Consider the following 71,717-nt stretch of genomic DNA (forward strand, 5'->3'; position numbering starts at 1 on the left):
GCTTGTACTTTACTAAATGAGCAGGAGGAACTAGGACGACCCTTGATCCCTAGAGCCCTCATCTGGTCAAAGACAACTTTGACTTGAGATCCAAACCCGTAGAGAGAGGTCTTCTTCCTTCCATTGATGATATCATGATAAATGTCATTAACCTCATCGATGGAAAGAGGTTGTGAACTCTATCCCTCTGTACCATGCTGAGACGCTTGTGCAACTCTAGCAGGCATTGCCTCTTGTGTCAAAATAATGATTTTATTAATCTCCACATAAAGTCTTCAAATATGCTAACAAAAGTTAATATTCTTACGTTAATTGCTGAGTAATGTCAATCGACAAATGACTCATCCTTCTTCTTATGAGTCTTGTTAAATACCTCCCAACAAGTGACAGATCTCTATAATTCAGCAGCTTACATACAGAGAATACAAATACATTAAAATTAATAAAAAAACATATGTATGAAATTTTTATATAACTTAATTCTAAACTTACCAAATCAGAGGCATGCTCTACTATAGAACAAGATCCAGTGGTATGTTTTGTGGATTTAGTGCTCGGCCTAGTAGGTTCTGAATTACAATTTCCTCGAGCAATCACGGGATTGGACTGCCAATGCTGGGTAGCTCAATTGGCTCTCCAAGCCTATCAAATTTCATCAGGGGCCTTGGATTGCCTGGTATGCCTCTGCCTCTATTCGTATAACATGTCTCTATTCAGTTTAGAGCAACAGTTTTCTAATTTTTTTTAAAATTGGTTTCATGGCCCTCCTCCCAAACATACCTTTTCTACAACAATAGATTTTGAGAATTAGTATCATGTTAATTTTAAACTATAAAATACATATTATATTAAAAATACTTACAAAAAAATTTCACCATAATAGAAGTCCTATATGTCCTGGTCTATAAACCTCCATGTAGTACTAGATGGGGATAAGTTCTTTAAACATCTTGGATATGTAGGTTGTGATCTAATGGCCATCTGGGACATAGCTACATGGAAAAATATCATGTATAAGATATGTGTGATAAATAAAAAAAGATTAAGTATATAAAATCAAAATAATTACTAAATAAATAAATACTTACCAGTCACCAACAACCCTCAAAATAATCTAGTCATCATGTGCTTTATGTCCTAGCTGCATGACTATATATATAAAATCATAGTATAAGACATAAACATTTGAAATAATAATATCTTCTAACTAGGGAGATGAAAAAAATATAAACAAATCATACAATATATGATATTATTGTTACTAATTTTTAATCACTTGATGTCATTTTGAATCAACTAAATTAACATTTTATAAGTTCTATTACTAGACTCCATTAGTACATCAACCTCCTCACTGCTATACATCTCTTCATCATCTATTTTCTCGTAAATGATATTAATATCTATAAGTAATTGTAATGTGGATTGTATTTTTGAAACAACTGAGTGTATCTTGACTTTTTCATTTTGATATGCATCATGGTTTTGGGCAATTATGGTGTTCGGCATTTCTATGGTTGACTGAGACTTTATTTGACACACTGCTAACCATTCACTAAGTCTTTTTCTTTTCATTGGGTACACAAGATAGAACATTTCATCAGCTTGTATTACGAAGATGAAAGGCTTAAACTTGTGGGATCTTTTGTTTGCCTTAACCTCAACTAAATTGTAGACATGATGTATTTTTGTACCTATTCTTGAAGTAGGATCATACCATAAATATCTGAATAATACACACCTTTTTAAAAGTAAAACATGATATTCAACCTCTATAATTTCCTCAAGTCTACCATAATAATCAAATTGAGTATCATTATTATTTGTGAATCCTTTTACGCAAATACTAGAATTATATGTAAGCCTTTGTGAATTGCGTTGTGTCATGTGAAATCAGAATCCATTAACATAATAACCCAAGTAATCTGTTATGTTACGGAGAGGTCCTGATGCAATATTTTTTAGTCTTTCATCTTATATATTTAACATTCGACAATTATTCGCCTATAACAGTAGTTATGATATAAATTAGATGTATATATAATACAATTGTATTGTATTATACAATTATCAATGGGGAGCAACTCTGACAACAATTGACACAGATCATCATAATATCATTTAGAGAAATGATATTTTGCTTTCATATTCAGTAATCTTACAGTAGTTGATAGTTGAGAATTGCTAGAAGGAATGTCTTCCCACAATTCTCTTTCACCGACCTTTAACATGTCATACATTTTCTAAACTTTGGGCGTAGATATTTCTCTATATTCAATTGATTATATGCATTCATTGCATTGTAAACCATTGATTGCATTGCATTCATTCACATGCCTTGATAATTCCTCTGGAGCAATTGGGAAGGATGATGAAACAATATCAAGTCCAATTTGGTCAAATACTTAAGACTCTCTATGACAATATTAGTTGTAATAATTTGGAATAAAATCATACCTACATATATGTGTTTTCACTGTATCTTCATCACCGAAAACTATATTTCTACATCTGTGTTGATTACATGGATGTTTTAACTTGACACCATTCAAGTATTCTGAATGAGACTTAGCGAAGTTCACAAACTCTTCAACCCCGGTAAAAAAATTCTTGACTGATAAATCCATTGTCTAACATATTATATATTCAAGGCTTGTTCATATATATTGTATCCTAATAAGAATAAAATTTCCAACATGGTTAATCATGTTAAACTAAGTATAATTATATTTAAAGCATTTAGGTCTCATGAAACTAAACATGTTTTTCTAATATAAATGTCGGAAACCTTAGTATCTTGTAAGAGGTTCTTCTATGATTAGATAAGAAGAACGAGCTCCTTTTTAGGTCTCCTCACAATTAGCATATATGATAATGGAAAACTATAATTGGGCAATCAAATACACACACACACGAACTTAGTGCAACAATATTGTTCTAAAAATCTAAACATACATGGAACATATACATAATATCAGCAAAGTAATACAGCGAACTCGCGAGCACAGTGGGCTTGCAAGAACAGTAGTCTTGGAAGCAAATCTAGCCTCACGAGCATAATGCAAGGTCGGATTCAGCCTCACAAGCATACACAACTTAAGAGCACCAAAGCTTTACCTTGCAACAGAAGGAGCAAACAGATTTTTCTCGAAGGAGTGCTCACGAACGGTGGAGAGCTAGGGCACAGTGACACCATAGAGGAGTCGGATTCCAAAGAGGAGAAGGAGCTTAGGCACATTGACTCGCGACGTTGGAGAGCACCAATGACTCAAGATACGTCAAAGAGAGTGCTGAGGAGGCCAGAGTGGGTCGCTGAGCCTGTTGGCCATGAGGTTGAGGTCGTTGGACGCCATCGCCGAGGACACGTGAAGGAATGCTGAAGAGGATGCGTCAGAGACGACGGACCAAAGAGGAAATTTGCCAGAGATGCCGCGGATGGTTGTTGGGCAAGATCGAGAGAGAGGAGATCGATCGTGTGAATATGATATGCGGGTCGAAAACCTTATTTTTTTTTCCATATTTTAGCGACGAATATTTACTCTGTCACTATTAGTGACGTCTAATATTTAATATGTAGCAACAAAATTTAATATTATGTTGCCAATGATCGCTAATTTTTTAATTTTATTGTATAATTAGTCACGGATTAATTACTCCGTTACTAATAGCGATGGTGAATAAGTTATCCGCTAATAGCGACGGAGTGAAATAATCCGTCGCTAAAACCATCACTAATCGTTGGCTTTTTTTTAGTGTATGTCAATTGCCTTATAGTTATAAACTTAGAAAACTTTATGATCACTGTAGTTAATTATTTCAAGCTAATATCTTTGGGCATATATAGACTTTGGGGCATTTTAAAAGCCTGTAGCACTTTGAATGGGTCCAATCAAAACTCTCAAGATCCATCAATGGATTTTGATCGAATCCATTGATGGACCCAAAAAGACTTTAAATGATATTTTTGGGCTCAAAACATGTGTTGTTATATGTTTCACCTAATAACAAATATAAATCTTTGAACGACTTTGATTTGGCACATAGAACATGTCGTTCTAATACCCGAGTCAAAAGTTATGATCTTCAAAAGCAAGCATTTGTCAGATATACAACTTATCATATGGATGTTAGAACCAGATATGAACACTATAAATCTATAAATACCTTGATCGCACTATCTACTTCTATTACATCTCAACTTTCCAAAAATCCAAATCATCAAAGTCCATCAATGAGTTTCGGTCAAAATCTATTGATAGACCTAGAGAGCTTCGATTTAACCCATTTCAACTCCTATAAATTTTTACAGTGCTCCAGAGTCTATACATATCTTTATTTACTATTTAAAAAAGCATTACCAATTTAAGTTGTGGTATTAATTTCTAAAAATTAGTAAAATAAATCAACACTACTATGATGTTGGTATTTAAAAATTAGCACCAGTTATGATATTTGATATTAAGTCATGATTTTGATTTTTAGAAACTAACCCCAAAATGATTTTTTTTCTTTGTTATGATAAAACCAATCTCCTCCTCCTCCTCCTCCTTCTCCTCTTCTTCTTCTTATTATTATTATTTATTCTTTTATAATTTAAATATTAAAAATAGATAAAAAATTTTAAAATTTTTATTAACTGTTATTTATATTTTTATTAAAAATTTGTTTGCTGCCGGATTAAAATTAAAATTAAAGTTAATTTAATTTAAAAGGAAATAGAAGAGATGCATACTGTAGGTAAATGAGAGAAAAAAAAGGAGAAAAATAGGGAAAAAGTTAATTGTTGGCAATTGGTTAAAATTAGAATTAGGTGTATTTTGGGGAATTCTAAAATTTGTGCGCCTTTAGAGAATTCCAAAGCTTTCTTCGAAATTGTCGTTAATTTTATTATAAAATTATTCGTGCAATTTGTCTCTAGGTAAGATTGACAAATTTCACTATATTTAGTAGATTCGAACTCGAGTTTTAATATTTAAATAATATATTTAAAAAATATTCAAAAAAGGTCAAGTAGGTTAAGATTAATCGGATACTTGATGTATAAAAGAGGAAAGTCAAGTAGAACGTGAAAGACTGGATACTTGACTGATAAAGTCCTAACTTGAGGGTTAGATAAGGGTAAGTCCAAACTGGAGGTTAAGTAAAGCAAAGTCCTAATTGGAGGTTAGGTAAGATAAAGTTTTAGTTGGATGTTAAGCAAAGACAAAGTCCTAACTCAGAACTTAGGCAAGATAAAATCCTAACTGAAAGTTACATAAAGGCAAAGTCCTAACTCGATAGGCAAGATAAAGTTCTAACTAAAGGTTAGACAAAGACAAAGTCCTAACTTGGGAGTTAGGCAAGGGAAACTCCAAGTGGATCAAAGAGGACCACACGTTGGTAAAGGAAAGTTCTAACTAGTTACATTGGCAAAGGGAAGTCCTAACTGCAGTTAAGCAAAGGAAAAGTCCAAGTGAGTCAAGGAATATCGCAAGTTGGCAAGAGGAAAGTCCTAACTGCGGTTAAGCAAGAGAAAAATCCAAGTGGGTCAAGCAGGATTGCACATGGTGATCCGAAGTCCAATAGAAAGTTGGCATGAAATGAATAGTTCAAGTGGATCAAATGTTGATTGGACACTTAGTGAAGAAGTCCCAACATGTCACTGTTAACCGGATGTTGGGCAAGGAAGCCCTACACTCAGGTTAAGTGAGTTAGGGTTGGGCAATCGATTGAGTAATCGATTGAGCCAAAGGTTGATTAGACACTTAGTGAAAAAGTCCCAACAAATCACTATTGGCCAGATGTTGGGCAAGGAAACCCTAGACTCGGGTTAAGTAAGTTAGGGTTAGACAATCGATTAGGTAATCAATTGGGCCTAAGCCAATCAATCAGGTGATCGATTGGGCGTTGTTCTCTCGAGAATAAAGAGGCGCTAAATTGATTGGGTAATCGATTTAGCCCTTTTCAATCGATTGAGTAATCGATTGAAGTGGGGTTTTTCGTGAAGCATAGTATTTTACTATGCTGAATCGATTGGAAAAGTGCCCAATCGATTGGGAGAAGCTCGCGACAAACAATGAGCTTCTGAATCGATCAGGTGATTGATTAAGCCACGTGAGATGATCGATTGGGAGAAGTTCGCGAGCGTTCAGTGGACTTCTGAATCGATTGAGTGATCGATTAAGAAACCTCGTAATCGATTGACTAATTAATTAAGAGAAGGAGAAAATAACCGTTACAAGGTTTGAACTGCTGGCTTTGCTTGGATTTGGCGTGACAATTGATTGGAGATAAAGCCAATCGATTGAGAACCCTAATCCGTAGGAGATAAAAGCGTTCGAAGATTCAAATAAAAAACTCTTCTTCTCCACTCTTCACCGCTGATTCTTGGAAGATTTAAGAGAAGTGTTGTTGCATTTTGAGTCTATAAGAGGCATTTTGAGTAACAAGAGATCAAAAAATGCAAGGTTTTCATTTATATTGTGCATGTACATCTTGTTTTCATTGTATTCTTAAATGTGAGCTTGTACAAGATTTCTCCACTTGCAGATTGTTTTCGAGAAGTGTTTTTCATAGTGGAGTGTGTGTGCTGCATGGATCTTTAGATTAGTCATCATAAGGAGATGGATACCAAGTAAATCCGGATGTTAACAATGTTTTACGTTTTTCCACTATAACAAATTAACAAGATGAAGCAATTAGAGCTAAATACCTCCTCTAACTCCTAAATATCCTACCAAAATTTTCTAATAAATTTTTTCTTAGAATATACTTTTCATTATTTCAATTCGATCCATTATATGAATTTAAAAATGTTTCCTTATTTTCTTCCTTGCCTATCTCTATGTCAATTCGATCCATTATATGAATTTAAAAATGTTTCCTTATTTTCTTCCCTATCTCTATTTCAATTATACTATTATAAGGGATGCTCAATCAAAGATGATTTTTATACATGATTTAAATTTTATGTTGGATATTTCTGAACATCCACAAAATTCAAACCACTAGTGACATTGAATATCATGCCAGGACTCACCTATGCTGTCCAAATTTACTCGATGGCTAGTCTGTGAAGTCAAACACTCCCCTTTCAAGACTAATTAGATCAAAAACCTAGATATCTGGATTAATAAAACCTTTGATAAAGATCATCATTTTATCCATAATTTAAAATATATGACATCATTATAATTTTACCCTTCCTTTTTTAATGAAATAACTATGACTCCAAAAAGGATGAAAACTGGGCATTTGACAGTTTAAAAGAGAATAGACAGACAGAGAGATTGATTGGAATGAAAACAGCAGTAAACAATGTGAAAGTTATTGTTTATATATTACAACGCAAATAACGAAACTCAAATTTGTTTCTAGTAGACAAATTTATGACAAGAGGAAAAAAAACCACTGGACGCATATCAAAAAGTGTATACTTGAATTCTTCATCCAAGTAGTGTGGAAAAGAAAATGCATCTGCAAGGGATGCTGAGTTTTGACTGTAGATGGCAGATAATAGGTCTGGACAGCGATAATCTAAATCTGTGTTTCTTGATTTTCCAACAGAAAGGTGTGAAACTGAAGTTACGATCAATGCCAGAGACTAAGTTGAAAGCAAGAGTGCTCGCCAATTTGTTCTACGTTTAGGTTGTGAGCAACAGGTACGCCAGACCTTTTAGGTACTGGACTATTTCAGATCCACCCAGTTTTGAGCTTCCATAAATTCTGTCAACGAAAGTTATGGGAACCTTCAATGTAGACAATGCAAAACATTTTAGCATTGAGGCAACATTAAGAAACCTTAATGAAAAACAAGAACGCTTGTTGCATGATAAAGATAAATGGATTATCCTGCCTCTTCAATGTGATAGCCCTTCCTGCTAGCTCTAACGATAATCTCCATCTGAAAGACATATCCTTTACTCACACATGAACTTATGACATCTTCAAAAGCACTCCTCTCGTAAAGCCTGCAAAATATGTTGCACTAGGATTTATGCATGAGCTTAAGGGTAGCAGAAGCTTCAGATGCCAACCAGAATGAAGGAAAGCTTTATTGTGTGTAAATATGAATTACCTAAAGGAACCAGTTAGGTCGGATACACCTGGCCATAGAAGTGTCTGTGCAAGCACATTTGCGCCTCTACTTGTTAGTTTACGCATAAGGTTCCATCCATGCACACCGCCATGTCGGACATAACGGGTTCCTGTAACTATACTTGCACTAGTTTCCATTTGCTTCCTAGTAAATATCATACATCAAAATCCAATTCTGTCAACATTTACTTTTCTTGTTCAGTATCAGACTACACAAATGTGCCAAAAAGTAGCACGCCCCACGAGAATACAAGCCATACGGAATATACGACTGATATGCTAGTAACAACAAATATTAAGTCCAATGATTTAAGAACCAAATGAAAAAAAAGGTTATTTAAGATTTGCTACATAGATACTTTTCAGTCATTCAATTCTATTACAGTCCTAGTGCACTGCAACCTAAAAGTGTTGCTTGATTTTATGATCAACTAGAAAGCACACAACTTTATAAGCTGGTTGTAGAACTAGATTAATAAGAACAGAAATCTGATTCACTTCACTACAAAGAGCTTCTTGATTCCAGAAGCTTGGAATTCCTTCCTCAAAATGCTATATCTCACTCACAGCTGTTCAAATATGCCAGAAGACACTTAAAACGATGGTTTTTCTATTCATGTCTCCAACTGGTGCTACTACCAAGCACAGTGATAATTTCTCACACTTAATCCATCTTGATATATTTTGTATATGATATCTGCAAAAGCTTACTTTCTTACATTACACCAGAAATCAGATAAATGATAAATCAGATTCACCCTTACCCACATGTCATTAACCATACACAAATTGGTTCTACAACCAACCTTGCGTCAAAAAATTTAATTGATGATAGTGGTAAATTTTTTATCAACAAGTCACTGTTGTTGACTCAATTCATGTTAGGATGTCAGTCTATAAAGAACCCATGCCATGACATGCAGATCACATTAGTTAAATTATGATTGACAGCCAAATTAAGACTTGATCATGGTTCCTTAAATACATCACTACATTCATATTTTCCAAAACTGATAATGTGTTCTAACTCCCAAATACCAATTAGTTTACATAAAGAACATATGGCGCACCCTGTTCTTATTTCTTAAATTCAAACCAATTGCCCCCAGGGCTATGGTGCAATGGAAGGACACCCAATTGTCATTCAGGCACCACGGTTCGATTCTCAGCTATGGCGCATTTGTAAGGATTTTTCCTCCAAATGGGACTCGCAACCAAGGAATGTTAGGCTTCTATGCCGTCCACAGCGAGCGCTTCACGATTTACCCTAGCGGCCGGTAGGAAACTTCCGTGAGTCGGGCCAATCGCTCCAGGTTCGACGTTACCTGACCTGGTTAATCATTTTTTTAAATTCAAACCGATTCCCAGTCATGCTATAAACTAATTAGAGCCTCTGTGGTTGATCTCCTAGGCATGAAAACATGTAGCTTTTTCAACATGATTATGTTGCATCTTTTTTTTCCTTCAATTACATTTAACAATGTGAATTCAGCAACATTTTTGACTCCTTTTACCAAAATATTGTTTCCTTGTAAGAGAAAATTTCACCTTGGCAGTATGATGAACAAGTAGGATATAAAAACAATGAATTTGTATGCCATTACCTTCCATGAGGGTGGCATAACTATATCTGTATGTCTCTATTATTGTAATATTGTCTATAAACACATTTACAGAAGTCTGATCTAAAATTCAATTTTCAATAACTATCATTGTAGATACTGGATACTTTGCTATCAATAGCTTTATATCCACTGCCAACTTTCCTTAGTTTTTCTTTCTACAATGAATGTTATTCAGATTCTCCACAAGAAATAAGAGAATTGTCAGTCTCTTTTTTTTTTTTTTTTGAAAAGGTTAAGATTCAAATGCTATGTAAAATCAGTACCTGATAAAGCTGGGCAAGTATTTTGGCTGTACACAAGTAGATGATCATTAGGGAAGTTGCAAGGGAGTGATAAAAATAGTGCAGAAAGTTAATATCAACATAATCAAGCACATACATGGTGGGAGAGATCTGCATCCATGATTATTATGTAATCTCCAGATGCATGATTAAATCCATGAACATAAGCAGTTCCTACACATTATTTACCCATTTAAATAATTAGGCATGAATTTATCACCTAAACCAAAAAGAGTGTCAATCATACCTAGACCAAGCTTCTTTGGCCTTGCGCGTAGTAGCTGACAGTATTGCATTTTACATAAAACGTGTAAACACTGACAACAATCCAAAAACCATTGACTACCATTACTTCAATACAACTAAACTACTCACAATGTGATCTTCGCCGTAGATATTCTGTAGCTGTTTTATGATTTCTTGAGTACCATCAGGACTTCCATCATCCACAATAATGACTTCAAACTCAAACTCCCTGGAAAAAAACAAATAAATATTTACGTCTAGTTCCCTAAACTGACATTTACTAATGGATAAATCAAGATGTTGACCAGAGAAGTGAAAACCTATCAGAATATACAAATCAGACCCCAAGATCAGTTTTGAAATGAGGACATTGATAGATAACAAGTTTTCAGTTTAAAACCACAATAACAAAAAGAAAAGCAAAGGGTAAAAGAGTAAAGAAAGAAAGATAAATAGGCCAAGCAGAAAATAAAATTTCCATGTCACATTAAACTAAACAGAATAACCAAAATTTTCCAGCTAATTTATTTGAAAACATAAGGATTTTAAAGCAATATAGCCTTATAGGTTCTTCAGGATGAAGGAAGCCTTAGAGCAATAAATTTGGATCCACACAACCCATCACTCCAAGACAAATGATGGTAGAAAAATGGTCGGACCACAATGCATGATGCTGCTGGGGTCCGTCCTCGAGGACATTTCATGATAACCGTGGTAGGAAGCCATACCAGCTACTTGCCTTTGATTGAGAAGCAACATTGTTTTCACTAAGTCTTCACATAGACATTTATATCACAAGGTGCATATAGGAAACAACATTTATTTCAGATTGGATAGGAAGAAAAAGTTTAACTCAAAATCCTCAATCTAATTAACTAAAGCTCAATGCCACCAGTGTATTTGAATCTATACAATCTCATGGTATGGCGAGATAGGATGGTCTAAGAATCTCTCTTTTGAGTTTGAATCTTAAACGAGTAAGGTTATTCAAGCAACAGGGGCATCAAATCAACTCATACAAAAACAAGATTGTAATCCAAGTGTGCAGCGGGAAATATATAAGGTCACTTGCTATATTCCTATTCCTATTCCTATTCCATTCCACTTACAGGTGGAATAAAACCTGCCATGCAATCGATTTTGTGGGGAAAAAACACCAGGAATTTCTCATCTTATCTTACCAAGATTTTAAGAAGCACAAGCCAGCAAAATGCAATTGATATTGTATAATGCATATGCAGTATATGGGAACATGTATAAAGTAGATAGAGAAAAATAATTAAATTAACTGTATTGACAACAAGGTATAACAATATGTAACAGTTTACATATACCACATCATATCTCAGATTAATTAATCTGAACCATCCATAATTGACAATTCTATATGTAAAAAAAATATACGAATCTAAGCTATCCATATGTAGAACAATGCATATTATGACATTAGGGAATCAATCACTGAACATTGATAGTATAAGGCTAGCATTGATGATATATTTTCTAAAATAAGTAAACAGACTGTATCAGTTTAGCTTTACTTGAATATCCCAGACATGTGTATGCTTTTCTCAATCTCAACGAGAAGTTATAGACTAAAAAGAACTTTTCTGAGCATGAGTTGAAAAATAAGGAGAGAGTAAAGGGAAAGAAGGCATACTGAAGATGTTTGAAGATAAGGTAGATGACAAGAGCAATGTTGAGACGCTCATTGTATGTGGGGATTATGATGCTATACTTCTTCCTCTTCATTTGGTTAGCTGCTATTATCTTCTCATATTCCTCTGTATCAATCTCCTCCAACTTTGCCATACTCTTTTTTGGTGGCAATAGAAAATGAAAAGAAATCTGAATATGTCAACAATACAAATAATTGATACCAACAAACTATCAACAGCCAATTGCGTACACAGCCCTTTCACCTTTCAAAAGGAAAGAGAATGACATAGGTCACAACCAAACAAAGAAGACTTCGCTAAGTCTTCCATCAAAGGGAGCTTCTAGTGTTTGCTTGTGTAACAAAATAAGTCATTTTTACCTGAATAAAGTTCTCTAGGCAGCTTTGTCAAAGACTTTGACAATGCTTCAGGATTCATTACCACATTGTCTAAAAATCCAAGCAGCACATGGGTGGAAACTTAAGTTAATGCAACTCAACATCCCATCCATCAGTCTATTAAACTAATTCTTCCCTAAATATGGATGAAAACAAATTGAGCTTTGCATTAGTGCAAGAGGCAACTTAGTGCAACAGGATTTTAAGTACCAGTTAAAGTCAGGTAAAAGTGATTTGTATCTGAAGTGACTTGACCAAGATATTAGCACCATAAAATTCAGTCAGGAGGTTTGGCTCAGAGGTTTGGCATGTGAACCCTATGAACAGAATTGAAGGCAAGATGAATTCAACACAAATTTGGCAAGTAGAAACTCTAAACTAATTTTCTATTCTTCTCGATCAAGTTTAACTACTATAGTGTTCTCAATAAATAGCAAGTTACAACATGTAAGCTAATATGCTATTCTTCTCTCTCGAGTTTAACTACTATAGGGTTCTCAGTAGCAAATTCATGTAAGCCGGAAATGAGGCTGTATCTTGAGATGTAATACTCGCTAATTCCTTAATTTAATTGGGTCTATACTCTATTGTTGTATCAAATTAGTTCTTCAAACTTACACCTTTTCTAATTTTCCATTAGGTCTCATTGATCCAGTCTACATGATGATTGAAAAACTAAGAGGAAAGAAAATTACGATTTTTAAGTGAGAAAAAAATTTCTTAGATACCTAATTCCCGGCTTTCGCTTGTTGGGACACACTGGAATCAGGAATCCGGTGGCACGATGCAGTCACTCTTTGCCGGCGCTGCCGGAGAAGATGAATGAGAGCCTAACAATCGAGAGAGGAGGCTGAGACTGATGATGAGCCAGCTCCACCTACCGTCCGGTACCGAAGAAGGACGACCTGTCGCCGCCGTCACCCGTACGAGATCACAAAGAGCGACTTGCAATAAACGATCCCCGTCAATTGCAATTTTGTAACAATTTCACCAAAAAAAAAAAAAACCTGTATATTTACATTATACCACCAAAGTTATGAAGAATTATGTAGAATACCCCCTACGGAGCTTTATGAACATTGGCCCTGGTTTGTTTGACAATTTAACATCTTAACTTAACACGTGTTCTTCTAGTGTACTTAATAAACAGGCTAAACGGGCCACTTCAGTTTCTGATCCGGCTCACGGCCCAAATGTGAAATTGCAGACATGGAGAAAAGTCTTAATTATTTAATTAATAAAGCTATCGAAGGATAACGGAGTCATCGGACGACTTCCAGCGTGTGAAGTGTACGCATAGCTTGATTTCATGCGGAAGCATGCCACTTTGCCCGTGGGGCCACGAACAGTTCGCACCTCGCGTCCGCAGATTTGAAACCTTATCCACTTCGAAAAGACTCGTGGATCCCGCTGGCCGATCCAATGCGCCCCCAGGGTTTTCCTCGACCCGGGGAACTCACGGTGGCACGCCGCGTGTCCGTGACTCCAGATGTGGTGCTTGGAGGTACACGTGGCGAAGCTACAGCCGCTTGTTCTTCCCCATGGGGATGCGGATCCACATTCGATGTCCTATGTCTTCGCTTTATCCGCACCGTCTCCGAGACACGTGGCGATGCTCAATCTTAAGGCAATCGAAGCGGGACCCGTCAACAGTAGGCGTTTAAAAAACCATCGCTTTGCAAGAAAATAAAGCCTACCCTTTTAACTTTTCTTTAAATAAATTCATAAATGTGGCATTTTCCATACCAACTGATATATGTGGACATAATATTTATTATAAAATTAAATTATATATATTATTTTTAATATTAATATTTAAATAACTAATACCAAGAGATGATATAAAATAAATGTAATTAGTTTGTTATAGTAATTGATCCTGTTCGAAAATTGGGAAGACGGATACTGGGGACGTGATATTCTTGCTAACCTCCGGTGGATTTCGCTCCTGCCTGCAACACAAGCAGCGCCAGTGCCAAGCCAGGAAAGGGGTTCCCGGCGATGACCCTTCGACGCTCAAGTCAGTCTCCGATGAAATAAGAAGAAACAATAAGAACTATAGCACAATAGTAGAAATCGCGAGAAAAGTATACCTCCGTCGATGCCTGGACCCCTCCTTTATATAGGACTCCTGTAGCGTGTATGCACACTTCTTAAAGTGGGCACACTATCCCAAATTTTTCCTGAAGAGACATGACAGTAAAGCGCCCCTAACACAGTACCTTAACGGATCGAGCATATCTCTGAAGTGACAGTGGAAGCTTCCACCGTACGATCATTGGTTTGACCATTTCCCCTGTCAGCGGCACTAGTTCCCAAAAGGATGTCAAAGGATATCCCGCGGTGCCTGTTGCTTGGCCGAGTGGAATGGTCGCTCAGCCAGAATTCTGATATCCTTGCGTTATCTACTGCCACGCCGAGCGGGACAACCGCTCGGCTGAAATCCACTGTCGCGCCTAGCGGGAGAGCCGCTTGGCTGAAAGTCTTTTGTCCGTGTCGTCCGTCGTCGGGCCGAGCGGGATAGTCGCTTGGCTCGGCTTCTACACATCCCTTGAACGTCGGTCTGATTACTTCCTATGCCCAAGATGATGGGTCAGTGATCAACCTCCCGATCGGCGTGTAACTCGCCCGATCGGCCACCCTGTCGCCCATTCGTTGACCATCTTGATTTTGACCTCCACGCGGCAACAAGATAAGGCCCCGCCTAATCACCGCATCACAAGCCTTCCATTCAAGTCTAGTTGAAGGAGGTTGTAGTCTGACTAACTAGATCATTGTGTGAGAAAATTCCCTCCCGATCAGCATGCGTCGCTGTATGGACTTCAAACGGGATGTGGCATTTCTTGTCGATCAGTCTACTGAAGTTTGTTGAACGGGCATAAGTGCGCTCCTTCTGTCTGATCGACTTGATGAAGGTCTACACTTGTTAAAAAAATTTCGTGGAATGCCTCGGGCAAGTGTGGGTTGTGCTGACGTCATCTCGATTTCTTGGGAACCATGCAAATCCCCTCTCATTAAAGTAGAACAGGTTCTCACGCCTATATTTGTTGGAACCCCAAGGTTATTTTGATGTGATCAAACAAATTAAGTTAGGTCTTGTTGGTTTTTTATCCCTGTGTCTAAGTGTGCTTCTAGGAGCACAGGAAGTCAAGCGGAAGACGCGGCTAGCGAGAAGGACGGCACGGGAGAGAGCCAACGGGCTCGGTGCGTCTGAGAGATGAGGCGTCGCAAAAGAGTACACCGATGGACGAGAAGAACGTGTGTGACGTTCGAGGGACGAGAAGCCGGAGTGGAAGCCTGCTCGAGGAGAAGGCTGAAATTGGGTTCGGGTGAGCCTTATTTCGGTTGGCCGAAATCACCCAAACAAGCGGAATCAAAGCAGAAGACTCGGACCGAGGTGAGCAGCACCGGAGCAGAGGGCCCGGACTGAAAAAGTCAATAGGGTTGACTTTGAGGGTCTGGGCGCCTGAAGCCAAATATTATCAGCATCAACATGGAGTTGACCATTGCGTCAGGGATAGATTTCTATCCCACTTCAGGCACCTGGAACCCTTCCAAGTGCCCCGACCAAGGCTATAAATATAGGATTAGTCCAAGAAACTAAATAGAACAAGCATTATTGCAACAACACTTGTACACGCTCTAGTTTTCATTTAGCTTCTAATTTTTGGTGCTTGCACTACTGTAAAGAGGCTTTTCTGCTCGAAGGAGAGTTTGTGCATTTCACTTCCTTGGATTAACAACCTCCCCGGTTGTAACCAAATAAATTCAAGTGTCTCTTTCTTTTTAGTTCGTTTTTCATTCTATCTATATGCAAGCGTTCTTTTAAGTCCGAGAAGGGTTTGTCTTTATTTTTTGCAGGGATATTCAACCCCCCTTCTAGCCGGCCAACCGGGGTCCAACAAGTGGTATCAGAGCCAGGATGCTTCAGGAGGACTAACCGCTAATCGAAGCAAAAACAATGGCCGGAGCTAGCATCTACCCACCAGTATTCGAGGGGGAGTTCGCTTTTTGGAGACGTCGAATGGAGGTTTATTTTAAAACCTATTTTAATATTCTACTAACAATTAAATATGGTTTTAATATGCCCAAAACCAAAGAGGGAAAAGAACTTGAGAAACATCAATGGACTGAAAAGCAGCGCAACAACTTCATAGTTAATGGTAAGGTTGAATTTCATCTTTTAAGTGTACTACCGGTTGAAGATCTCGATAAAATCAGCGACTACCAAAATGCAAAAGAACTTTGGGAAAAGTTCTTGAAGCTTCATGAAGAACCAAAAGTAGCCGAATCCAACTCCTCGATGGGTACCAAGTCATCAGAAGAATCTAAAACCGAGGAAATCATCGGAATAGCTCTAATATCTGACTACCTACCAGAAGACGAAGATGAAGAAAGCTCGTCCGAAATAAACATCGAGAGCATCGATGAAGGGGAAGCTACGGATAACTAGATCGACAAGATAAGTCAGGTACGATCTCTCCCACCTAACAAGTTATTTAAATTTGTTAAATTACTAACCAAAGACTGTTGCAAATTAGAAAAAGAAATTAAAGAGCTAAAGTTAATTCTAACAAAATCTTGTCCATTAGAAGATTTTGATAAATTAAAGCTAGAAAATGATCAATTGAAAATAGAAGTAGAAAATTTGAAAAAAATCATACATGTTCAAAATTCTCTGCTTCAAATTTTAGAAATTATAAAGAACTACATTGGAAATTTAAATATTATAAAGGACAAATTAAGAAAATTTCAAAGAAATATGTTCCTAAAAAATATTTAATTAATCCAGTTGGTTGGAACCTATATTGGGTTTCAAATTCTTGTTTAACTTAAACTTTAATTTGACTTAGCACTTTCAGCAAGAAAATTAGATGTTTAATTTCCTTATGCGGTTTTGTCTAGAAGTGGTTGATAATCCAATAATTAAGAAGGCCTAGTGTTTCGTCGCAGCCTGGAAGCTAAATATTGAAATAAAATGTTTAATTGACTAACTTATAAAGTATTAAAATTGAAATTAGATAATGCTTTGAATAGTTATTCAATTTTTTTTAAAAAATTCTAATTTTTTTTTTTTGCGCTTAACTTCTTTAGAATTTTTTTTAAAAAAAATTAGAAATTATTTAATTTTTTTAAAGTCTTTTAAGTTTTTTTTTTAAAAAAATATATTTTACTTAGAAATTTTTTCCACTAAAATTTCTAAAAAAATAATTTTTAAAAATTTCTAAAATTTAATTCATTTTTTATAAATATTTCTAAAATTATATTTTCAAAATCAGAGTTTACTTAGAAATTTTTTTTAAAAAAAATATTTTTTAGTTACCCTTAGATTTTTATTGAACCTCATTTTTTATGTGATCAAAGGGGGAGAAGGAAAATATTAAGTATAGGGGGAGGTAGCTTTAAAATTAAATTTTCCGATTTTTTGTGCTTTATTATCGAATTTATTATTTTAAACTTTATGTTTGCTTACCCTAACATAACTTGGGTTGCTCACATAAAAAAGGAGGAGATTGTTGGAACCCCCAAGGTTGGTTTGATGTGATCAAACAAGTTAAGTTAAGTCCTGTTGGTTTTTGATCCCTGTGTCTAAGTATACAGGAGCTTAGGAGCACAGGAAGTCGAGCGGAAGACGCAACTAGTGAGAAAGACGACACGGGAGAAAGCCGACGGACTCGGTGCGTCTGAGGGACGAGGCATCGCGGAAGAGTACATCAATGGACGAGAAGAACGTACGTGACGTTCGAGGGATGAGAAGCTAGAGTGGAAGTCTGCTCGAGGAGAAATGTAGAAATTGGGTTCGGGTGAGCCTTATTTCGGTTGGTTAAAATCACCCAAACGAGCGGAGCCGGAGCGGAAGACTCAGACCGAGGCAAGCAACACTGGAGTAGAGGGCCCGGATCAAAAAAGTCAACAGGGTTGACTTTGAGGGTCCGGGCGCCCGGAACCCAAATATTATCAACATCGACATGGACGTTGACCGTTGCATTGGGGATAGATTTCTATCCCACTTTAGGTGCCTGGAACCCTTCCATGTGCCCCGACCAAGGTTATAAATATAGCCTTGGTCCAAGAAGCTAAATAGAACAAGCATTATTGCAACAACACTTGTACACGCTCTAGTTTTCATTTAACTTCTAATTTTTTTGTTCTTACACTTCGGTAAAGAGGCTTCTCCGTCTAAAGGAGAGTTAGTGCATTTCACTTCCTTGGATTAACAACCTCCCCGGTTGTAACCAAGTAAATTCAGATGTCTCTTTCTTTTTAGTTCATTTTCTATTCTATCTTTATGCAAGTGTTCTTTTAAGTCCAAGAAGGGTTTGTCTTTATTTTTTGCAGGGCTATTCAACCCTCCTTCTAGCCGGCCAACCGAGGTCCAACGGCATTAATTGTCGACCCGTGGTAGCATGCCACGTGTCACACCCATCACCGTCGCACGCCTGACGAGATAGACATTGATTGCGACGCTTGACGGTTTGAATTCAACGGTGAGATCTCGTCCTAAGTTTTCGCGACCTAGATCGAACGGCTCCGATCGACCGAGCCTGGGGTTTATAAACCCGCCTCGCCGCCGCCTCTCCCATACTTTCGTTGCTTCGAGTGCTTCTGGTGACTTGCTGATCTCGCGCACTTTCCTCTCCGACGATCCTTCGTCTCCCTTTTCTAGCAACCCCTCTTTTTCCTAGTAAGCTATCTCCCCATCACGTTCGTTTTTGAGTAGTTGACTCATTTTTTTGCTCTGGTGAAACCCCCAGCGACTTTTTTCCTTTAATTGTGTTTCTACCTCTCGGCTGCCCCCCTTTTCCTTTATTTTCGAGGTGGCAAGCTCTTCGTAGCCATCGGCTCTCATCCTTGGACTATGGTATACTACCATGGAGTCCAGGTTTGATGAGCGCAACGCTCAGGGTCTTAGAAATGCCTTTGAAATTCCATCTAACCACGAGATCATTCTGCCTTCCTCGTCCAATCGACCAAATGCTCCCCCGACCGGCACCATCTGTCTGCTCAGGGAACACTTTATCATCGGTATGTGATTCCCTATCCATCCTTTCATTCTCACAGTTTGTAAATACTTCTGCATCTCTCTTACTCAACTCGTGCTGAACTTCTTCCTCTTCTGTGCAGCGTCGTCATCTTGTTTCGGCTGCACGACATCGCTCTTATCCCTTGGGTTTTCCATTATTTTTATTACCCGAAGCTGTACGAGTTGGGGACCTTCTTCTTCTAGTCTAGGGTCAGTTTAGTGTTTTTTTGATAAAATGTCAACTTCCAATAAACATTGGAGGGAGTACTTCTTTTTCATGCATCTTCTCGAGCGACCGGAATTCTCGACCCGCTGGCAGTTCGAAGTGGCCCCTCAACCCCCACTGAAAAACTACAAGAGTCGATTAGACTATCTAAATGTTACGGCGATGATGGCCAGTAAGAAGTACGACATCCACAAGTTGCTGCTTGAGGGTGTCCTCTACATCTTTGGTCTCAGTCTGATCCGCACCCGGCTCCCGACTAGTCTAGGTATACAACTACTTTACCCTTTCCCTTTGATGTTAATTGATTTTTCTTTTTCTCCTATAGTCGAAGTCATGATGCAAGCGTGGATGGTTGACAAGGCGAAGTTTACGGACACTGCGATCGAGGCGACAACTATCGAAGAGATGACGAGCCAAGGTCTGCAATCGATTGGCTCCCATGAAGATCCCTCGGCCTGAGCGAGGAGGCGCCTGTGGAGGTGGGCGAAGGCGAGGCCAGCCATGCGCCGAGCGGAGGAGCCACCCCAGGCTCACAATCTCTGGCAGAGTAGCGCCCCATTATTCCCGTCGAGGAACTATCGGGCTCGGCCTCCTCTAACGTGCCACTGACTAGGCGCCGAGCGGAGCCATCTTCGTGTTCTACTACCTCGGGCGTCAGCCGGCCGAGAGGGTCGGAACCTCGACTCCGGCTCTGCTCCCAGAAACTGTGGAGGCTTCATCGTTTGATCGGACGCCCTCCCTGGTCGAGCTACCGCAAGGGGTCATTGCCGCATCGCCCGTGGCCTTCATGTCACTGACACCTAAACCCCTGAAGGTTAAGCGGTCCGGCATCCTACTGGCCTCCGGTCGGGAGGCCTCAACTCACTCGACCCCGAGCGACCAACGGTCTGTCACAGCGATCCTTCATCTGTCAATGGAGGACTATAGCGAGCCGAGCGCCCAGTCCCAGACCCCCAAGCCCCAGATCAATATCCGAGGGCCACTCGCCGAAGTCTGGGAGGATGCACGGGCCCGTGCGACGATACTACCTCCAGGGGCCCTGGCCAACAGTTATACCCAAATGGCCACCAAAGTAAGTTTTTTAATGTAAATTCATGTCTTACCTCTGTTCGGCTCTAACCTTTTTCCATTTTACCCGCAGTACTGGGTGGAGAGTCTCGCCATGTACCACAGGCTCGCATTCTTGGAGGATGAGTTCAAGAAGCTCAAAGTCTCGAGCGGTACCTCCTCCTCCCAAGGACCATTGACCTCTGAGGTTGAGAAGCTGAAGGCCGACCTGGAGAAGAGTAATAAACTTCTGGAAGTTGAGCGGAAAAAAATCTGCAGATTAGGAGGTGATGCTGGCTCGACTCAACAAATAGGTCACCACATTCGACAAGAAGATAGAGTCAGTCACTGCCAAGAAGCAATGGGTCATCGACGACCTTGAATTGAAGAACAAGGAGGCCCGGAGCCTTGCCCAGAAGCTCGAGGAGGCCGAAGATTTCTTGGTGCCCGAGCGGAACAACCGCTCGACCGAAGAAAAGTCCCTCCATGATCAAATTGTCTCCAAGGATGTTGTGCTAGCCACCGCCAAGGATGAGCTAGAGAGATCCCGTGTGGTGTTGCAGATTTACCAGGATGCCGAAGGGAGCATGTTTGAAGCCATGAAGCAAGCCTACCTTCGTTTGGATGCATTCTATGACAAGTTCACCGATCGGGCCCTTCGACTATTCGACTTGGCGATCGAAGGGACAATCGGTCAGCTTCGTGAGGAGGGCCACTTGCCAACCACTGTGACCAGCAAGATCATAAGCCGGGACAAGCTTACAACCACGTTGCCCAATGACGTACTGGATTACCTAGAGTGAGGTCGAGTGCTCAACCTTTGTAACCTCCGACTTTTGAAGCATTAATGCATACCTGTAACCTACAACTTTTGAAGTATTAATGCATGCTAGGCCATTCGGCTGAGCCTTTTTTTCCTTACTGTGTTTTTTCTGGTCTTCTCTCGATCATATTGCAGCCCCATAACTCCTCTGATCGGCAATAGTTTGTATGCATGTCTGCTAGATTCGTTTTGCTTTCCAAGTTGTGGAGCTTCAAATATTTTGATACATTCTCCTGAATAGGTCGTTCATCTGCCAATTCGGGGGCTTTTAGGCAACCCTTATTCGTAGTCAGTCGTTCGTCAGCCCACGTAGACTCAGGTCTGTCGTCGTCGCTTGACTATTTTGATGAAGCCTTAGGTTTAACATCGTCGCTCGACGATTCACAGCAAGCCTATGTTTAACGTCGCTACTCGATGATTTGACGAAGACTCGAGTTTAAGGTTGTTGCTCGACCGTTGATGGAGACTTGTGTTTAAGGTCGTCACTTGGTCGTTTGTGGAGACTCGTGTTTAAGGTCACCGCTCGACCGTTTGTGGAGACTCATGTTTAAGGTCGCCGCTCGACCGTTGATGGAGACGAGGGTTTAAGGTCGTCGCTCGACCATTGATGGAGACATGTGTTTAACATCACCACTCGACGGTTGGTGAAGATACGTGTTTAACATCGTCGCTCGACGGTTGGTGGAGACTCGCGTTTAACGTCGCCGCTCGATGGTTAGTGGAGACACGAATTTAACATCGTCACTCGACTGATGTACACTCACAACCGACTTTAAGGTCGTCGTTCGACCGTTGATGAAGATGCCCTTGAAGAGGCTTTTGCTGTTTTATTCAAACATTGTCCTGCGTTCAGCAAACACACAACAGATACAGAGTACAGGATTCACTTGTGCACCTTTCATCTAGCCTTGTAGGGTTGAAGATGGTTCGCATTCCATGGCCTCTCGAACCGCCTCCCCTCTTTATCCTCCAGATAGTATGCACCCGATCAAAGCTTCTGCACGACCTTAAATGATCTTGCCCATGGTGCCTCGAGCTTGGCGACGTCACCGATTGGCTTCACTTTCTTCCAAACGAGGTCGCCGACCTGGAAGGACCTCGGGATCACTCACCGATTGCAATTCTGCTTCATTCGCTGTTGATACGCCGTTAGCCGAACGATGACTTTTGCCCTTGCTTCGTCCACCAAGTTGAGCTCCATCAGCCTTCGTTCAATGTTTCCTTCGTCGTAGTGCTGCACCTGATCGGATTCCACCCTAACTTCCACGGGGACAACTGCTTCGCCACCGTATACCAAATGGAATGGGGTTACGTCGGTCACCTCTTTCGGAGTCGTGCGGAGAGCCCATAGCACATTAGGGAGCTCGTCAACCCAGCTGCCTCCCATATGGTCTAGCCGAGCGCGCAAGACTCTAAGGATCTCCCGATTGACGACTTCCGTTTGCCCATTACCTTGAGGGTAGGCCACCGAGGTGAAGGATTATTGTTGGATGCCATAGCCTTCATACCATTCTTTGAGCTCCCGACCGACGAACTGCCTCCCATTGTCAGACACGAGTCAGGACGGGATTCTGAACCGGTAGATAATGTTCTGCCAAATAAATTTGGTGACCATCGGCTCGGTGATTCTTGTAAGCGGCTCGATCTCTACCCATTTTGAGAAGTAGTCCACCGCCACCGGTAGAAACTTTCACTAACTGGTTGTCATAGGGAAAGGGCTCACGATGTCCATGCCCCATTGGTCGAACAGGCACAATACCGTGGACACTTTCATCTCCTCGGTCGATCGGTGCGGCATGTTATGGTACTTCTAGCAAGACAGGTAGGTCGCCACTATCCGAGCGGCATCCTCCTGGAGGATCGGCCAGAAGTATCCAGCCAGAAGTATTTTTTGAGCCAATATGCAGTCGGCCGGATATCTTCCGCAAGAGCCTTGGTGCACCTTATTCAGGATGTAATCGATGTCTTATGGTCCGACGCATTTGAGTAGGGATTAGGAGAAAGTTTTCTTATAGAGTTGGTCGCCGATCAAAGTGAATCGACCGACCCTCTTCTTTATCAAGCGAGCATCCTCCGGATCAGCAGGTGTAGTTCCCGAATGCAAGAACTCTGTCAGAGTCATCCTCCAGTCGTTCGGGAAGGTGATTCCCTGTATACGGTCGATGTGGGCCCCCAATGAGACTTGCTCGATCGGCTGACCTATGTTGATCGACGTTAACGAACTGACCAGCTTCACCAGCTCATCCGCCACTTGGTTCTCCGATCGAGGGATCTTCTGTATAACCACTTCTTGGAAGTTGGCCTTCATCTTTTCAAAAGCCTCTGTATAGAGCCTTAGCCGTGTGCTGCTTATTTCAAAGGCCCCGGATAGTTGCTGGGCAGTGAGCTACGAATCCGAGTGAATGAGGACTTTATTCGCTTCTACGTGCCGAGCTGCTTATAGGCCAGCTATCAATGTCTCATACTCTGCTTCGTTGTTAGTAGCTCAGTAGTTCAGTCGGACAGACAGCTGCATCTGGTCTTCCTGAGGTGAGATGAGGATTAAGCCGATCCCGCTGCCCTACCGAGTGGACGAGCCGTCCACGTATATCTTCCATGTCGCCGACGGCTCGTCACTCTGGACTTCTATGACAAAATTCGCTAGGGCTTGAGCCTTGATCGCCGCTCGAGGTTGATATTGGATGTCGAATTCTCTAAGTTCGGTCGTCCACTTGATCAGCCGTCCAGATGCTTCCATATTGAGGAGAACCCTCCCCAAAGCGGTGTTGGTCACCACTATTATTGAGTGCACTAGGAAATACGGGCGAAGCCTCCGCGCGGCGACTACCAGTGCATAAGCCAATTTTTTGAGACTGGTGTAGTGAGATTCAACATCCTTCAATATATTGCTCAAAAAATATACAAGTTGCTAATCTCGGTCGTTCTGCCTGACCAGAGTCGATCCAATGGCATGTTCGTTGGATGATAAATATATCTAGAGCGGCTCACCCGCGACTGGCTTGGCTAACACAGGTAGTGAGTTCAGATACTCCTTCATCTCCTCTAGCGCCTGGTCACACTCGGCGTTCCATTAAAATTTTGTGGCTCGGCGCAGTGTCTTGAAAAAGGGCAAGCTTCGATCGGATGATTTGGATATGAACCGGGACAGCGCCATGATCCGACCGGTCAACCTCTGAGCTTCCTTCAAATTCCGAGGCGGAGGCATGTTCTGCAAAGCGTGGACCTTGCTGGGATTAGCTTCAATGCCCCACTCGGTGATGATGTAGCCTAGGAAGTGACCACTCTTTGCGCTGAACAGACACTTGCTCGGGTTTAGTTTTATTCTGTATGCCCTTAGCGTTCGGCAGGTTTCGTTGATATCTACGAATAGGTCAACAGCTTGGAGGGATTTGATGAGTATGTCATCGACGTATACTTCCATATTACGGTCGATCTGTCGTCGAAACACTTTATTCATGAGCTTCTGGTAGGTGGCTCCGGCGTTCTTCAGTCCAAACGGCATGACGTTGTTGCAGTATTTTCCCTCGGTCGTGATGAAGCTGACCTTTTTTTGGTTCTCACGGGCGAGCGACACTTGATAGTATCCTTGATACGCGTCGAGCATGCAGATCAGCTCGCAGTCTGCCGTCGAGTCCACCAGTTGATCTATCCTGGGCAGCGGATAGAAGTCCTTCGGGCATGTCTTGTTTAAGTCACGGAAGTCGATATAGACCCACCATTTGTTGCCCCGCTTGGAGACTAGCACCACATTGGCTAGCCAGCTCGAGAATTGTACTTCCCTGATGTGGTCGGCCTCCAATAGCTTTTCTATCTCCGCCTGGATAATTACGTTCTGCTCTGCACTGAAATCCCTTTTTCTTTGTTTGATCGGCCGAGCATCCGGTCGGACATAGAGCTCGTGCTGGGCCACACTTGGGGAGATGCCGAGCAACTCATGTGTCGACCAAGCAAACACATCGTGATTCTCCTTGAGGCAGGTGGTCAGCTCTGCCCTCTTCTTCTCCTCCAGGTCGACTGCCATGAAGGTCGTGGCTTCCGACCTGCTTGGGTGGATTTACACCTTCTCCTTTTCTTCATATACAAAGGTGGGAGGTTTCTTGGTAATAGCATTTACCTCTAGCCGTGGAGTCTTCCGAGTTGCTTTGCCTTGGCTTTGACCATCTCCACATAGCAGTATCGAGCGACCAGTTGGCCGCCCTTGACCTCGCCCACCTGGTTATCCACTGGAAACTTTATCTTCTAACAGTAAGTGGATACTACCGCCCGAAATTCGTTGAGGGTCGGTCGGCTCAAAATAATGTTGTAGGCCGATGGTGTGTTCACAATTATGAAGTTGGTGGTCCGGGTCCTCCTCAACGGCTCCTCTCCCAGCGAGATAGCTAATCTTGCCTGGCCGATCGGCAATACTTCATTGTCCGTGAATCCATAGAGTGGGGTCGCCATGGGCAGCAGCTCGCTGCGATCGATCTGCAGCTGATCGAATACCTCCTTAAAAATGATGTTCACCGAACTCCCTGTGTCGACGAAGGTCCGGTGAATGGTGTAGTTGGCGATCACCGCTCGGATGATCAAAGCATCATCATGAGGGATTTCGACACCCTCCAAATCGCTAGGACCGAAGCTTATCTGAGGCCCTTCGACCTTCTCCTTGCTGCATCCTACGACATGGATCTCTAATCGCCAAGCGTATGATTTCCTGGCACGGTTGGAATCTCTGTCGGTCGGCCCTCCGGCGATCATGCCTATCTCTCCCCGAGAAGCGTTGTTCCTGTTTTCCTCTTCCCGGGCAGACGACCTATTTCGCTCGACCGGGATCCTAGAGGGATCGGTTTCCTCCCTCCGCTGATGGTGCTGGCGCTTGGGCTTCCTTCTCTCTTCTTGTCGCTCGATTGAGCTGCCACGATCCCGTCGATCAGGAGATGGGGAGCGACGACAATATCCCCTGGGAGTCGATCGGCTGACGCTCGGTGTCAGTCCTCGACAGTCCCGTGTGTCGTGCGTCATTGACTGGTGGAATGTACAAAACATGGGCGTCCATCCCTTGCCCTTCGAAGCCTTAGGCCGACCGGACGCCATATGTTGTACAACGTGCGCCCTGGTCTCTTAGTGCAGCCGTGCTCCTTTAGCCCTTAGACCCTTGGGCGGAAGATGGCTGCTAGCCAGTCAGTGCTCGGTCAGCGTCGAATGCTCGGTCGGCGCTTCCTTTTTTCTGGGCGCCTGTGCCTCTTCCACGTTGATGTATTCATTGGCCTTTTTTAGCATGTAGTCGAAGTCCCGGGGTGACTTCCTGATGAGTGACCGAAAGAAGTCCTCTTTGGTGAGCCCCTGGGTGAAGACATTCATCATGGTCTCGGACGAGACCGAAGGGATGGACATGGCCACTTGGTTGAAGCGCTGGATGTACGCTCGGAGCACTTCCTTGGGCCCTTATTTTAGGACAAATAGGTTGAAGCTTGTCTTCTGGTAGAGTCGGCTGCTGGCGAAGTGGTGTTGGAAGGCGGCTCAGAAGTCTTTGAAACTTCGTATCGAGCCGTCCGACAGTCTTTTAAACCAGCGCTGCGCCGATCCGGAGAGAGTCATGAGAAAGACTCTGCATTTTACTCCATCCGTATATTGGTGCAGCGTAACCTCACTGTCGAACCGATCCAGATGATCATCTGGGTCGGTCGTCTTGTTGTACACCCTGATCGCCAACGGGGTGTAGTGTCAAGGTAGAGGGTCTTGTAAGATCTCCTCTGAGAATTACCCGTTGATATGTTTGGGGGGCGCTGTGCTTCGGGGCGCCGCTTTTCCTTTCCGTGTGCCCCGAACGGGTGCCTCGTTGGAAGATGATCCCCGCTCCTAATGCGCTTGGGCTATCTCCGAGGGGGTTTGAAATAGAGCCCGATGGAAGGGGATTGACGTCCCCTTGGGTGTCGGTCGACCTTTGATTTTACCCTCATAAGGAGAGTTGCTCCGCTTGGTCTTCTTGCCCTGCTCGCCTATCGGCCACCGAGGTTGCAGGTTGCGATGCTGGTCGATCGACTATCGATTGTTGTTGTTGTTGCTCCATCATTTTTGCTGCCCGTGCTTGCACGAGCATCTCTAGCTCCTCTTGAGTGAGTGTCACGGTGGTAAGTCGTCTAGTGTCTTCCATCTTCTCGGCTCAGATTCAGGTGACGTTGTCACAAATGACGCCAAATATAATCCTGTTTGAAAGTCGGGGAGACGAATGTTGAAGACGTGACGCTCTTGCTGACCTTTGGTGGACTTCGCTCCTGCTTGTAACACAAGCAGCGTTAGTGCCGAGCTAGAGAAGGGGTTCCTGGCGATGACCCTCCGACGCTCAAGTCAGTCTCCGGCTAAGCATGAAGAAGCAATGAGAACTATAGCGCAACAGTAGAAATCGTGAGAAAAGCATACATCCGCTCATGCCTGGACCCCCCTTTATATAGGGCTTCTGTAGCGTGTGTGCACGCTTCTTAAAGCGGGCACGTTATCCCAAGCTTTTCCTGAAGAGACATGTTAGTAAAATGCCCCTAACACAGTACCTTAACGGGCCGAGCATATCTCTGAAGTGACAGTGGAAGCTTTCGTCATACGATCCTCGGTTTGACCATGCTACCTATCAGCGACACTAGCTCCCAAAAGAATGTCGAAAGATATCCCGCTGTGTCTGTTGCTTGGTCGAGCGAAATGGTCGCTCGGCCAGAATTCTGATATCCTTGTGTTATCTGCTGCCATGCTGAGCGGGACAACCGCTCGATTGAAATTCCACTGTTGCATCGAGCGGGAGAGCCACTCGGCTGAAAGTCCTCTGTCCATGTCATCTGTCGTCGTGTCAAACGGAATAGCCACTTGGCTCGGCTTCTACACGTCCCTTGAGCATTAGTCTGATTACTTCCTGTGCCCAAGATGATGGGTCGGTGCTCAACCTCCCGATCAGCGTGTAACTCGCCCAATCGACCACCCCGGTCGTCATTCGTTGACCATCTTGATTTTGACCTTCACGCGGCGATAGGATGGGGCCCCGCTTAATCACCGCATCAGTAATGATAAACTATGATTTTTCTTAAAAAATTATTCATTATAGCGAAATATTTATTTGTAAAATTCAATTAGTATAAACTTATATATTTGGAGAGTCCAAAATAAACCAAGATAAATACATGAAAATAGAAAAATAACAAATAAAAGATAAAAACACAAGTACCTTAGATAAAAAGAGAAGCTTAGAGATGAAATTATATTTGTAAAAAAGATAAATGCAACATTTGCAGACTTTTTAACAACTTTTGATATAAATTAACTAAAACTGATGATAGAAATTAATTAATAACTTTTTAAAATAATAATTAACAACTATTTGGCAGACTACAAATGTAAAATATATGGATACTTAGTATTTATTAAATAAAAATTTGTTAGATTAACTAACTAATCAAATTTTATTGTATTTTTTAAGAAAAAAATACCTTTAATCCCCTTTATTTTCTATCAATATTTTACCCCTTATTTAAAAATAACACTTAATCCTTCTTAAACTAAAATTAAATGTAAAAAAATTTATAAAAGATAATTATATTGGTCTTTATAATTTTTGATATTAAGAGAAAAAATATATATTAAATTGAAGTGAAAAATAATTACATTCTTTAAGGTCAGCTCTTTAATTATTAATTAGTTAGATAGTTGATGTACATACGGGAAAAAATATATATAAAAGAATAAATTGATATTGTTGATGTTACCTCTTTGACGGTTAAGTCTGTAATTAACTGAGATGTGAGTCTCGTATGCATGCATGATAAAACAAAAAGAACTCGAAGAAGATAAAGAAAATTTACCTTCGCGTAAGAAAAAAATTACACTTTTACCTATTTTCACGGAACTTTATATAATTATGGACAGTGACGAATCTAAAATTTTAAATTTATGGGGAAATGAAGAAAATAATTATTATACATTATATTCAAAGACTGTGCAGAGTTAGGGCAACGAAAATATATATTTTAAACTACTTAATTTTTTATTTATATAATTAAATATTAATCTTTATATATTATTAGAGACTCCGTCCAAATTTATTGATTTTAATTAGTAAATTAACAGTCATACATATTGATCCTGTCCGAGAGTCGAGGTAATGGATATTGGGGGGCGTGGCGCTCCTGTTGACCATGCGTGAACTTCGAATTGGAGAGACCTCCGTTGAAGCTTGGGGCCCTTTATATATGGCTCCGGGAGTGAGCGTGCACGCTCTTCGAGGTGTGCACGTTTCTCAAAGCTTCCCCTGAAAAGATATGTCAAGAAAGTGTTCATGACAATATACCTTAACGACTCGAGCATATCTGTAACGTGACAGTGGAAGCTTCCATCATACGATCTACTACCTGACCATGCCACCGACCACGCCGTCTGTCGGTGACACAGGCTCCCAGAAGGATATCACAGATCCTTCTCTTGTTCGTTACTGGGCCGAGCGGGTGAATCGTTCGGCCAACCATCAGTCGTCCGGACACTATCGTTCTCGGGTCGAGCAGGATGGCCGCTCGACCAACTACCCACCGAGCTCTGCTTTGAATGTAGTCTGCTCGGTCGTGGCTCCGCTGGGCTGGTTCCAAGGTACATCTGAGCGGGGTTGGCCGCTCAGTGTGTGCTCTCCAGACACTTCTCTAAACGTCAGAAGCTCGGTATGTGGCCGAGCTATGATGATGTTGGGCTGGATCTTCTCTATCCCGGTCGGACGAGTGGGCCGCTCGACCTGTCGATGGTACAAGGGCGTTGACCGCCCTGACTCTGACCTTTGACCTTCACTGTGGCAATGCCCCTCCACTGAATTGACCCCTCATCACCATATCACATATAAATAGAAATATTAATTAGGGTATTGAATTATTTAGAATTAGATATCAACAAAAGTAATAGGAGTGGACGTAAATTATTAATAAATTAAATTATTAATAAATTTAAAATAATTTTTTATTCTGAAGATCATTAAAAAGACAATGACATGATTATTTTTATAATTTATTTTCACATTTGATTTTAGTTAAAGAGGATTAAATATTTTTTAAAAAATATAAGGGGACAAAATGCTACTTAGAGGGGATTAAAGATATTTTTTTATTTTTTTATTTATTTTAATGTGCTTAAGAATTTTTTGTATTTTTTGAATTTGTATCTTATCTAAAATGATTTTCGACACGGCCCTTATAAATGGGCGTCTAAGCCTCTGTTTATTTCCATCGTGGAAATTTTCCACTGTTTACTTTCTAAAAAAATAAATTGTATTCCTTCATCCTGTTTACTTAAACTCCGTCTTCTTAAAAGTGCGTGTGGGAGAAGGATAAAGAGAGAGGGAGATGGCCGCGAGCTCGAGTAGGTTCGCTGCGCCTTCCTTCCAACTCCGTGTCGGTAGGGCTCGCCCCTGGCCGCCTCTGCCGCTCCCTTTGCCGCCTTCCTGCGATCGGACCCAAAGAGGAGCGGCCGGAAGGTTGCGCTGCTGCAGCCCGACGGAGAAAGCGGAGGAATGGCGGATCGAGCGGAAGAAAAATGCCGGCGGGGTTGCTCGGAGAACTCGGGCGGAGGCCTTACCTTCTCTCCCCTTCTCCTCCTCCCGGTACGTATTTTCTCCCTTGATTGGGAATCTAAGTTCTGTTCACGCTTGGTTTCTTCCGGTAGGTTAACATTGGTCCAAGATTCTTGCTCAAATGAAACTAGGTCCTGGATACATTCTGAGACTCGGTGTGGGTTATCCTGTGATTTCTGTTTATATCTCTTTTTTCTTCTGTCTATTCTTGGATCCATATCTACAAAATGCGCCAGACTCGGTGTGGGTTTAGCGTCTTCGTGTATGGTTTATCAGTATGTATTTAAAGGGCGAATTTCTTGTTCTTGGGATTCCAGTCTGTTCCGCTTTCGTATCTTGAAGGTTTATGTATATTCCTAGGGAACTATAGGCATTTCTACTCATTCAATAAATTATGTAGGTTTACTTGTATAATATGGTTAAATTCTTCTCTGATATCCTCGAGATGCTACCTTGAATAATGATTTTTGTTTACTATGCCGACCAAAATTTATCTTCTTGGTTTTTCTAGAGCCATTGCAGATAAGATTTAGGTTTATTCAAGTAAAATATAGGGGGATGAAGTCCAGCAGGAAAAAATGATTCATTAAGAGTGTGCAAAACTAATTCGTCTACATAGTTTAACTATTGTGTTAATGGAAACTAAAGGCTCTCTGGTAAATGAGTTTGTTACTGCATTTTTATTTCAAATCTCATTTTTATCATCCATATGTGATGACTGTGTTAATGTAATAATGCTTTGTATTTAAAATAAAAAAAATGTAAAAAATGATAGGTCTAAAACCATTTTTCAGGTTTTTCTTATGTAAGTCACAAGTTGACTACAAATACCTCTATAGTGTGTGAACCTTGTGAATTTCCTACTACTTCGTGCATAATCACAAGTCTTTTATTCCTGATGCATGCTGGTGCGCTTTGAGAACTTGGCTAAATCTTGGGAAAGCCCAACATTTGAAATTTTTATTAAAATTGCACTTTAAGTCATCATATTATTCAAGAAATTGAGGATGATTTTTCAAGATGTTGCAAGGGAACCATACAGTATACTGCCTCTGGTGTCTTTCTCTACTGGCATTCCACTTTCAATGAAGGCTACAATAAAATCTTTAAAATAATTTTCCAAGAATCTAAGATATGTTGGTGCCATGCAATGTATTTTATTAAAATAATCGATATGTTTTGTGCTCATAGGTAGTACTCATATTAAATACCCACTTTTGGAGTTCATCATCATCATCATCGTCCTTATGAACGTACATCTTCACTACTTGAGTTGTTATCTAGTAATTTTTTCCTTGAGGTATTCTTGATTAAATTCTGAAAATAAATCTTGAACCATGGTTTGCATGGAAATATCGTGCCACATTGTTGTGCAGAGTTTTTATACTATTGAAGATGTTAGTTATCAAGTGTGCAATATTAATCTTTGTTAACTACAAGTAATACTTCTTCACTAAGTTTTATTGGACCTATTGAATCTCTTATTGCAGCTCGAAAAGGCTTTCTAAGCACGACTTCTCTTCTCGTTGCAGCCCTAAGAATTCTCCTCCTGAATCTCGTGATACTCCACCACAAAGAGGTTTTTTCTAGTGCCAAAAGTTACCGTAGTGCCAAATATCGTCCTTTGTTAAGTTGTTACAACATTGGCCATTTTTGCATCAGTTATCAGCATTGTCTTCTTTTCAACTGATTATGTCTATTTGAAATGATTTTACTGTTGTGGTCTACATTAGTTCAAGTAAATTGATTTGTTTCTTTGACATCTTCCATACAGATACTGGTATTGCTAGTGAGAAAGAATGGGGCATCAACTTACTTGATGAAAAGGTTAGCGAGTCTGGCCAAAATGAAGATGGGAGCACATGGTATCGGGAAAGTGGTGAAGAGCTAGGTGAAAAGGGATTTAGGTGTAGATGGGCTAAGATGGGAGGTAAATCACATGATGGAAAATCAGTATGGAAAGAAACGGTAATTTTTTTTTTCTATGTATGTTATATACCCTACATATTTCAATAAATCGAAAATAATTTATTTTTTCTATGTACGTTCTGTGATCATATTTTTTTATGGGATTCATTTATCATCAACTATTGGTAAATTGTTAGTGTTATGGTGTATTTTATTATAATACAAAAATTATTGTTTTTCCTTTTTCAAAATAATAAAGCTCATGCCATAAAGTAAATAAAAATAAGGAAAAAATATAACTCATTACTGTTTAGATGTTCTGCTAATGACCAAGTTTGCTGTTGTCCAAATGTATTTTGGTTACTGTACCAGATTGAATGTTCCTCTTATAAAAATATTTGTTGTATACACTTATTTTAGTCCGTGAGATTTTGGTGGAACTGAAAATATTAGAATATGAAGATAGCCTAGCTAGAAGATGCTACTACCTAACTGTGAACTGGGTTACTTGTTTTTTCCTGGTTATTATTCTTTTCCAAGGATTGAAGGGAAAGGAATTGTGAGAAATTTGTCATGAAGGCAGAATTAAGGGGAAAGTTCAGTTCGTCTCTGATTGGAGAGATAAATATAGCAGACCTATTATTCTAAATCAATTTTTTAGATGGTTGCTATTAGAAAGAGGCAGAGATTTTTTATATGAATCTAAGACAATCTAAAAGTTTGAATACCACAATGCTTTTATAAAATTAATCATGAATGCTGATTGCACTTTGTGTCTGCAATTTTCTCAATCTGTTTGGTTTATTGTAATTTCATCTGACTAGATTTTTTTTAAATCTGTCCTTATTTTCTCTTTTTAAAATGCTGATGTTCAACTTAAAAGTTTTATCCTTTGGCAAGTAAGATCATATTTACATGTAAAATCAGGCACTTGCCATGTAGAAATCGTTTTATTATTAGTTCTGCAAATATCTTCGAAGCCTATATCAACTTCTTGCAACTTTGACAAAATGGATTTACTTGCTTTTTTGGTTCTTTGGCAGTGGTGGGAGAAGAGTGATTGGAGTGGATATAAAGAGCTAGGTAAAAGAATATTTTTTGGCTGCCGTATCTTCTTTTCTTCTTAATTTAAAGACTAAATACTTTTTCTAGTAAGTGAAAATAAACTTTGTTGCTAATGGAAATTGTTCATGCAACTGGAAGTGAGCTGCTGCTGTTTTGTAACATCAAATTGTTCAGCTTGGTCTTAAGGACAGATTGATCTTATAGTTTTTGCTATTCTCTGCAAGTATCTATCTTCTCTTAACTTAGCATCAGAACTAAGGGCTTCTCTGTGATGTTATGAATCAATGATCCTGGAATCAGTTATTTTTTATGGTAGGAGAATATTATAGCGTGTAGTTGAAAATTGGAAAAACAAGAATATGATTAGCGAGTATCCAACTCAAAAACTTCAAAATTGTTTTGTTCACATTTATTAGATACTTGTGGACAATGTCTGTTGAGAGAATTTTGTATTTGACTATTTGTGTTACAACGCTATCAAATTTATATTTGCGACAAAGTATTTCAAAATGCTTCATTCAAATGCATCAAATATTTGTCAGGTACAATGTATTATGATGTGGTGTTCTGAATGATAATATTGATAAGATTATGATTTTATCTCCTATTAAATATGCATTTTCTAGTATATATGTTCATACAACATGATCCATTTAAGATGACATTTAATTCAGATAAATAGTCTAATTTCATATGCATAATAGTATGTCTCTGAAATTAATATTTTCAATCTGTTCATGGGGTTAAAAATAAGATGTGTTTATATTCTTATTTGTTTCAATTATTTAACTTAATCTATGTTTGGTGATTTCATGTCCTTGTTGATATGTTTTTTAATTTTATTTTTTTGCTATCACATTTTATAGGTGCAGAGAAATCTGGAGAAAATGATGAAGGAGATTCCTGGTGGGAAACATGGAAAGAAGTTCTTTATCAGGATGAGTGGAGGTAATCAGGTCTTTCTTCATAACATATTTCAATAAAAGTTATGTTTCATTATTAAATTAATTTTTGGCTTATTTACAAGCACAATGTTGTAGATGTGCGAACATGGTTCTAGCTCATACACTTTCTAACTAATAACATTCAATGCAACCATCCATGAAACTTTGGATTAGAAGAGAAGTAAATCATAGAATTCCTGGTGAGGAAAAAAACAGTGGGAAGTAGTATTGTTGTAGAATTCCTGGTGAGGAAAAAAAAATGATTTTATTGTAGTAATACCATAATACATAAAACATACAAACACTAGTATCTTTAAGCATATAGCATACTGTGAGGTCTATGTACATATGTTTTCATGTTATTTAATCATTTACTATTTTTTTTAATAATCAATAAAGCATTCACTACTTAATGGGCCCTTAGACACAAATAGAATGTGCTATAAATGAAAAGAAGTGTACTTTAAATTGATAGCTACGCTGCGTACAAGTTTGAGAGGCTTTGGAGCTGTAAATGGTTTGTTCTTAGCCTATAAGCACAATTCTGTCAATGCATATTGTTCTCTGAATCTTTTGTTAAGATAGAATATACAAATTATTGTTTTTTTGGAAAACCATGTGATATTTTAAAGAATATTAAAAACAGAACTTTCTGCACCTTTTTTTTCTTGTTTTTCTTACAAAAGCTTCCAAGTATGAGATGTGTTATCTGGAATATAAAGCAATGAAGAACTTAGAGTTTGTTTTCTAGTAGTATTGCAAGGATAGAGAGAAGCGCACAAAAGCAAGCAAAATCAGGCACAGAAAATGCTGGATGGTATGAAAAATGGTGAGAAGTGTATTGATTGTTTGTGATGTTTTACTTTTTGTTCCTACTTAGCATTTTCTGTTATTTTAAGTAGTTAACCTGATGCATATTAACATTATTTTAGGTGGGAAAAATATGATGCAAAAGGCTGGACAGAAAAAGGAGCTCATAAATATGGAAGGCTAAATGAACAATCTTGGTGGGAAAAGTGGGGAGAACATTTTGATGGGAGAGGATTTGTACTTAAATGGTTAGATTAGCATTATCTACTTGCACTCTCTTTTTTATAAGTTATGTCTGCTTGTTGCAATGATAATTTCTCCTATTAACACCAAATAATAGGAGTTGGACTTGTTAATTGTTATGTTAATGCTGTTAATATAAGCTATTTATTCTATTTGAACTTATTTTTCTAGAAATTACTGGTCTTGTTGATTTTATTTGTTAGATCATACATCCAAAAGTTTGTCATTTATCATCTGTTTGGTCTCTTGATGAAAAGGAGAATGTACTCTAGATTGATCTGTTGATGCTCCATATTAAGATTTTGCATTAATGTTTCTGGATGGCAATTGGTTGCTAAAGTGATCTTGCTTCTAATAGTCAGTATTCAAAACTGCTTACTATATGCTTAATTATTAATAGGACTGACAAATGGGCAGAGACACAGATGGGTACCAAATGGGGGGATAAGTGGGAGGAGAAATTTTTCGCAGGGTTAGGTGCTCGGCAAGGTGAAACATGGCGTGCATCTGCTGGTGAACGTAAGTTATAATTTCATTATTCTTCTGGGTCTTGTTCAGTAGATGCAGCATTCAATATTAATGAAAATTGATTCTACCTAGAAATAAAATTTGAGATGATAGATAACTTGTACGCCTTATTTGAAGCTTTTATATGAATTATTAGCTTAAGCGACTGTTTAATTTAAATGTCAAAAATACTATCTCATGTAATAACAAAAATAATAACAGATACTATATTATATATTTAAAAGGTCTTTAATCATATCTCATGTAATATTCAACACGAGTGATTAAGATGTATATATATATAATGATAAAAATAAGAGTAATTTGGTAGAGATTATTTGAGGTTTATTTAATAACATTAAAGGCAGATCTCTAGAATAATAGTTGTTGCTGGTCCTTTCGGCTCAGATCCTTTCTGCACTACTCTTTTGGCACTAATATAATTGACATGGGAATTTTTTTTTAAAGCAGTTAGATTTTGCCTCAGAAGGAGAGCCTTGGTGCAACGGTAAAGTTGTTGCCATGTGACCAAAAGGTCATGGGTTTGAATTTCCAGTCTCTTGCAAAAAACAGGATAAGGCTGCGTACAATGGATCCTTCCCCGGACCCCGCATGGTGGGAGCTTCGTGCACCGGGCTGTTTTTTTTTTATATAGTTAGATTTTGCCTCACATTCCTATCTGCTATTGGATTAATCATTTTGTAGAATTTATTAATAGAGATCCTTTTTCTTTGTATGTTTGTTTCTTGTATGCCTGATATCATCTAATAACATATCTACATAATCATTTATTTCATTTTGTAGGCTGGTCAAGAACTTGGGGGGAAGAACATTTTGGAAATGGGTAAGGTTTGCAGTTTATTTCATTTCATTCATTTGCTAAGTCATGTGGATCTTTTCGGCTACAAAAACAATAATGTTAAAACAAATCTAACTTGATAACTCAACATTTTCCTCTAAATTAGTATGTAATCAAATTTTGATTGTTCTTCATTCTAACAACTACTAAATAATAGCTGTAATCTTCTTTACCTACATTTATCTACATGGTTCAATCCCCAAGTTTGCTTCTGCTTTCTGAAGCAATTCGAATGAAATTTCTTACATTGCCTTTGTTCAGGAAAGTACACAAGTACGGAAGAAGCACTACAGGAGAAAGCTGGGATATAGTTGTGGATGAAGAAACCCACTACGAGTGAGATAGTTCCTCATTGCTTATATATTCCTACTACCTTTTTCTATGATCTCTAATTTCTTTTCTTCCTCTCTTTTACTAGGGCCATGCCTCATTATGGATGGGCAGATGTAGTCGGTGATTCCACCCAATTGTTATCGATTCAACCTCAACAAAAGCCACCAGGTGAATTCCCAAATATTAAGCTTGATGCATCAGCCGAGGAAGACGGTCCTCCAGATGAAAATCTGTCGTGGTGACTAAATTTTTTCCAGCCACTCAACTTTTTGTACTCTAGCTTTTCTGCTGAAGGATTTATGTGGGTTGATTTCTGAAGTCATTCTTCTGTCCATTGTTTCATTCTTTTACGTTTTTGGTCGTTTCATTTCTTTGATCCTGTCATTGAGATCATTCAATGGAACAAAATTATTTCCAATCATGTTTGATAAAGTAGATGGTGTGCAAAATAGAACATATTGAATGTGCCCACAGGCCACAGTCGATGAAAACTTCTGGATGATCGACGATACAAGTGACTAAGCGATGCATTTCAAGAAAACCTCGATACATCTTATTCCAAGACAACCTCATCTTCCTAAACCTCTTCCATTCTATGAGGAAAGGAAGTTTCGAATCCTTTCATTTCTAATTTCTATACAAGTAATCAGAGCTCGGGCTCCATTTTGAGAAAATCATTTCTATCCATCAGAGTAAATAGGCTTAATTGGCGACCCTGGAAAAAAAATAAAAGATATTTTTGAAGAAAAAACAAAGTAATTTTGAAAGATTCCCTTTGAGACTTTTTTTTTTTTCAAACAAAAACGGTCTGTTTTCTCCCATATTTTTAAGTTGGTAAAAAAGTAACATGTTTAGTTAAATTATGGTTTGATTAGATTCCTGCAGACCCTTGTATCGAAAGCTTCCATAGCATAGTGGTAGTGCGTTCGCTTCGTAAGCGAAAGGTCGCGAGTTCGATCCTCGCTGGGAGCTCCAAGATCCGGCACTCGTTGATTTACTTTTTAACCGTCATAAAATTTTATGATCTTTCAAGGATTTATTTTTTCCAAGAGCAATTCTTTTCCAATTTTCTATGATCTTCATTTTATTGCCTCCACGTTGCAACGAAGCAGCTACGTGGCCTTTGCTTCCATTCTCTACAACTGCATGCATGCAAATCAATATTATATATAATTAATAATCAGCTCTCAAATATTTGTATTTCCACCTTATTTATATCATTATGTGCAGACCTCCCGATCAATCAGATTCCTGTTCGAGGCAAATCATGGATGACCGGGGACGTCCACTGGCCAAGGATACCGAGGCTGCACCTGAGGGACGGCGAGCTCGACCGACGACGCCGGCCGATCCGCGGCAAATCTCTGCCATGGAGCCGGTGACTCGCGAGGCCTACGGCGGCGGACTTTACGGCACCGATCAAAGACCGCCGGGGGCGCCGCTGGCCAGTGCAACTCAGTCCGCCGACGGCCCCGCGCAGCCTGATGCTCCACCGAAGCACAGGCCGCCGCCGTCGACGGGCGACCGCGATCTGGATATCACCGGCCAGTCGTATATCCAGTAGCCTGCGGGTACGGCACGTGTCCTGATGATGAACATCACGAAGGCTAAAGCGGCCCAGCACAGGCAGCTGATCTGGTCTCCCAGTCGCATCCCAACTATGAAATATGTAGACTTAATTATCTAATTAATAAATCTGTCAAAATATGGCCGAGTCATCGGACGACAGCCAGTGTGTATAGTCCTACTCGTGGGTCCCAGGCGGTCCCCACCTCCCTTCCGTAGATTTGAAACCTTATCCACTTCGAAAAGACTTGCGGGCCCTCCAACCGACCGAATCCGCCGCCATGGGTTTCCTCGACGCGTGGCACTCTCGCCGGTTCGCCACGCGTCCATGACTCCCGCCATGGTTTTTGGGTCTACACGTGGCGAAGCTGCAGCCGTTTGTTCTATCTCATGGGGATGACGATCCACGTTCGATCTCCTCTGATTCGCTAGATCCGCACCGTCCTTAGGACACGTGGCAGCCATTTTTCTTTAAATAAATTCATAAAAATGACTTTTTCCATGGCAAATATTAATAAAATATTTTTATGGAATAAAATTTTCGACATCTTGTTTCCATTTTCAAACTATGTCTGAGTAAATATTTGATCGTATTAGACACAAATGGGTTGAGAGATAAGGATGGATAAGACAAGTAAAAATGTGTGAAGTCGAGTTAGTATTTGCGATATAGTTAAGTTGAGTTGATATTTGGACAGAATTTATGGAATTAGTAATGTAATTTAGTTGAGTTGAATAGAACTCTTGAATATTTGAATTTGACTTAATTATAATATTTAAATTTGACTCGTTTATAATTAAGTCGAACTTGAATTTTATTTATCGAATATATTCATGCTTCACGAACTTATTCGAACTTTTATCAAACCTAAACGAGTTTAATAAATATAAATTATAAATTTAAATATTTATTAAAAATTAAATTATTTATTTAGATAAAATTGTAATATTTTTATAAAAATTTATAATATTTTTATTAAAATTTATAATTTTATTCTAATAAATAAATTTAATATATTTGTCTATATTTTTCATAAATAGAGTGTAAAATCTATAAATTTAATATCAAAATTATTATTCTTTTATTTAAAAGTTAATTCATGAACTTAATAACGAATATGCTCACGAGTTAACGAGTTCAGTATTGTGAAGCGTGTGCTTCGTTTGTTTATTTTAACGAGCCTTATTAAACGAACTCAAACAAACTTTTATTAAATCGATTTTCAAATAGTTCATGAACAGTTTGATTCATTTATACGTCTATATGGAATGATTTGATTTTTAACGAATACATATACTGTACAGATTATCTTATGCCCTTTGTCTACAAAGGATCCTAAATTAAAGTTGAATAAGTTCTCATCATGATTTCATCTCTGTTTTTTTGAATGTAACTGAAAGGATCTAAAAGACAACTTCACACTTTATCATCAAATAAGGCAAGGGTAAAGACACTTAATTGTTGTACTTATTAATTTACACTTAAATTGTTGTTTTATATTTATTATTTTTATTTTTAATTAGTTTAGAAACACATAATAATGTTAGTAAAAAAAAATTATACGCATTGAAATTGTTAAATTGGTGTACTTATTAAAACCACTTAAATTGTTGTTTTATATTTATTATTTTTATTTTTAATTAGTTTAGAAACACATAATAATGTTAGTAAAAAAAATTTATACGCATTCAAATTGTTAAATTGTTGTACTTATTAAAACCACTTAAATTGTTGTTGTATATTTATTATTTTTATTTTTAATTAGTTTAGAAACACATAATAATGTTAGTGAAAAAAAAGTATACGCATTCAAATTGTTTAAATTTCATAAATCACCACTCTACTAAACTCCGTAAACGTCTTACGACTCATTTTATGAGTCTTTTCAATGAGGTTAGATACCATGGTTAGGAAAGAAATTGCGTGGAAGTTTGAATCCAAATCCAATAGTAAATATCTTTACATCGACTAGTAAGTAAATAAATTAATGGAATTCCTCAGATAATAGAAAATAATACACAAATTAATGATGATGTCCACACAAAAATGAACCCTGACCAATAAGATCATAGAAGCTTAGTCAATGTCGATAACTTTTGGTTGAGGCCAGTATGAATCCATGTGAAGAAACTTACTCCCTCCCCCTCATTCACCAACTAGCAAAATGATCAGATACAAAAAAACATAAGAACAAAAATATTTTGCACAAAAACATATATAGTATGTTGTTAGCTCCATGTTCACCGTGATGAAGCTGCTTTCTCCAGTGTTATGATAGTGATCCAATTTTGATCAAAGTAATGACATCCAGCGAAAAGAATCCTTTGGGTGTGCCATGTACGAAAAGCTCTTCATTTCACCTGAACTTTGAGCTTGCTCATGCCGATCTCCAGCTTCTTCGCATTGGTTTCATTATTTTCGACACCAGGTTTTGCATCTTTAACCTGAAGCCATGGATGTTGCAGACACTGCGACGCTGTTGGCCGCTTCTCAGGACCAAAATCAAGTAGAGGACTAAGAAACTCTGCGAATTCACGAGCATCATTCTCCGGAAATTTGTATTTCTCAACCAGGAGTTTGTCAAGTGGCCAGAATTTGAGTCGTCGGATCCTCTTGAGATCTCCATGTCTGTCGAAGTAGTCCTTCGACCGGGATCCTGCTGTAGCAATCTGAGCAGATAAAAGGGGTTAGATGATATGAAAATTAATAGAGTTGAAACACGTAGTCTTACCTTTTTGGGTATCTTTCCAAGGAGCTCCATCATCAAAGCCAAGTGATCCTGCAATGAGGCCCAAGTCATTTGCTGGAAACTAAAATCATAACAGAATAGGAACTTGTTTCCTAAGAAAGAAAATTGCAGTTTGGTATTTCAGCATGTATCTTATTTAGACGTTTTCAAATTCATTACTTATTCAAAGCTAAGCAACAGGAGATGCTGATTTAGCTGGTGACAGAACTAATGCAAGCTAACAAACAGCAAAAAATGCTAGCCATCACACTTGGAACAAGAAGTTGATACGAAAATTGTCACTAAAAGTTAGATATGTCCAAGGAGCAATGGTTAAATAAATTTAAGAAGTCTTCTAATAATCCCTAGAAATATATTTTTTTTAAATCTGTCTTCAACCTATTAAGGATTTTACTATAATGACAGATCTTAGATCATAGATGATCAAATTGACAAAACAAAAGACATATGACACAGAAAGCTATTCTGTGTCATATATAATTTACATTAGCTTGGTTTCAGAGACACTAAAGACACTCAAATCAACTTGTCCAAGATAGATATAATTGACATTCAATTTTTTTTTTTCACAAAAGAGATAAAAACAAAACTATCAACAGGCATCCTTATGCTAAACTGTGACTTTCACTGGTAACAAACATTTATCAGTTTATCCTAGTGAATCCACAGATATGTAAGTATTGCTTCTCACCTAAGCATATATAAGCTTTTCTTAATCGAACTTTCTAAATTCTCTCAAAAGTACTTTTTACTTGTCTTAATGTTCAATAATTATATGCCCATGTTTACATAGAGGGAAGAGTTATACCTCATCTTCACTATACCCTTGGCCACCTTTCGGAGTAAATAGCATATCCCCAGTAGCAAGCTCATAAGCCATGCAAGCAAATGACCACATGTCCGCAGAACAATCATATACAGCACCAAGAATTACCTCTGGTGACCGATATTGTCTAGTCTGTATATCATCAGTTAACTTGTTGTTTGACCAACAAGCATTCCCAAAATCTACAATCTTGCATCTAAGATCAATCCCATCCAAGCTCCTTTCATTCAGTACAAGACCTGCAGCTGATGCTCTTCTCTCAGAGATTTTTGCCCTTGCCTGCTTTGCCCTCTCCTTTAGCCTCTTTTCAATCAAATTGACCACTACTCCCCCATTTAGGTTACCCTCTGGTCGCTCTAGGATTGGCGTAAATCCAGACCTAACTGGGTCTTTTGCAGGATCAATGGTGGAGACCAGAAGAACATTCTCCAGCTTCAAATCCGTGTGAATCATGCCTAATTCCCGGTGCAAATAATCAAGACCCACCAAGATAGATTTGCATATGTATTTCACCCTGTCTAGCCCAATGCTTTTGTAGCGGTTGTACTTCACGAGTCGAAGTAGGCTATCACCAAGGAACTCAATTACCAGGCAGAGATGCTGTCCGTTTGGCCCAGAATGCTTAAAGTTGTCAATCAGTCGAATTATGCACTTAGAATTCGAGGCATCTCCTTCTGCAATTGCTGAAAGAAGCTCAATCTCATGAAGAGCAGCTTGAGCAAACTCTGGTGCACTTTTTTGGATTTTGAGAGCAACAAAAATCTGCAGAACAAAGAGATGAACATTATTAAATAATGCAACCAAAGGCAAGTAGACAGAATTTAGATTTTGGAACATTAAAAAAGGCAAAAGGGAAACAAAATAACATACTGTAATAGTGCACCATAAACTAGGGGATCAAATTCAAAAATAGAAAAAGGAATGCAAGATGATCAGATAGGGACCTAGTCACAGGTAGTAGAGTTGACATACAAGTATCCAGACTTTAAAATGAGGAAAAGTTCGTAGAGACGTAAACAGATGATGCAAACAACAGATCAGTCTTCACGCCACACGAGTAGGGAGATGTGGATGCTAAAGGAAATAAAAGGTCCCCGTTAAAAATATCAGGTAATTAAACCAAACGAGGAAATTGCAGAAAATGAATGAAGCACGATCAGGAATAAATTCCTTTGACCATTATTGAACTGCAATTATTAATTCGTACAACATCGATTGCAGAAAAGCGCTGGAGCGAATCAAAGAGAGACGAAACAGAGATTTGCCGTTGCAATAATTCGTAAATTGAACAGCTGATCGAGTAATTAAGTCCGAGTCAAAAGTCAATTAGACAAGAGACAAGCGAATGGGCGAAATCAGATATAAAACCTCGACAATTGCCTGAAAATTTCAATATTTTGCGACTATTCACACAGAGATCGGGCGTCAAAGGCGAGATCTTCCCGTACGGCACAATCGTTAAGGGATGGTACCTCGGATCGGGTGTCATAGGCGAGCCAGACGGTGGAGAAGTGACCCCATCCGAGCTTCCGCTGGGCGATGTACCGCCCACCGGCGAATTGATCGCCGACCCTGACAGCATGGTACCCTCCCTTGCGGTAGGCGTCGACGCCCTCGTCCTCCTCAGACCCCGACGACGAAGAGTACGACATATTTCTCCGCTGCGAAAGTTCTCGCCTTTATCGCCTGCCTTACGAACCACCCCTAAGGATCCCAACTTTCCAGCGAGCTAAGAAGAAGACGACGGAAGAAGAGGGAGAGAAGAGAAGAAGAGGGGGAGGAGGAGGAGACGCGGATCTGAGGAGGACGGAGGCGATGGCTACAATTGGCCGAATGCGGAGGAATGGATCACCTCTTTTACCAATAAAGGATCGGGAGACCAGTGCGAACCTGCGAAGGAAGCTCCTCAGACCGCGAATCGCGAAGCGATCGAGACGACCAACGGCTACGATTGCATCCTGGTCAGCGAATTGATGATGCAGATAAATGATTGATTGCTTGGGCGAGATGAACCGGTCAATTGGATGTGACGTATCATCTCTCGAGTGTGGTCCGGTTCGGTCGAGGTTTGATTCGGTGGGAGACACGGAGTAGACGTGCACCGGATTGGATTCAGCCGAGCGGTCCATTCTCCTAATCTCGAACCGGACCGATTCGGGTCGAGTTAGATTGGTGATTTTTTTTTTTTGGGTTTTTAATTTTTTTTGCGTGTCATCTCTGAAGTATTGGCAATAGATTCGACTAGGGGTCGATGACGTGCACCAAATTGGATTTGACTAAGTGGATAGAAACAAAATAAGACTTACCTATCACTGATAGTCAACTCCCAAACTTAATTTTTTTATTCAGATATCTAATCCTTCAATCCAGTTAATCCAGAAAATAGAATGATACAAATTCTACAAACTTAAATAAAATTTAGAAACCATTCCACGTGAGGCATCCTTATTGATCCTGTCAAAAAAATTGAAGAAACGGATATTAAGGATGTGGCACTTTCATTGACCTCTGGTAGATTTCATTCTCGTTTGCAATACAAGCAACGTCAATATCGAGTCAGGGAAAGGGTCCCTAGCGATGACCTTCCAATGCTCAAGTTAGTCTCCAGCAAAGCAAGAAACAAAGGGAACTGTAGTGCAACAGTAGAAATCGCGAGAAAAGCATATCTCCGTCGATGCCTGGACTCCCTTTTATATAGGGCACCCGTAGCGTGTGTGCACGCTTCTTAAAACGGGCACGTTATCCCAAGCTTTCCATAAAGAGACATGTCAGTAAAGTGTCTCTGACACAGTACTTTAACGGGTCGAACATATCTCTGAAGTGACAGTGGAAATTTCCGCCGTATGATCCTCTATCTGATTATGTCGTCTGTCAGCGGCACTAGCTCCCAAAAGGATGTCAAAGAATACCTTGCTGTGCCTGTTGCCTGGTCGTACGGAATGGTCGCTCGGCCAGGATTCTGACATCTTGCGTCTGCTGCCACACCGAGTGGGATAGTCGCTCGGCTGATAGTCCGCTGTCCAAGCATCGCCTGTTACCGAGCCGAGCGGGATGGCCGCTCGGCTGGAAGCACACTGTCACGCCGAGCGATTGAGCCGCTCGGCTGAAAGTCCTCGGTCCGTGTCACCCGTGGCTCGACCGAGTGGGATGGCCGCTCGGCTCGGCTTCTACGCATCCCTTGAGCGTTGGTTTGATTACTCAGTGTCGAAGATGGTGGGTTGTGTTGGGTGCTACTCGGAATACCGTTCTATTCCCTCTGTACAAAAATTTGTACAAGCACAAAACTCTTCCTAGCAACCCATGTGCTCTTTAGAAGTTAAACTTGGATTGGAAACGAAACTTAACATTTTTACTCCAAGTTCGTTCTTCAAAGTTAAACTTGGATTGGAAACGAAATTTAACATTTTTACCCAAGTTCAACCCTTGTGTTCTTCAGAAGTTAAACCATATTACAGAAGTTGATTAGATATTTATTTCAAGGATTAGCTTCTAGATCGTTGGCGAGGCACTAGGCTTTCTTGGTTATGGGATCATCCACCACTTCCTAGATAAAAACTTTTAAAGAAATTGAATATTTAAACTTCCACAGTAACATTAGGTTTAACTACAGAGACCTCAATCAAAGCACAAGATCGAAACACAAAATCGAAGCACAAAAATGAAAACACGAAATCGCTAGCCTATTGTATTGGTATTTCAGGATCCATACAAAAAAAAAACAAAACTAGTTGTGCTGCAGGAAAATAACTAGTTGTACCTTTCTTTGTAGACAACGACCTCTTGATCTTCTACCGTATTCCTCTCCTCTTTTTAGATCGTGTGAGCGACGATCTACCAAAATAAAAACACCTGAACCCCTTTTGTTTCCAAACCGCCTACCACCAAAAGATGCAAATAAAGGAACACCTCCTCCTCCTTCTTCTCCTCCAAACCGCCGGCCACCAAGGTGCTTCGTCTCTTCGTTTTCTTTTCCTCTAAGCTCCGACCACCAAGAGAAGATGGGGTGCCGACCCTAGAGGGAAGAAAAGGGAAGAAGAAAAGAAGTGGGGTGCCGACCCTATAGGAAAGAAAAGAAAAAATGGGGCGTCGACCTTAAAGGAAAGGAGAGGGTTTTTAGTTGTGAAGAAAAACTTATCAATTCTTAATTGAATTGTTGATTGTGGCCGAACCTCCTCTCCTTTTATAACCCTTTGCGCCAGATAAAAAAAGAGAAAAAGTAATAGATTTTTATTTAGAAAAAAATCTTTAAAAAAGAATTAACATAATTCTTTTTAGAAAAATTTCTTAAGAAAGAATTAGTATAATTTTTTTTAGAAAATTTCTAAGAAAATCTCTAGGAAAGAATTAACATAATTCTTTTTAGAAAAATTTCTTAGGAAAGAATTAATACAATTCTTTTTAGAAAATTTCTAAGAAAGAATAAACGTAATTTTTTTTAAAAAAAATCTCTAATTCTGTTGAGCAATTTTTTTTTTCTTTTCTTTTGGTTTGGCCGACCCCTTGCTTGGGCACCAAGCAAGGCTTGGTCGACCCCTTTCTTGGGTAGGAAGCAAGACTTGACCGACCCCTTGCTTGGGCACTAGGGGTGTAATCGAGCCGAGCCGAGCCGAACTCTTGGATGTTTGAGTTTGGCTCGTTTATAATCGAGTTGAGCTCGAGCTCGAGCTTTATTTAACGAATATATTCATGGCTCACAAGCTTATTCGAGCTTTTATTGAGCCTAAATGAGCTTAATAAATATAAATTATAAATTTAAATATTCATTAAAAACTAAATTATATATTTTAAAAAAAGTATAATATTCTGGTTAAAATTTATAATTTTATTCTAATAAATAAATTTAATATATTTGTCTATGTTTTTCGTAAGTAGAGTGTAAAATCTATAAATTCAATATCAAAACTATTATTTTTTATTTAAAAATTGATTTATGAGCTTAACGAACATGTTCACGAGCTGAATATTGTAAAGCTTAAGCTTGGTTTGTTTATCTTAACTCATTAAACGAGCTCAAACAAGCTTTTATCGAATCGAGCTTCGAATAGCTCACGAGATGCTTGGCTCATTTACACCCCTATTGGGCACCAAGCAAGGATGTGGCCGACCCCTTTCTTGGGTAGGAAGCAAAACCAAAACGGGTGAATGTGAGGCTTTATAGAGGCTACAACAGGGACCGAGAGGAGGAATTGGTTTTAGCCTCCTGATGGACTTGAGCTTTCTGTGTTCGACCCGAACACCTAACTCAAGTTCATCAATAATAACTCGTACCATTAAAGAGTTATTATTGAACTACCGCACCGATCCCATATTACAATATGGGCTCCTACTTATCATGAGTGCGTTAGTCTCCCTGTGTTTAAGATATCGTATGTCCGTTAATTAAATGAGTTACTGATAACTCACTTAATTAACATCTAGCTCCAAGAGTAGTACCACTCAACCTTATTATCATGTCGGACTAAGTCCACCTGCAGGGTTTACATGATAATCTTTATGAGATCCTCAAGGGGACATCATCAACCTAAATTACTAGGATACAGTTTCCTTTTATAATCAACAATACACCATATAAATAATATTATTTTCCAACTTATCGAGCCTATTGATTTAACTGAATAAATCTCACCCTTTGATAAATTAAATAAATAAATACTAAGTATATGTGTTTGTTATTATATCTGGATTAAGAGTATGCACATCCATAATAACAAATGTTTTATTTTTTTATGCAGTCAGTATAAAAAGAAACAACCTCAAATGGTCTTGCTCAATACACACATAGTGTACTAGTATAATTTTATAGTCAAGATAAACTAATACCAAATTACACTACAACCATTCCAATGGTTTACCCCAATCCATCTTGGTTGTGAGCTACTATTTATAATTTATAAGGAACTGATAACATGATTTTCTGTGTGGCACCACACACTATGTTATCTACAATATAAATTAAATGGACAACTGCATTAACATGCAACATTTGACCAGAGTGATTCTCATTTCAAAATATAAATGTTCATACAAAAAGTTAGACTTTTAGTATACATCCTAATAGGTTGGTGCTCAACCCCCGGTCGGAATGTGCCTTGCCCAACCGGCCAAGACCATCCGTCCATTGATCGTCTTGACTTTGACCTCCATTGACCTCCATCGTGGTAGCGGGGTGGACCCCTTATCATCACCGCATCACAAGCCTCCCCTTCAAGTCTAATCGAAGGAGGTTGTAGTCTGACTGACTGAACCAGTGTGTGCAGATTCCCTCCTGATCGACCTTCATCCTTGTATGGACTCCGATCAGGATGGGGCGGATCCTCGCCGATCGACCGTTTGAAGCTTGTCGCTCGATCATCAGCACGCTCACTAGATCCGATCGAGCGGACAAAGGCTTGCACTTGTAGAACTTTTTCCTCGGGCTGTCTTGGGCGACTACGGGCTAGGCTGACGTCACCTTGATTTCTTGGGAAGCATGTAAATCCCTTCTCATTAAGGTAGAACATGTTCCCATGTCTGCCTTAATTGCCGACCCGTGGTAGCATGCTATGTGTCACACCCGCATCCACCGTACGCTTGTCGTGACAGGCATTGATTGCGATGTTTGGCGATTTAAATTCAACGGCGAGATCTTGACCTAGGTTTCTGTGACCTAGATCGAACGACTCTAGTTGGCCGAGCTCAGGGTATATGAGCCCACTACGTCGCCGCCTTCTTCACGCTTTACTTGCTGCATTTCCGACGACCCCTGTGCTCCTGCGTGTTGTGCTCTCCGACGATTCCTTGCGTTTTGCCTGTTGGAATGTATACTAAAAGCCTAGCTTTTTGTATAAACATTTACTTAGAAATAAGAATCATATTGGTCAAATATCTACATTTATAAGTTAAGTGTAGTTGTTCGATTAATTTATATTGTAGATACATGATGTGTGGTGTCACACACAGAAGATCATGTTATCAATTCCTTATAAATTATAAACAGTAGCTCACGACTGAGATGGAAATGAACAAACCATTGGAATAATCATAGTGTAATTAGGTATTAGTTATCTTGACTGATAAATTATACTAGTACACTCTGAGTGTATTGAGCAGGACCATTTAAGGTAAGTTCTTTTTATACTAACTTAATAAAAGAACAAGACCTTAGTTATTATGGAAGTGTGTGCTCTTAATCCTAATATAATAACAAGCACATACATTTAGTATTTATTTCTTTAACTTATCAAAGGGTGAGATTTAACTCGATAAATCAATAGGCCCGATAAGTTGGGAAATGATATTACTTATAGTGTGTGTTGTTGATTATAGAAGGAAATTGTGTCATAGTAATCTAGGTTGATAATGTCCCCAAGAGGAGCTCATAAGGATTGTCATGTTAAACCTTGCAGGTGGACTTAGTCCGACACGACAATAAGGTTGAGTGGTACTACTCTTGGACTAAGATATTAATTAAAGTGAGTTGTCAGTAACTCAATTAATTAGTGGACATCCGACATCTTAAACATAGGGAGATTAACACACTCATGATAAGAAGGAGCCCAAAATGTAATTTGGGATTGGTGCGGTAGTTCAATAATAATTCTTTAGTGGAATGAATTATTATTGATAAAATTAAGTTGGGTGTTCGGGGTGAACACGAGAAGCTTAATTTCATTGGGAGACCAAAATTAATTCCTCCTCTCGGTCCCTATTGTAGCCTCTTATTTATAAAGTGTGATACCCACCTATACCCACTTTCCTACCCAACCTTAGGTGGTCGGCCAAGCAAGCTTGGAGTCCAAGCTTGGACCGGCCAAGCCAAAGGTTGAGCCAAGTCAAGGTGGCCGGCCCTAGCTTGGAGTCCAAGCTTGGTGTGCCGGCCATGTAAAGAATAAAAGTGATTTTATTTAAAATCTTTCCATATGTGGAAGTCATGGTTTTAAAAGAGAGTTTAAAATTAAATCTTTTCTTTTATAGTTTTCTACAAGAGATTAAGCAAAAGGTTTGATATCTTTCCTTATTTGTAATTAAAAGGAAGATTTTAATTTTTGAGAAAACTTTCCTTTTTTGTAACCATCCTCATGGTTTTAAAAATTATAAATCTTTCCTTTTATAACTTTCTACAAAAGATTAAGTGAAAAGTTTGATATCTTTCTTTATTTGTAGTTAAAAGGAAGTTTTTAATTTTTTGATAAAACTTTCCTTTTATGAAACCATCCTCATGATTTTAAAAGAGAGTTTTAAAATTAAAATTTTCCTTTTATAGTTTCTACCAAAGATTAAGAAAATATTTGATGTCTTTCCTTCTTTGTAGATTGAAAGAAAGATTTTAATTTTAGAGAAAACTTTCCTTTTTGTAAATCATCCACATGTTTTAATAGAGAGATTTTAATTTATAAAAGTTTCCTTTTATAACCAACCATGAAGGGAAAAATTAATAGAGAAATTTTTATTTTCAAAATTTCCTGAAACAAATTAGGAAGTTTTAATTCTTGTGATTAAAACTTTCCTTACTTGGAGAATTAGAGGTGGCCGATCACTTTAATAAAAGAAAAGGAAATTATTTTTTATCAATTAAATTTTCCTTTTCATGGCAAAGAAAATAAGGAAGTTTTTATTAAAACTTTCCTTATTTGCCAAGACTAAGGATTATAAAAGAGAGGGAGAGGTGCTTTCACAATAAGAACTCTCTTCTATTCCTCTCTTCCTTGGTGTGGCCGACCCTCTTATTCTCCCTTTTCCTTTTTCTTTCTTCTCCTTGTCCGAACCTCATCATCTCTTAGAGCTTGGAGTGTGGCCGGATCTTGCTAGGAGAAGAAGGAGGAAAAGGAGGCTTTGTTTCTAGCATCCCTTGGAGCTTGGTGGTGGTGGCCGAGACTTGCTATCTCTTGGAGAAATTTTCTTGGCCGAAACTTAGAAGAAGGAAGAAGAAGGGCTTGGGTGGTTCTCGTCTTGTTAGATCGTCGCCCACACGATGTCCGAGATAAGAAGAGAAATACGGTAGAAGATTAAGAGGTTGTTGCATACAAAGAAAGGTATAACTAGTAATTATTTTTTGCATCATACTAGTTTTTCTTTATATAAATTCCAAACACAAGAGGTTAGAGATTCTAGATGTTCCGATTTGTTTCGAATATGTGTTTCTTTTATTTTTTTCGATCTTGTGATTCGATTGTTCTTTTTGATTAAACCTAGAGTTATATAAGGAAATTAAATATTAAATTTCGTTAAGAGGCTTTGTCGAGGCAGTGGTGGATGTTCCCATACCCAAGATGGTCAAGTGCCTTGCCATGTTTGACTTGGGAGCCGATTTCTGAAATAAATATTTAATTGAATTTGTAAGATAGGTGGATTTGGATCTATAATGTTAAGTATTGTTTGCGATCCAAGTCTAAACCTCTAAGAACAGATAAGTTAAATTTGGAATCAATAATGTTAAGTTCCGTTTACGATTCCGAATTTAATTTCTAAAAAACACAATAGGTTGTTAGGAAAGGTTCAGGACTTGTACAAAATTTTTGTACAGGGGAACCGGTACGATATTCCTAGGACCAACCAACAATTTGTATCAGAGCTAGGGTTTGCCTCTGTGTGTTTGGTTTTTAGTTTAGTTATGCACATGCCATACATAATTTAGGCAAGATAATAGTAGGATATGCTAACTTTGTGGTTACAGGCTCTAACTATTATGGCTTATGGTTATTGTGTGTGATTGGACCCTTGGACATGTCAAGGGCATTTTATTATGTGTGCATGATTGTATTTAACTAATACAATAGGAGCTGTATTAGCCCTAGGATTTTACATTTATGTTCGATCTAGACTTGATGTATATTCCCTTGTGGAATATAGGATCGATGTATGTAAAATTTTATTTTTTCTATCGCGGATCGTGTCCTTGCGAGGCGTGGTGTTATTCAAGGACCAGAGGCGCAGCGGAAAAGGAAGTTCGATGGACCCGACAGCATGAACCCTAGGGCTAGCAGCATACGGAGGACAGTGATGGAAGAAGTCATAATAGTTGGAAAATTAATTTCCATATTTATTGCTTTATTTACTGTGATGTGTGTGTGCATGCGATGTTTGCTTGCATAGTTAAAATTCCTCACCTTAAATAACTAAGTGGGAGAGGGATTAGTAGATAAATTCCACGGTCTCCATTACTGGTTTGTAAGTGATGCGACAAACTTGCGTGTTAGCTTTGAGTGCCTCCCTCCCCATCGGATGAGTTTGTTTGCAGATCACTAGATCAAACTTCCTTTATGGATGGTTATAGGAAATTAATTAGGAGTGTGTGATCTTCCCCATCGAAAGGGGCACAATCTTATTTAATGGACTAAGTATCAAGTAATGGTATACACTTAGGCATATTTAATAATATCCTCTCCATCGGAGTCACTGCTATTATTTGTGTGACCAAAGGAAAACCAACTATTAATTTGGCATAAAGATAGGCTGACAAGATAATAAAATTAAAACCCCCTCTTACAAATGTGTGATTTTGTATACGTCTACACTATCGTGACATACAAAATTCACGATGTATAAGGTAATTTTATTTGTCAGGTTGACAAGAAAATAAAATTAATGGGAAAAACCCCTCTTACAAATGTTTGATTTTGTATACATCCACACTATCGTGGCATACAAAATTCACGGCGTTTGAGGTAATTTTATTTATCATAAAGAGAGATTGACAAGATAATTAATGGGTAAAATCCTCCTCTTACAAATGTTTGAATTTGCATACGTCCACACTATCATGGCATGCAAAATTTACAGTGTTTGAGGTGTTGGTGAATTTAAATGATATTGTTTTGAGGAATCAATATTATTTTAAATTCAAAGTTTTGACCAAATATTTGATCAAAGAAAGACCAACTATTAATTTTATTTGTCATAAAGTTAGGTTGATAAGACAATAAAATTAATGGATAAATCACAGGGATTTTGAGGTGTTGATCTTGACCAAATATTTTTGGGATTCTTAGGATTTCAAATGTTTGTCAATCCCCTAGCTGTTATACTATAGAATAGACTTAATAGTCCCAATTATAATGATTGAAAATAAAACTTGGACACTAAGGTGGACTGTCCTCTCAGAACTGAGAACAATAAATGTGGTTTTTTAGTTGTTGAAATATGTTTGGTGGTGTTATCTACCAGTACCTGGTGTGTAGATACGGGAACCACTGATCATGTTTGTAATTCATTGCAGGGCTTCCAGGAAACCCGACAACTATATGAAGGAGAAATCACCGTCTACATGGGCACTACTGCAAATATAGCAGTTGTTGTAGTGGGAGATGTTTATTCTCTGATAGGAATAAAACATGGATTTTGAGAAATTGTCTTACCGTACCAAGTTTAGAAAGAACTAGATTTTGGTCTCTAAACTATTCAAAGAACTTGATATTCTGTCTCTTTTGATAACAAAGTTGTTATCAAGAAAAAGAGGAAAGTTATCTGTTCTGGTACATTGGTTGGCAAGTTATATAAATCCAATAAATTCCATGATGTAACAAATGAGAATTAATAACACATCTTCTAACTCTAATAAGAGAAAGCAACCTTCGGAAATGAACTAATAATATATTTGGCATCTAAGGGTAGGTCATATTAACTTGAGTAGGATTCAAAGGATAATAGTCGATGAACTTTTGGGTTCATTGGTGGTGGAAAACTTTCCAACCTGCGAGTCTTGCTTGAAAGGAAAAATGACCGAGAGGCCTTTTAAGTCTAAGGGGATAGAGCCAAAGACGTGTTGGAATTGGTTCATTCTGATTTGTGAGGACCTATGACTATCCAGGAAAGAGGTGGTTTCAAATATTTCGTCTCTTTTATAGATGACTATTCGAGATACGGGTACATTTACTTGATGCGCCGCAAGTGTAAGTACTTTGATAAGTTCAAAGAGTACAGGGCTGATGCGGAGAAACATCAAGGTAAAAGTATCAAGACACTGCAGTGAGATCATAGTGGCGAGTACCTCTTAGGAGAGTTTAGGAGACACTTATCAGAAGTCGGGATTAAATCCCAACTGACTGCACCTGGTACACCCCAACAGAATGGTGTGGTAGAAAGAAGGTATAGGACTCTTATGGAACTAATTAGATCGATGATGAGTTATTAAGAATTACCAAATCCGTTTTGAGGATATACTCTGGAAACGGAAGTGAACATAGTACCTTATAAATCAGAACCCTCTACTCCCATAGAATTGTAGAATGAGCGCAAGCCTAGTCTAAAGCATATTCGGATTTGGGGTAGTCCAACACATGTTCTAAAGGGAGACACTGATAAGTTGGAATTAAGAATAAGAGTTCACTTGTTTATGAGTTATCCTAGAGAAACGAAAGGAGGTTTATAGCCCTAAAAATCAGAAGGTCATTGTTAGCATCAATGCTCGATTTTTAGAAGAGGACTATGTGATGAACCACATGCCCATAAGTAAATTTGTTCTTAAGGAAATAATAAAGGACACGTCTAATCTAGTACCAACAGTACAAGATGAGATATCATAGGAAACTGCAACACGTGTCACAAATAATGCACAATTACAGACAGTGTCTCGTCGTAGTGGGAGGGTTGTTAGGCAACATGAAAGATTAATGTTTTGGGAGAGTCTTTGGACTTGATCCATGGTGAACATGAATCTGATCTGCGGACATATGACGAAGCGCTTTAAGATAAAGATACAACATCTTGACAAAGAGCAATGAATACTGAAATAGAATCTATGTATTCTAATAAAGTCTGGGAGCTTGTAGAACCACCAAATGGTGTAAAAGCCATTGGGTATAAATAAGTCTACAATAGGAAAAGAGGGATAGATGGGAAGGTGGAAACTTTCAAACCAAGGCTTGTTGAAAAAGGAAACTTTTTCACCGGTAGTCATGCTTAAGTCTATCCAGATTCTTTTATCTATTGCTACTCATATGGATTATGAGATTTGGCAAATGGATGCCAAGACAACTTTTCTTAATGGAAGTCTTGAAAAAAGCATCCATATGAAGCAACCAGAGGGGTTCATTGCGAAGGGCAAAGAGCATCTAGTATGTAAGCTTAATCGATCTATTTATGGACTGAAGCAAAGCTTCAAGGTCTTGGAACATCCAGTTTAATGAAGTAATCCAGACCTATGGATTTATTCAGTGTCCGGATGAGTCTTGTGTATACAAGAAGTGTGATGGAAACGTGGTGGTATTTCTTGTACTATACGTATATAACATATTTGGTAGTTGGAAACAATATCAAAGTGTTGTCGGAAGTAAGGGTATGATTGTCCAAATAATTCAATATGAAGGACTTTGGAGAATGCACATATTCTTGGGATCAAAGTAATAAGGGATTACAAGAAAAAAATATTATGATTATCCCAAGCTTCATATATCAATATGATCCTAGCTTATTTTAGCATGCAAGACTCCAAGAAAGGTTTTCTACCTTTTAGACATGGACTAACTTTATCTAAAGAGATGCCTCTGAATATATCAAAGGAGATAGAGGACATGAAGGCAATTCCTTATGCTTCGGCTATCGGAAGCCTACTGTATGCTATGCATGAGACCGGATATCTGCTTTGCCGTGGGCATTGTTAGGAGATATCAAAAGTAACCCTGGACAGGGACATTGGACTGCTGTTAAGCATATATTAAAGTACCTGAGAAGGACTAGAGATTATATGCTGGTTTATCAAGCAGATAATTTGCTCCCTGAAGGTTACACGGATTTTGACTTCCAATCAGATAGGGACAATAGTAAGTCAACCTTGGGGTTTCGTGTTTACTTTAGGAAGTGAAGCCATAACAATGGAAGAGTGTTAAGCATAGGTACTTTTCGGATCCCACCATAGAAGTTGAATGGCTCAAAAACTTTATGATGGACTTAGACATGATTTCTGGTTTGCCTAAAAATTATTATAATTTATTGTAATAATAGTGGTGCAGTAGCAAACTCGAAGAAACCATAAGTCCATAAAGCAAGTAAACACAATAGAGTACAAGTACCACCCAATACGAGACATCGTATAACGAGGAGAAGTTGTTGCCCCCTAGATTGCATCATGTGATAACCTGGGAGATCCTTTCACTAAGGCCCATAAGGCAAGAGCTTTTGATGGGCATGTTGAAGGGATGGGAATCAGATGTATGGTAGGATATTGTTGGAACCCCAAGGTTTTCTTGGTGTGATCAACAAGTTAAGTTAGGTCCTGCGTTGTTTCTAACCTTGTGTCTAAGTATGCAGGAGCTTAGGAGCATAGGTAGTCGAGCGGAAGACGCAGCTAGCGAGAAGGATGGCACACTGTGCGTCCGAGGGATGAGGCGCTGCGGAAGAGTACACTGGCAGACGAGAAGGAAGCACGCGGTGGTTCCGAGGGACGAAAGCCGGAGCGGAAGATTGCTCGGGGAGCAAGAGACGCAGCTAGCGAGAAGGTCGACGACTGAGGGACGAAGACTGCGGATGAGTACGCTGGCGGACGAGAAGGAAACCCACAGCAATTCCGAGGGACGAGAAGCTGGAGGGAAGCACGCTCGAGAAGAACGAAAGTTGGGTTCGGGTGAGCCCTTTTCCGGATGGCAGAGATCACCCAAGCGAGCGGATCCGGAGGAGAAGAACTGGACCGAGGCGGGACTGAACCAGAGAAGAAGTCCCGGACGAAAAAGTCAACAACTGTTGACTTTGGGCTCCGGGGCGCCCGGAGCAGTCCGGGGCGCCCGGAGCCCTCCGGGGCGCCCTGAGCAGTAAAATTGACTAGATTGAGTTTTGACTTGATCTGAACGTTGGGGGATAAGTTTTATCCCCCCTAGGGCGCCCGGAACCCTTCCAGGCGCCCCGACCAAGGCTATTAATATAGCCTTGGTCCAGAAGATTAAGAATGAACTCACTGATTGTAAATCCAATGCTTGCACGCTCTCTTTTAGTCTAAGCTTCTATTTTCTGCGCTTCAACATTGTAAGAGGCTTCTCCGCTTGAAGGAGATTTTTAGTGAGCTTAATCTTCCTTGGATTAACAACCACATCGGTTGTAACCAAGTAAACCTTTTGTGCCTCGCTTTCTCTTTATGCTTTTAATTTATCTGCTTACTTTATATATGCAAGTGTTAGTTTAAAGAGTTCGAGAAGGGTTTATTTTTTTTGAGTTTTGCAGGATATCCAACAACCCCCTCCTAACCTGCCGCAACGGTCCTACAGATATATGGCAGCATAGTCTTTTAGTATAAGTGGGAGATTGTTGGAATGCATACTAAAAGCCTAGCTTTTTGTATAAACATTTACTTAGAAATAAGAATCATATTGGTCAAATATCTACATTTATAAGTTAAGTGTAGTTGTTCGATTAATTTATATTGTAGATAACATGGTGTGTGGTGTCACGCACAGAAGATCATGTTATCAATTCCTTATAAATTATAAACAGTAGCTCACGACTGAGATGGAAAGGAACAAACCATTGGAATAGTCATAGTGTAATTAGGTATTAGTTTATCTTGACTAATAAATTACACTAGTACACTCTGAGTGTATTGAGCAGGACCATTTAAGGTAAGTTTTTTTATACTAACTTAATAAAAGAACAAGACCTTAGTTATTATGGAAGTGTGTGCTCTTAATTCTAATATAATAACAAGCACATATATTTAGTATTTATTTCTTTGACTTATCAAAGGGTGAGATTTAGCTCGCCCGATAAGTTGGGAAATGATATTACTTATAGTGTGTGTTATTGATTATAGAAGGAAACTGTGTCCTACTAATCTAGGTTGATAATGTCTCCAAGAGGAGCTCATAAGGATTGCCATGTTAAACTTTGCAGGTGGACTTAGTCTGACATGACTTGGACTAAGATATTAATTAAAGTGAGTTGTCAGTAACTCAATTAATTAGTGGACATCCGACATCTTAAACACAGGGAGATTAACACACTCATGATAAGAAAGAGCCCAAAATATAATTTTGGATTGGTGCGGTAGTTCAATAGTAATTCTTTAGTGAAATGAATTATTATTGATGAAATTAAGTTGGGTGTTCGGGGCGAACACGGGAAGCTTAATTTCATTGGGAGACCAAAACTAATTCCTCCTCTCGGTCCCTATCGTAGCCTCTTATTTATAAAGTATGATACCCACCTATACCCTGTAACACTCCACCCTCCTCGCTACTAGTCTATGAGGGCGGAGCGCTACTGGACTACTAACTTTACTTAATTAGAGTTGTTCACATGTAAAGATCAATACATAAACTCTCTAAAAATGCAATTAACTAGCAGCGGAAAACTAAATGACTCATCTAATACATTCTTAATAAATGACAATCTTAATAAATCCTTATGCTAGGTCCCAAGACTTCTATAGTCCAGGCATCACATATCCATCCGCACCTCCTTGTCGCCTTCCTTTGTTATAACTTTTCCTTTCCTTTATCTACAGTAAGAGGAAAATGCAACTATAAGCAAAATTGCTTAGTAAGCGCTATCTAACTCACAAAACTCGAATATGCATGTAACTGGAAGAAATCTAAAACTGAATGCTCAGAAAGAAATACTATTCATACTCATCTACTAATAAAAGAACAAGACATGTTGAAATGCTAAACATATAAAGCTACTCATGCTCAGAAAATAGCAAAGAACAGTAAGCTAATCTAAATAACATGCTAGCATAAAAGAAAACTCAGCTTGCTGATTTTAAAACAAAGTGAAACTTAATTCATCTGTTCTAAACTTATTCTTTAATTCACTTGTTTAAAACTTATTCTTTAATACTTTATACTTATGTAAAAATTGCTTTACTTGTTCAAAAACTTATACTTATAATACTTCAAAATAATAATCAACTTCTCTTGGGCCCGACAACTGTGCTTTTACTTTTGTAACGACCCGATCCATTTGGCGACCCTATGGTCGTCGACCGTCGACCGTCGGCCGAGCCGTTACTACTAGGTTATCTAAACCTAGGGACGACTATGGGAGCCCAACCCAAGGACAACTGAGAGTCCAGCACAGTGTCACTGATAAAAGTAAAATACTTGTTATCTTTTAATACTTCTATATAATGCCTCGGCATTTTATTTAGCACCTTGTGTGCCAAAATCCCTAAAGTCTTGACTTTGGGATCTACTTAAGGCCTTGACCTTCTTCTTTCTTTTCTTTATCTTTCTTATACTTTTCTTAAATTCAAAATACTGATAGGGAACTCAAAATTTGTAATCGAAATGCTTAATGAAAAATCTACACTGCAATGCTTAATTAAAATCTGCATTATAAGCTTACATAAAAATCTGCACTTATAAGCTAATTAAAATCTGCACTATAGGCTTAATTAAAATCTGCACTATAAGCTTAAATAAAAATCTGCACTATAAGCTTAATTAAAATCTGCACTATAGGCTTAATTAAAATATGCACTATAAGCCTAAATAAAAATCTACACTATGAGCTTAATTAAAATCTGCACTATAAGCTTAATTAAAATCTGCTCTATAAGCTTAATTAAAATCTGCACTATAAGCTTAATTAAAATCTGCTCTATAAACTTAATTAAAATCTGCACTATAAGCGCTCATCATGCTTCGAATTCAAGAAGAACAAAGGTCCGAAACTACTCCTACTGCAGGTGAGAAGCACTTACCTTGATTCTTGGACTCACAACCGAACAAAAAGGGCATCTAGGACCTTGACCGGCCGCCGGAGATGATACCCTAACTCCCTTTCATTTTCTGCCCGAGCTCCGCCATCGTATGCAGAAGAGAAGGGGAGAATGGTTTAAGTCACGGGAAAACAGAGCATCAACTTATCCCCTTTTATAATCCAATATTCTGTTAATTATCTTAAATAAATTTGCTACTTTTTCTAAACAAACAAATCCAACATCAACTTATCCCTTTTATAATCCAATATTCTGTTAATTATCTTAAATAAATTTGCTACTTTTTCTAAACAAACAAATCCAACATCAACTTATCCCTTTTATAATATTCTGTTAACTATCTTAAATAAATTCGCTACCTTTTCTAAACAGAAAAATCCGTTTGCACACCTGGTCTGCCGGGTTTTGACCGAGTCAAAAGTCATGGGTTCAATTCTCGGCTTGGACATTTTTTTGTCGAAACTTCCTTCGTTTAGTAAAAATACCAAACGACCTCCAAAAATTACATAAAAATACTCTAAAAATTTCTAAAAATCCATAGAATATTTCTATAGCATTTTTAAATATTTTTAAATTACTTTTAGGACTCTAATTGAGGAAATTTGGGTCGTTACAATTCCCCATATCTTATAAAAAGTTCGTCCTCGAACTTAGAATAATTCTATAGCATGTTCTCTATCTTGTACATGCATTAGTTAGCGTCCATAATCTAATGTACTAAGGAAAACCACATCAAAGGTATCTTAGGACCTCCTAACCTACATACAATGAACATAAGCATAAGCAGTGACATAAGCATGACAGCATAAATGTAAGCATGGTAGATGAACTAAACATAATGATAGACTCGATCACAAGCATGTCCATATGCATAGGCAAAAACATAACATGAACATAACGTAGACCTAAACATAAACGTAAATATAAACATAACATGACTTGAACATACTTGCATGCATACTCATAAACATATTATTGTGGCGGCCTAGTTGCACTTAGTAGTGCCATAACATAAGTTGTTGATCAGACAACTACCCTAGCGCTAGGTTGGTAGGGGTCCGAACTTAGGACCGGAGTTCCCCTTTATTCTGGCGTGCTCACCGGGCTTAGGTCCCCGGATCATACCACCATCCCAGAACATATCTTGTTTGATTCTGGCGCGCTCACTGGGCTTAGGTCCCCAGATCATACCACCATCCCAGAACATATCTTGTTTGATTCTGGCGCGCTCACCGGGCTTAGGTCCCCGGATTATACCACCATCCCAGAACACATCTTGTTTGATTCTGGCGCGCTCACCGGGCTTAGGTCCCCGGATCATAGCACCATCTCAGAACACATCTTGTTATGTAAAAGAAACTAAACAGAAATCTTAACTTTATAAGCACTTCTAAACATCTCCCTATTCTATACATATAATCTAATACTTCCAAGGATTTCTCTTTATTGTAAAGAATAAAGAAAAGCATACTAAAAATTAAATACTTTCTTACTTGAAGACGGCAAGGTTGGTGCTGATGTGTGATGTTGGAGAATAGGAACTGCTCTGATACCAACTGTAACACTCCACCCTCCTCGCTACTAGTCTATGAGGGCGGAGCACTACTGGACTACTAACTTTACTTAATTAGAGTTGTTCACATGTAAAGATCAATACATAAACTCTCTAAAAATGCAATTAACTAGCAGCGGAAAACTAAATGACTCATCTAATACATTCTTAATAAATGACAATCTTAATAAATCCTTATGCTAGGTCCCAAGACTTCTATAGTCCAGGCATCACATATCCATCCGCACCTCCTTGTCGCCTTTCTTTGCTATAACTTTTCCTCTCCTTTATCTACAGTAAGAGGAAAATGCAACTATAAGCAAAATTGCTTAGTAAGCGCTATCTAACTCACAAAACTCGAATATGCATGTAACTGGAAGAAATCTAAAACTGAATGCTCAGAAAGAAATACTATTCATACTCATCTACTAATAAAAGAACAAGACATGTTGAAATGCTAAACATATAAAGCTACTCATGCTCAGAAAATAGCAAAGAACAGTAAGCTAATCTAAATAACATGCTAGCATAAAAGAAAACTCAGCTTGCTGATTTTAAAACAAAGTGAAACTTAATTCATCTGTTCTAAACTTATTCTTTAATTCACTTGTTTAAAACTTATTCTTTAATACTTTATACTTATGTAAAAATTGCTTTACTTGTTCAAAAACTTATACTTATAATACTTCAAAATAATAATCAACTTCTCTTGGGCCCGACAACTGTGCTTTTACTTTTGTAACGACCCGACCCATTTGGCGGCCCATTTGGCGACCCTATGGTCGTCGACCGTCGAACGTCGGCCGAGCCGTTACTACTAGGTTATCTAAACCTAGGGACGACTATGGGAGCCCAACCCAAGGACAACTGAGAGTCCAGCACAGTGTCACTGATAAAAGTAAAATACTTGTTATCTTTTAATACTTCTATATAATGCCTCGGCATTTTATTTAGCACCTTGTGTGCCAAAATCCCTAAAGTCTTGACTTTGGGATCTACTTAAGGCCTTGACCTTCTTCTTTCTTTTCTTTATCTTTCTTATACTTTTCTTAAATTCAAAATACTGATAGGGAACTCAAAATTTGTAATCGAAATGCTTAATGAAAAATCTACACTGCAATGCTTAATTAAAATCTGCATTATAAGCTTACATAAAAATCTGCACTTATAAGCTAATTAAAATCTGCACTATAGGCTTAATTAAAATCTGCACTATAAGCTTAAATAAAAATCTGCACTATAAGCTTAATTAAAATCTGCACTATAGGCTTAATTAAAATCTGCACTATAAGCCTAAATAAAAATCTGCACTATGAGCTTAATTAAAATCTGCACTATAAGCTTAATTAAAATCTGCTCTATAAGCTTAATTAAAATCTGCACTATAAGCTTACATAAAAATCTACATATGAGCTTAATTAAAAATCTGCACTATAAGCGCTCATCATGCTTCGAATTCAAGAAGAACAAAGGTCCGAAACTACTCCTACTGCAGGTGAGAAGCACTTACCTTGATTCTTAGACTCACAACCGAACAAAAAGGGCATCTAGGACCTTGACCGGCCGCCGGAGATGATACCCTAACTCCCTTTCATTTTCTGCCCGAGCTCCGCCATCGTATGCAGAAGAGAAGGGGAGAATGGTTTAAGTCACGGGAAAACAGAGCATCAACTTATCCCCTTTTATAATCTAATATTCTGTTAATTATCTTAAATAAATTTGCTACTTTTTCTAAACAAACAAATCCAACATCAACTTATCCCTTTTATAATCCAATATTCTGTTAATTATCTTAAATAAATTTGCTACTTTTTCTAAACAAACAAATCCAACATCAACTTATCCCTTTTATAATATTCTGTTAACTATCTTAAATAAATTCGCTACCTTTTCTAAACAGAAAAATCTGTTTGCACACCTGGTCTGCCGGGTTTTGACCGAGTCAAAAGTCATGGGTTCAATTCTCGGCTTGGACATTTTTTTGTCGAAACTTCCTTCGTTTAGTAAAAATACCAAACGACCTCCAAAAATTACATAAAAATACTCTAAAAATTTCTAAAAATCCATAGAATATTTCTATAGCATTTTTAAATATTTTTAAATTACTTTTAGGACTCTAATTGAGGAAATTTGGGTCGTTACATACCCACTTTCCTACCCAACCTTAAGTGGCCGGCCAAGCAAGCTTGGAGTCCAAGCTTGGACCGGCCAAGCCAAAGGTTGAGCCAAGTCAAGGTGGCCGGCCCTAGCTTGGAGTCCAAGCTTGGTGTGCCGGCCATGTAAAGAATAAAAGGGATTTTATTTAAAATCTTTCCATATGTGGAAGCCATGGTTTTAAAAGAGAGTTTAAAATTAAATCTTTTCTTTTATAGTTTTCTACAAGAGATTAAGTAAAAGGTTTGATATCTTTCCTTATTTGTAGTTAAAAGGAAGATTTTAATTTTTTAGAAAACTTTCCTTTTTTTGTAACCATCCTCATGGTTTTAAAAGAGTTTTAAAAATTATAAATCTTTCCTTTTATAATTTTCTACAAAAGATTAAGTGAAAGGTTTGATATCTTTCCTTATTTGTAGTTAAAAGGAAGTTTTTAATTTTTTGATAAAACTTTCCTTTTATGAACCATCCTCATGATTTTAAAAGAGAGTTTTAAAATTAAATCTTTCCTTTTATAGTTTCTACAAAAGTTAAGAAAAGATTTGATGTCTTTCCTTATTTGTAGATTGAAAGGAAGATTTTAATTTTAGAGAAAACTTTCCTTTTTGTAAATCATCCACATGTTTTAATAGAGAGATTTTAATTTATAAAAGTTTTCTTTTATAACTAACCATGAAGGGAAAAATTAATAGTGAAATTTTTATTTTAAAAATTTTCAGAAACAAATTAGGAAGTTTTAATTCTTGTGATTAAAACTTTCCTTGCTTGGAGAATTAGTGGTGGCCAACCACTTTAATAAAAGAAAAGGAAATTATTTTTTATCAATTAAATTTTTCTTTTCATGGTAAAGAAAATAAGGAAGTTTTTATTAAAACTTTCCTTATTTGCCAAGACCAAGGATTATAAAAGAGAGGGAGGGGTGTCTTCACAATAAGAACTCTCTTCTATTCCTCTCCTCTCTTCCTTGGTGTGGTCTGTAACGACCCAATTTTCCCTATTTCAAGTTCTAAAAGTCCATAAAAATATTTAGAAATACTTTTAAAATATTCTAGAGATTTTTAGGAATTTTTAGAGTATTTTTACGTAATTTTTGGAGGTCGTTTAGTATGTTTACAAAAAAAGAAAGAAGTTTTGACCAAAAATGTGGAAGTTGAGACTTGAACCCAAGACCTCCTGCCGGACCTGACCCAATCGGACGCAGCCAACCAACTGAGCTACGCAGGTTTTATTAATCAAATATGGAGAGAAATAGATTTAAGCTATAGCTGGAACGTTTAAAATAAATTGGAATAAAAGTGCGCGGTAGAGGAGTCGAAGCCCAAACCTCTGATTTGGTTAAAACCTGGCCAACCAACTGGGCTGCGCGTGATTTGTTAACTAGATATGAGAACAAATTGATTTAAGGTATAGTTCGGTTTATACCCTAGTATAAGAAAAGGAATTTAGGTTTCTTTTCGGAAAATCAAACAATTTCTCTCAAAATTTTCTTCTCTCTCGCGAACGGCGACGGCGGCGGCGACTCCACTGTTCGGGCGGAGAAGGCAACGGAGCTAGGCCTTTTCCGGCCGGTCTTCACTCAACCGTGACCTTCTCGTCGTGGGGAGCTCGCGGACGCAAAGAAGCCGCCGGGATCTTCATCTCTCCGCAAACCCTAGAAGCTGCCGTCGGTTGTAAGTCAAGGAAAGCCTAAGGTGAGTTGCTACTCACCTGCAGTAGGACAGCTCCGAGTTTTATTTCTTGTTATTTTCTTTGTTTCCGAAGCTTTGCATAAGTTTCCTTGCTTACCTATTTTCGGATCATGCTGCCTGTGATCTCTGTGTTGTGAATTTGGATGAAATGTTTCGGCTTTGGTGTTTTCATGGCCTCCTTGAGATAGAGTTGTGTTCACAGAATCGGGTTCATGGGTGCTGCAACCGTGGGTTGTTAGGCTTTGGTTGTTCAACCCTAAAGTTTTCCTTACACTACTGGTTGGTTAAATCATGGTAAGTAGAGTTGTGGATTGGTGGCGTTATTATGAATTTTCAGTAAAATTTGATGCTAAGGATTTGGTTCTTCTCCCTTGCTTTCGGAACATAGTGTACAGAATTTAGTTGCTAGGGATTTAGCCCTCTTCCTTTGCTTTTGGAACATATGAAATCAAGATGAGTGGTTCGTCTTTGAGTTAAGTACATATGAAGTTTTATACAAGAAGGAGAACATGTTGTGCAGATTTGTTTTTAGTTGCCGTATAGAGTTTCCTTTGGTGGTGCAGCGTAGACTCCTTCGTTTTGGTTTTCCTTAGCTGTTGTGAGCATATGCAGATTTTTACTTGCTGTTAGTTTTAAGTGGGGCATGTAGTTTAGTTTTGTGGTGTAGCACTTCAGATTTTAGATTCTTGGTTTGCTGCAAATATGAAAAAAAAAAAAAAGAACATCCCTTATAGTTATCTTTTCAAACATAGATTTCTTTGTTACCTTAATTAGCATCTCAGTCTTAGCATACTAGTTTTATTGCATTTCTGCAAGCATGAACGGCTCTGTTTAGAGCTTAGAACAGTTTCTCTTTTATCGCATATTCGTAAGCAAGAACAATTTCCTTTAGGGCCTAGAATAACCTTTCTTTATTTGCATTTCTGTTTGTGTAGCAATAGATGTACATGAACAGATTTTCTATTTTTAAGTTGCATTCTTTTGCCCTATTTTACAGCATGTTTAGGAAGCTTAAAGTTGCTTTCTTTTGTACTATTTTATAGCATGATTAGTAAGTTCAGATTTGTTTTCCTTTGCTTTATTTTATAACATGCTTAGAGAGTTTAGATCTGTTTTCCTTATGTTATTTTTATATAACATGCTTGTTTGGTTGTAATTCTACACTTGATAGATATATCTACAGGATTTTAATAAGTTTTAATCAAGGAGTATGAGAAGTATAAGTAAAGAAAAGAAAGTAAAGGCCAAGGTCTTAGGTAAATCCCAAAGTCAAGACTTTAGGGATTTTGGCACATAGGATGCTATTAAAATGCCAAGGCATTTAAAGAAGAAGTATTTAAGATAAAAAGTATTTTACTTTTAAGAAGAGGCTAGTACCCGACTTCCAAGGTTGTCGTTAAACAAATCCAGGTGTCCAATTCCAAGGTCTTGGCCCTGGTAGACCAAGGTCTGCTCTTTTAGGATTGGCGGCTCGCTACCCCAACCTATTAGGGAACGCGCATAAATGGTACTAAGCCTGGGCCCAAGAGAAGTTGATTATTATTTTCAAGTATTAAAGTATAAATTTTAAACAAGTGAAGTGAAAGAATAAGATTAGAGTAAAAGAAGTAAGTTTCACTTTGTTTTAAAGATCAGCAAGTTTGGTTTTCTTTTATGCTAGCAGCTTTTACATGTTTAGTTTCTTACATGTTATTTATTTGCTAGTTGATGAACATGTTTTGCTTTATATGTTGGCATTCCAGTTAGTTTGCTTTCTTTATTAGTTTATGAGCATGAGTAGTTATACATGTTATCTTTTCTGTTAGTTGATTTCTTTGCTATTTATGAGCATGAGTAGCTTTACATATTAGCATTCAGTTTTAGCATGTTTTTAGTTGTATACATGCATATCGAGTTTTTGTGAGTTAGATAGCGCTCACTAAGCTTTATGCTTATAGACTGCACTTTCTCCTACTGCAGATAAAGAAAAAGGAAAGCTAATATGAAGGAAGGCGACAAGGAGATGCAAGAGGGGTGTGTGATGTCTGCACTATGGAAGTTCTAGGGATCCTTGCGAATAAGATGAATTATGATTTATTCTTTGAGTTAATTAAGTTTTTATGTGTTAAGGAAATTTGATAACTGTTTATAAGGACACTTGATACTATGTTTGCTATTCAGTTGTGGTTGTGGATTAGTTTTCCTTTATTGTTGCTGAGTTAGATTTATTATACTGCGTGGTTGTTAGTTATGTGTTCCAGCCGCTTGTGGCTGAGTATATATACTGCATGTATTGTTGAATATGGTCACCGGTACAGGGGAGACTCTGTCGAAATTTTTCGGTAGAGTTTCCATGTGGTTTTTAATCACACCGGTTAAGTAGAGTTAGTAGTTAAGTAACGGTCATCTTTAGAGAATAGTAGTTGTAAGAAGGGTGGTTGTTACATGGTCGGCCCTCTTATTCTCCCTTTTCCTTTTTCTTTCTTCTCCTTGGACGAACCTCATCATCTCTTAGAGCTCTGGCCGGATCTTGCTAGGAGAAGGAGGAGGAAAAGGAGACTTTGTTTCTAGCATCCCTTGGAGCTTGGTAGTGGTGGCCGAGACTTGCTATCTCTTGGAGAAATTTTCTTGGCCGAAACTTGGAAGAAGGAAGAAGAAGGGCTTGGATGGTTCTCGTCTTGGAAGATCGTCGCCCACACGACGTCCGAGATAAGAAGAGGAATACGGTAGAAGATCAAGAGGTTATTGCATACAAAGAAAGGTTTACGCATTATACTAGTTTTTCTTTGTATGAATTCCAAACACAAGAGGCTAGAGATTCTAGATGTTCGGATTTGTGTTTCTTTTATTTTTTCGATCTTGTGATTCGATTGTTCTTTTTGGTTAAACCTAGAGTTATATAAGGAAATTAAATATTAAATTTCGTTAAGAGGCTTTGTCGAGGCAGTGGTAGATGTTCCCATACCCAAGAAGGCCAAGTGCTTCGCCATGTTTGACCTGGGAGCCGATTTCTGAAATAAATATTTAATTGAATTTGTAACATAGGTGGATTTGGATCTATAATGTTAAGTATCGTTTGCAATCCAAGTCTAAACCTCTAAGAACAGATAAGTTAAATTTGGAATCAATAATGTTAAGTTCTGTTTGCGATTCCGAATTTAATTTCTAAAGAACACAATATGTTGTTAGGAAAGATACAGGACTTGTACAAAATTTTTGTATAGGGGAATCGGTACGATATTCCTAGGACCAACCAACATTGCCCTCCGGCGATCCTTCGCTCCTTTTCTCTAGCAACCTCCTCTCCTTTCCAATAAGCTCTCTCCCCCTTGTGCCCACTTTTGGGACTTTTGACTCATCTTCGGATTCCGATGAAACGCTTAGTAGTTTTTTCCTCCACCGGTTGTATTTCTTTCCTCTGACAACCCCCATTTTTCCTATATTTTCGCTATGACCAGCTATTCGCAGCTGTTGGTCCCCGTCCCTTGACCCTGGTATACCACCATGGAGTCTAGGTTTGATAAGGGCAACGTGGAGGGCCTTATAAATGCCTTCGAGATTCCACCTGACCACGAGATTGTTTTGCCTTCCTTGTCCGATCGACCAAATACCTCGCCGACTGGATGCATCTATCTATCCAGGGACAATTTTTCCGTTGGTCTATGGTTCCCTGTCCATCCTTTCATTATCGCAGTTTGTAAATACTTCCGCATCTCCCTCCCTAAACTCGTGCCGAACTCCTTCCGTCTTCTGTGCGGTGTTGTCGTCTTGTTTCGGCTGCACGACATCCCTCTCATGCCCTGGGTCTTCCACTATTTTTACTACCTGAAGCTGTCTGAGCTGGGGACCTTCCTCTTCCAATCTAGGGTTGGTCTAGTGTTTTTTGATAAAATGTCATCCTCCAATAAACATTGGAGGGAGTACTTCTTTTTCCTATGTCTTCCCAAGCGACTAAAATTCTCGACCCACTGGCAGCTCGAAGTGGCATCTCAACCCCCACTGAAGAGTTACAAGAGCCGATCAGACTATTTGGATGTTGCGGCGATGCTGGTCGATCAGAAGTATGATATCCACAAGTTGCTGCTTAAGGGTGTCCTCTACATCTTCGGCCTAAGTCCGATCCGTACTTGACTGTCGACCAGCCTAGGTAAGACACTACTTTACCCATTCCTTTAATACTAACTGATTTTTCCTTTTATCTTACAACCGAAATCATAATCGAGGCGACTGCTACCGAGGAACTAGCGAGCTGAGGTCTGTAACCGGTCGGCTCTCAAGAAGATCCACTTGGGATGAGCGAGGAGACGCCCATGGAAGTGAGTGAAGTCGCGGCCAGCCATGGGCCGAGCGGAGGGGCCACCCCGAGCTCACAGCCTCAGACGGAGTGTCGCCCCATCATTTCTGTTGAGGAACCCTCGGGCTTGGCTTCCTCCGACGTGCCATTGATTAGGCGCAAGAGGTGCCGAGCGGAGCCTTCTTCGCATTTTGCTATCTCGGGCGCACAACCGATTAAGAGGGTCGAAACTTCGAGTCCGGCTCCGCTCCCTGAAACTGTGGAGGCTTCATCATCTGATCGGACGCCCTCCCTGACCAAGCTACCACAAGGGATTGTCACCACATCGCCCGTGGCCTTTATGCCACCACTACTGAAACCTCTGGAGGTTAAATGGTTCGACATCTTACCGGCTTCCAGTCAAGTGGTCTCATCCCATTCGACCCCGAGCGGCGACGATCTATTAGGGCGATCCTCCATCTGCTAACGGAGGACTGCAGCGAGTTGAGCGCCCAACCCCGGACCCTCGAGCACTATATCCTCATCCTGGGGCTGCTCATCGAAGTCTGGGAGGATGCACGGGCCCGTGCGGCGATGCTACCTCCAAGCGTCCTGGCCAACAGTCACACCCAAATGGCCACCGGGGTAAGTTCTTTATTGTAAACTCATGGCTTACCTCCATTCGGCCATAATCTTTTCTTGTTTGCCCACAGTACTACTGGGTGAAGAGCCTGACCATGTGCCACATACTGGCCTATTTGGAGGATGAGTTCAAGAAACCCAAAGTCTCGAGCGACGCCTCTTCCTCCTAGGGGCCATTGATCTCTGAGGTCGAGAAGTTAAAGGCTGACCTAGAGAAGAGTAATAAGGTTCTAGAGGCCGAGCAGAAAAAATTGGCCGATCAGGAGGTGATGCTGGCTCAGCTTAATAAACAGGTCACCACCTTTGATAAGAAGATAGAATCGGCCACCGCTAGGAAGCAACGGGCTATTGACGACCTCGAATTGAAGAACAAGGAGGCCCGAAGCCTGACCTAGAAGCTTAAGGAGGCTGAGGATTTTTTTGGTGGTCGAGCGGAACAACCACTCGACTGAGAAAAAGTCCCTCCGCGATTAGGTGGCCTCCAGGGATGTTGCGCTAGCCATCGCCAAGGGTGAGCTGGAGGGATCCCGGGCGGCGCTGGAGGGATCCCGTGTGGCGCTGTAGATTTACCAAGATACCGAAGGGAGTAGGTTTGAAACCATGAAGTAAGCCTGCCTCCGTTCGGACACATTCTGCAATAGATTCGCCGATTGAGCCCTTAGACTGTTCAACTTGGCGATCGAAGGGACGATCGATCAGCTTCATGAGGGGGGCCACCTGCCAGCCACTGTGACCAGCAAGGTCATAAGCCGGGACAAGCTGACAGCCGCTCTGCCCGACGACGTATTAGATTACTTAGAGTGAGGCTGAGGGCTCTATCCTTGTAATTTCCCCTTTATAAACTTTAAAGTATTAATGCATGCCTGGTTGTTTGACCGTGCTTTTTGTTATTGTGTTAGCTTTCTGGTCTTCCTTTGGTTGTATTGTAGTCCCATAATTCCTCCACTCGGCCTTTGTTTATATGCGCGTCTGCTCGCTTCGCCTTTCATTTTAAGTCGCGAAGCTTGAAGTATTTTGGTA

The 71,717-nt window shown here is 39.0% G+C and overlaps 3 protein-coding genes and 1 non-coding gene across 9 annotated transcripts; 2 read left to right on the forward strand and 2 right to left on the reverse strand.

Moving 5' to 3' along the window:
* Positions 1–7,240: 7,240 nt before the first annotated feature.
* Positions 7,241–13,259, reverse strand: LOC121996789 (dolichol-phosphate mannosyltransferase subunit 1-like). 4 transcript variants are annotated; one of them, XM_042550903.1, is made up of 10 exons: positions 13,166–13,259; positions 13,013–13,090; positions 11,889–12,043; positions 10,358–10,457; positions 10,230–10,263; positions 10,080–10,156; positions 9,965–9,990; positions 8,057–8,221; positions 7,835–7,949; positions 7,241–7,727 (listed from the first exon to the last, which is right to left on the reverse strand). In XM_042550903.1, the coding sequence occupies exons 3-10, from the start codon at positions 12,038–12,040 to the stop codon at positions 7,623–7,625; spliced, it is 774 nt and encodes a 257-aa protein (XP_042406837.1). In that variant the 5' UTR covers positions 12,041–12,043; positions 13,013–13,090; positions 13,166–13,259; the 3' UTR covers positions 7,241–7,622. The 4 variants fall into 4 exon arrangements, with proteins under 4 accessions (XP_042406837.1, XP_042406838.1, XP_042406836.1 ...); XM_042550904.1 differs by having other exon boundaries at positions 11,889–12,076; XM_042550902.1 differs by having other exon boundaries at positions 13,013–13,250.
* A 17,437-nt stretch (positions 13,260–30,696) lies between these two features.
* LOC121996790 (protein RNA-directed DNA methylation 3-like) lies at positions 30,697–38,076 on the forward strand. Of its 2 annotated transcripts, none has more exons than XM_042550906.1 (11): positions 30,697–31,005; positions 32,466–32,554; positions 32,750–32,943; positions 33,927–33,966; positions 34,815–34,896; positions 35,644–35,721; positions 35,825–35,950; positions 36,346–36,464; positions 37,257–37,296; positions 37,573–37,647; positions 37,730–38,076. In XM_042550906.1, exons 1-11 carry the CDS (start codon positions 30,749–30,751, stop codon positions 37,884–37,886), a joined length of 1,257 nt encoding a protein of 418 aa, XP_042406840.1. In that variant the 5' UTR covers positions 30,697–30,748; the 3' UTR covers positions 37,887–38,076. The 2 variants fall into 2 exon arrangements, with proteins under 2 accessions (XP_042406840.1, XP_042406841.1); XM_042550907.1 differs by having other exon boundaries at positions 35,647–35,721.
* A 468-nt stretch (positions 38,077–38,544) lies between these two features.
* Positions 38,545–38,616, forward strand: TRNAT-CGU. Its single transcript has one exon. It is a non-coding gene; the product is annotated as a tRNA-Thr (tRNA).
* A 2,564-nt stretch (positions 38,617–41,180) lies between these two features.
* Positions 41,181–44,637, reverse strand: LOC121996791 (SRSF protein kinase 1-like). Of its 2 annotated transcripts, XR_006116154.1 has the most exons (5): positions 44,259–44,637; positions 42,769–43,548; positions 41,943–41,990; positions 41,456–41,880; positions 41,181–41,367 (listed from the first exon to the last, which is right to left on the reverse strand). XR_006116154.1 is itself a non-coding variant. In XM_042550908.1 (4 exons), exons 1-4 carry the CDS (start codon positions 44,436–44,438, stop codon positions 41,563–41,565), a joined length of 1,326 nt encoding a protein of 441 aa, XP_042406842.1. In that variant the 5' UTR covers positions 44,439–44,637; the 3' UTR covers positions 41,181–41,562. The 2 variants fall into 2 exon arrangements, 1 of the variants encoding a protein (XP_042406842.1); XM_042550908.1 differs by having other exon boundaries at positions 41,181–41,880.
* Between the last annotated feature and the right edge of the window lie 27,080 nt (positions 44,638–71,717).

The sequence above is a fragment of the Zingiber officinale genome, chromosome 6A (assembly GCF_018446385.1).
Source record: "Zingiber officinale cultivar Zhangliang chromosome 6A, Zo_v1.1, whole genome shotgun sequence".
Lineage (NCBI taxonomy): Eukaryota > Viridiplantae > Streptophyta > Magnoliopsida > Zingiberales > Zingiberaceae > Zingiber > Zingiber officinale.

Coding starts and splice junctions, on each gene's coding strand:
- LOC121996789 (XM_042550903.1), bottom strand. CDS start 12,040: ATGGCAAAGTTGGAGGAGATTGATACAGAGGAATATGAGAAGATAATA. Junction 8,222..9,964: donor TACTTGCCCAGCTTTATCAG/GTACTGATTTTA, acceptor GATATTTACTAG/GAAGCAAATGGAAACTAGTG. Junction 7,728..7,834: donor AGGGCTATCACATTGAAGAG/GCAGGATAATCC, acceptor TCTACATTGAAG/GTTCCCATAACTTTCGTTGA.
- LOC121996790 (XM_042550906.1), top strand. CDS start 30,749: ATGGCCGCGAGCTCGAGTAGGTTCGCTGCGCCTTCCTTCCAACTCCGT. Junction 32,555..32,749: donor TGATACTCCACCACAAAGAG/GTTTTTTCTAGT, acceptor TCTTCCATACAG/ATACTGGTATTGCTAGTGAG. Junction 35,951..36,345: donor AGAGGATTTGTACTTAAATG/GTTAGATTAGCA, acceptor AATTATTAATAG/GACTGACAAATGGGCAGAGA.
- LOC121996791 (XM_042550908.1), bottom strand. CDS start 44,438: ATGTCGTACTCTTCGTCGTCGGGGTCTGAGGAGGACGAGGGCGTCGAC. Junction 43,549..44,258: donor CCTATGACACCCGATCCGAG/GTACCATCCCTT, acceptor TTTGTTCTGCAG/ATTTTTGTTGCTCTCAAAAT. Junction 41,881..41,942: donor TTGGAAAGATACCCAAAAAG/GTAAGACTACGT, acceptor TTATCTGCTCAG/ATTGCTACAGCAGGATCCCG.